At 35.9% G+C, this 64,742-nt stretch overlaps 1 pseudogene; it reads left to right on the top strand.

Moving 5' to 3' along the window:
- Positions 1–14,903: 14,903 nt before the first annotated feature.
- Positions 14,904–16,242, top strand: LOC114639454 (annotated as a pseudogene).
- Positions 16,243–64,742: the final 48,500 nt, after the last annotated feature.

Here is a 64,742-nt window from a genome sequence, read left to right as displayed (position 1 = left end):
AGAGAGAGAGAGAGAGAGAGAGAGAGAGAGAGAGAGAGAGAGAGAGACAGAGAGACAGAGAGAGACAGAGACAGAGAGACACAGAGAGAGACAGAAACAGAGAGACACAGAGAGAGACAGAGAGAGACAGAGAGAGAGATTAGGGGTGGTGTGAACTGTAGAGAGCTTTCCTGCCGGGCCTCAGGAAATGGGGCCAAAGTGAAACACACCATTGGACACAAGTCAGAAGACAGATGATCTCTAGCTTTATAACTCTCTACTGCTCTGTGCTAAAGAATTTAACTCTCTAACTGTTCTGTGCTAAAGAACTTAACTCTATCACTGTTGTATGCTTTATTAAGGTCTAGGAACTTAACTCTCATTGCTTTGTGCTAAAAACTTAACTCTTATTGTTCTGTGCTAAAATGTTAACTATTATTGTTCTGTTCTTCATTAAGCACTAGGGAATCTTAACATTCATCTTTCTAATTATTTACTTAATAATTCCCTGTGCTTGATAAGCACTGGAAATCTTAACTCTTACTTTACAGTTCTCTGTGCTTGATAAGCACTGGAAAACTTAACTCTTATTTACTTATAAACTTAGGATATAATTCTCTTTCAGTAAACATATGCTGTATAGCAGTGGGATTTTTGTAGAGGATTTACTGCTAATGCTCCTGTTTCTCTTTTCCCACAAGCCTTTCCTTTCACTGCCCAGCAGAGAGGGAGGCTTGGAGCAATTTACTTTTATTGATGTAGGAACTAGGAGTCATGCTAGCAGAAGAAAAATAAAAACTTTTACATAAGCAAATATGCACAAACACACAAACACATTCATACACACATTCATATAAACATAGTTCATATACCTTTATACTTTCTTGTCCACTTGTCTCACCAACTTATATACACACACCTATACTTATATATGCACATATAGATTTGATGGATGTAGCAAAAACCTCCACCAGCAAGTTTCATTGAGTAAGTGGCAGAGCGAAAAGAACTCACTTATTCTGGAAGAAAAATATACTTCAAACTTTATTGCACAGAGGAAAAAAAAAAGCTTCTACTTTTCTATTGAGCATGAAAAAGCCCCGTCTTTGTAGGTGAGAAGAAATTTGATATTAAAAGAAATCCTGTCTCATGGTAAGAAGAAGCCTACTTACTGTTATGAAAACAAACTATCCCATGGTAAGGAGAAGTCTGCCTGCTGCTTTCTGCTTTCTCTAGTGCTACTTCTTTTCTTCTCTCTGTCCTCTACTCTGCCTTCTCTCTCTGCCTCTCTGTTTCTCTCTCTCTCTCTCTCTCTCTCTCTCTCTCTCTCTCTCTCTCTCTCTCTCTTTCCCTCTCCCTCTCCCTCTCCCTCTCCCTCTCCCTCTCCCTCTCCCTCTCCCTCTCCCTCTCTCTCTCTCTCTCTCTCTCTCTCTCTCTCTCTCTCTCTCTCTCTCTCTCCAGCTCTATTATATTCTGATAGATTCTGCTATCAGTCTATTTTGCTTCTATAGTATCTCTTTAATTCTCAGTCTACTTCCTTAATGTCATCCTTCCTAGTCTTCCTAGTTTTTTGTACAATTATAAGAAGAATAGATCACATGATATTCTAAGTATCACCTCCTCAAAATTTCATAACAAGTTCAAAGATTTCACATTATAAATTGAATAATAAGTAAGAACCAAGAAGTTTACATGCATTTCCATTAAGATTGGTTATCTATCTTATCAGCCATTATCTGCCACTAGTTCTACAGGTTCATTTTTTGTTTAAAACATTAATTTTAGATTAGCATATTTCTGTCAAGAAGTATATAATCTGCCTAATATCTCATAAGTATTAAAGCTTTGTATAAATAAACCCAGTCACCATTTTTTATTCTGTCCTTGCACCTACAAAAAAATCATTTGTTCCCTTTTATGACCTTTAGTTAATAGTTTTACATCCTAAAGTAATACATTCCTTTATTGTAAATCTGTCTGCTTTCTACATTCTTGCAAATAGCCCATGGCATATGAAGACTTACAGAGCCCTAATTGCAAGTTTCATATTACAGGGAGCTCTAATTGCAGTCTTTATATAAAGTGCTCAGTGATCTCTCTGGGTTCCCTGAGGGACAAGCGTGACTGCATAGGGGTTGATGTCAAAAGTATCTCCTCTCCAGGAAAAAGACATAGGGATAAGTATGGCCCTCATGCCTCACTGGACAGCGATAGGGGGACCAGAGTCATTACAAAGTGCCCTTCAAGTACTGGAGGTCAGGCCTCTATCCCCGCCTTAACAAGAATAGAATTGCCACAGCTCTTCTATACTTAGAGAAGTGAGGAGATGTCAGGGGCATCCCTGCTTATACACTGAAGGCCAAAAATCAGCCACAGGCCTAAAATCAGCAATAGGCCTGTCATACATGTATACTAACACCAAGTCTTGGGTCTCAGTGGAAAAACATTGAAACAGATGGCTATAGGCTAAAGTAAACAGGCAGCTTTTGTGGAAATTCACAAGCCTGAGTAGTCATAGACCTTGTAAATAGGTAGCCTTGGCAGACAATACCAACTTAGATAAGGACAAGCGAGTCATAGGCAGAGTCATAGTGACTTATCCCCTGAACCTTCACCCAGCCGATACCAGGTTCTAAAGATATCTGTATTCCCCTGAACACCCACACTCCAGTGTCATTCCCTTCCCCACATCCTGCCTCTCTGTGGTTATAACCTCTGTGTGAATGAATTATGATTTGAGAAAAAATAAATTATAAAAAATAAATAAAAATAAATAAATAAATAAAATTAAATATTCCTATAGAATTATCATAAAGTATTAAAAAATCATGAATTTCTTTATATAGCATAACTCTAAAACTTTACATTGCTGAGCTCCATAAAATCTGCCCAATAGTATTGGCTAATGCTTGAAGATTGTTATATTAATTTAATAATGGCCAAAAAGGCATTTCAATAGGAAGAATCAATCCTGAGATTCAGTCTCTCAGGCTTTGTCTTCAAGAGTTCATTCATCACAGCCCATGATAAATCATCTCAGGGACATTATCTGCTAGCCTTTAGCCTTTCCTAGTTGTCTTCTGACAGTAAGTCTTTTGAAACCTCAAGCCACCTCCACTGACAGATTTTGCCAACAAAGCCATACATTTTAAGTGTTTTCAAACTCATCCACCAAGTGGAAACTAATATGAAAACCATTCTCAATATAACTACCACCATACCACATTTGGTGGCATGTATTTTTCTTTTTAAAGGAAATCATGTGTAGGGATTCATTTTGAGTTTCAGACTGGAATATATTTTTAAAAATAGGAAGCATTTGAATTTGGAGACTGGCTGTATCTTGCATACATGATAAATATGAGTGAATGGAGACAATGAATATGTTTTTATGACTTTTAATTATATGAGTATAAAGTTGTCATCAGACATATTTTTGTTGAATGGTATTGCTTATCAACTTGACAGAATCTAGAATCACTTAGATGACAACCCTCTTAGATAGGAGCCTCTTCATGAAGACCCAGAGTAAATACTTCTCTAGATAGTAGTTTTTGAGTATGCATCTCTGTCATGATCATTCTCAATCTAGCTACCTTTTCTTAGACATAGATTTGCATGTTTACATGGTGAAGCCTACAGTAGGTATGGTCATACTTTCTAGGAACCTTTCCTAGTGTTCTGATACATATACCAAGGTTAGTCTCTGACAGCATTAATTTTGTTATAAATTAAATATATTTTGTCGTTTAAAGAAAATTAAGTTTGATCAACTTTCTTTGTTTCTCTTCACATTATTTTTCTCTCTTGTGAATACAATTGCTGTTCCATATCAAAAGAGAATAGTAAGTAATAACAAAACACAACTGGATGTTATTCCTATATTCAAACATCCTGTACCAATCAAAATAGTCTATTACCTTTAAATTTAATTCAATTTCAATTCTAATTTAATTCATTCAATTTCTAAGAAACAGGCCACAAAGGAACTAGATTTTCTGAACAAACACCACATGAATATATTCTTATTCTATTTCTTGGGAGGCTGAAGCAGGACTACCAGAAGTGCAAGTGTTTCCTTAGTAACAGACTGGAAATACCAACCTGGATAGCATCCAAATTCTTATTTAACATTTTTAGGGTTTTTTTGTTTGGTTGGTTGATTATATGTATGTATATATGTATGTATATATGTATGTATGTATGTATTTACATCCTAATCACTGCTCCACTGTGGGTCCCATACCACAGAGATCTTCCCTTCATTCCCCCTTTCCTTTTGCCTTTAGGAAGGAGGGACCTCCTTTGAATCACTCCAACCTGATTTATCAAGTCTCTGCCAGATTAAGCACATCCTCTCCCACTAAGTCCAAACAAGGATGAATATCACAATCAGGTTACAGGTTTAGAGAGAGTTTTGGGGGGAATACATAGAAATTGAGCTGCACTTCTGCTATCTATATGCCTGAGGCCTAATTCTAGTACTGGTATGTTCTTTGGTTGATGGATCAGTCTCTGAGAGCTCCCAGATATCCAGGATAGTTGAATCTGTTATTTCTCCTGTGGGGTTTCTATCTCCTTTGGGGCCTTCAATCCTTCCACCAACTCTTCTATAAGAATCCTTGATCTCCCTACAATGTCTGGTTATTTCTCCTGTGGGGTTTCTATCTCCTTTGGGGCCTTCAACCAAAATTTGTCTTGTGTCTAAAAGAAATGCAGGGACAATTTGGAGCAGGAACTGAAGGAATGGCCAAACAATAACTGACCCAACATGAAACATGGGTAAGCACCAATCCCTGACATTAACAATACTCTGTTATGATTACAGAAAGGAGACATGTCTGCTCTATTTTTTTTTAAAAAAGAATGAAATTGTAGATATATAGTTCAATTATAGGGCACCTTCCCAAAATGTAGGATGTGTTCATCTTCATTACAAAACAAACAAACAGACAGACAGCAAAGAATAAACTAATAAAAATGAAAGAGATTATTAAAGATTAACATGAAAGTAAATTTGATGATATTGTAAGGTGGTAACTAACTTGGTTAAATAAAGAAAAAATATATAAGACCTCCCTTTCCCCCATCTCTCTCCTCATGATTATGGAAGCAGGTAAAAGACTATATATTAACAGATCATTTTACATTTGTGGTATACTTGGAAAGCTGACACAACTAAACAGCAATTTTTGCTCACTGATGCATCACTAAGCAATGACCTAAATTTGGCAGCCCTTGTTGCAACTAATTAGATACATGACATTAAAGAAGGCCAAATCTCAGATACTAAGCAGAAATCAGAAAATGTTTCCTTAATCTTTTCTAAAATAATGCTTACTTTGCTTATGTATGGCTTATTATACTTCGAATGTAAATCATTATAACACAGACACATTGGTAGCAAATTTTGAAATTGATATGTATTCTTATAAATAAACTGAGAAGAATTCCTTTAAAAATTATGACATAATACTACTTGAAAACCCAGTTACACCACTCCTGAGCATATATCTAGAAGATGCCCCAACATGTAATAAAAACACATGCTCCACTCTGTTCATAGCAGCCATATTTATAATAGTCAGAAGCTGGAAACAATCCAGATGTCCCTCAAAGATGAATGAATACAGAAAATGTGGTACATGTATACAACGGAATAATACAAAGCTATTAAAAACGATGAGTTCATGTAATTCGCAGGCAAATGGACAGAACTTGAAAATATCATCCTGAGTGACGTAACTCAATGATAAAAGAACATACATGGTATGAACTCACTGATAAATAGATATTACCCCAAAAGTTCGGAATACCCAAGATTCAATTCACAGACCATATGAAGCCCAAGAAGAAGGAAGACCAATGTGTGGGTGCTTCAACGTTTCTTAGAATGTGGAACAAAATACACACAGGAGGAAATATGGTGAAAAAAATGTAGAGAAGATACTGAAGGAAAGGCCATCCAGAGACCGCCCCATCTGGGGATCCACTGCAGACACAGTCATCAAATGGATGCTATAATTATAGATGCAGAGAAGTGCTTGCTGACAGGAACCTGATATGGCTATCTCCTGAGAGGCTCTCCCAGAGCCTGACAAATACAAAAAGGAGGATGCTCACAGCCAACTATTGAACTGAGTGCAGGATACCTGGTGGAGTAATTGGAGAAGGGACTGACGGTGCTGAGAGGGTTTGCAGCCTCATGATTGGAGCAAGAGTGTCAACCAATCAGACCCCCAGAACTCCTGAAGACTGGACCACCAACCAAAGAGTACACATGGAGGGACCCATGACTCTGGCCGCATATGTGGCAGAGGATTGCCTCGGTAGACATCACTAAGAGGAGCAGCCCTTGGGACTGAAGTTGTTCAGTGCTCCAGTGTAGGGGAATGCCAGGGCAGGAAGGAGGGTGTGGGTGTGTGGGTGAGTGGGGGAGCACCCTCATCGATGCAGGGGGATAGAGGATGGAATACAGGGTTTCTGAAAGAGAGACTTTCAAAGAGGAAAACAGAAATGTAAATAAAGAAGAATATTCAATTAAAAAAAGCAAAATTGAAGACATATACAGAAAAATACGATAAAATTGTAAAGGTATATAGATGGGAAAAAAGTAAAAAATTTGTAAGTACAGAAGAGTAAAATTCCTTAAGGCTTTTTCAAAAATCCTTGGCATTACTTGTCCCTTGTATTTCTTTCTCCTTCTGTACTAACATCCCTCCTTTATCCAAAGATGCAGAACCTTCTCTGATGCTTCATTTACTCTTTCATACCACCTGTAGTCTTCTAGTATTCTTCTAACCTAACCTCCTTTCCTTATATCCCCTTTATACTTTTCTACCATATGTGGTTACTCTGTGTTATATACCTTCAACTAAGAAACTGCCACTGAGAAAAACATACAATGTTGTCTTTCTGTGCCATTTTTGTTTGTCCAATGGAAAGTGGTCATTCTTGAAATCATACACATACTACGAAGAAAATGAAACTCAGAAGATCGTATATATGTGTATGTATGTGTGTGTGTATATATGTATATATGTACACACACATATATGTGTGTTTCAGTCAAAGTATAATTACATATATACATACGCACATACATACACATATATACACAGGTGCACAGGTACACAGACACACATATATACATACATACATCTATACATACATACATCTATATACCTATACATCTATACATATATATATACACACATATATAGATACATATTTACATACACACATATATACATACACACATTTATACATACACACATACACACACACACACACACACACACACACACACACATATGTACAAATTGAGGATGGATAACCATGGAAGAATGGGAGATTACAGAGGGAAAGTAGCTGGGAAAGCCTAAAGGGAGAAAAGGAATGGTGAGAAATGATGAAATTTTATTTTAATTAAAAATATATTAAAATAAAAATTAAGTAAAAAGAAAAAGAAAAAAAGACCCTCCATTTTTTTCTTCTTCTAAAACAGTAGTAAATATGATGTTATACTTGGTATATTATAAAATTCACAGTATTTTTGGTGGAAAGTGGGAACCTAAACAATAGGAGTGTGTAATTGCTATTGTGATTGAAGTTCATAATTAATTTTATAATATTATTATATATTGAAATGAATATACATTAGAATATGATCTATTGTTAATATAGAAAAATTTTTTACTGATAGATAATTTCAGTGACTTTTATTTTTATGAAAAGTACACAGTGGTCTTCCCTTCTCCCTGAGGTTATTGGCCACTAGCTCCCAAAGACAAAGAACTTAATACAGCCTAGGAATTCAATGGTCATGCTAACAGTCTGAGATCAGCTTCAAGGAGACAGAACAAAGTGATTCAAGGTTAATCAAGGCTTATATATTTTTGGGAAGGGGCAGAAATATCAAGGATGGGCAAATGCTAAAATACTAAAATACCATATGGGGAGGGATTTCAGGAATTTTAGGTGCTTGCTGGACAGGTTCTTATTGAGAGAAAGGAAGGTGAACCTGTAATTTCATTAAGCCATGTTGCATTTCACAGGTAGAGTGTATGGGGTTTCTAGATTCTCAGACAAGATCAGAGATGGAGAAGCTCTGAAGAAAAGGGGAGTCTCATTTTATATTGAGCTGTGTCTTTCTATGTAATGTCAGACTTTGACCTTGGCAACCAGGTTTCCAAACAGTATGTAATCTTCTAGTAAAGTACACTCTAATAAAATTTTAGCTCAATGTACATTTTAAAGTATTATTCATATTACTTATATCTCACTATTCTCTGGGAAATGAAAAAAGATGAGTTGGGCTTTATTCAGGAGAAAATAAATATAAAATAAGGATGGTAAATGTAATAGTAAAGCTGTCCAAAAAAAGTCATAAAGTTTAATACTATAAATAAATACCTTAAATATTTTTTATATAAGTCTGTGTGTAAATATAAACATGTGGTATTAAAGAAGAACATTTCCTATCTAAGATGACAATTATTCTTTAGAGTGTAAAAGGTCATTCAACAAAATAAAATGACAACATTAGGCATGAGAAGTTCTCCTACGAATAGTTATTCAGATTTTGAAGAGCATTACAACTATTGCTATTGCCCTTGGTGGAAGCTAGGTTACTATTACTGAAGACATCATGAACTTCAGACACAAAGCACAGAGGCCCCTGAGCTGGAAGTTACTGAAAAGGCTACTCTGTAGAGATTGTACCTGAAGGCCTTACACTAGCTTTCAAAGAAGAAAAGTGATTAGCAGTTCATCCCAGCTATGACAGCTGTGAACCAGAATATTAACCATCATGATATTATAAGCCTAATGGTTCAGTAGTGTCACATATTTAGCCATAAGCAGCAACTTTATTATTGTATTTAAGACTCACTCAATAAAACAAGAACCCATTCTCAGAATTCACAACATAGCCAGTAACCCAGTACTAGTAGCAAACAGTAATTAAACCAATATAACCTCTAATTATATTCAAAGTATTTTGGTATTTTGCCTTGATTTACACACACACACACACACACACACACACACACACACACACACATGCGTACGTCTCTCTCTCTCTCTCTCTCTCTCTCTCTCTCTCTCTCTCTCTCTCTGTGTGTGTGTGTGTGTGTGTGTGTGTGTGTGTGTAGTCATCACTCCTCATGGAAGAAACAGAAAGGGGAAAGGGATCATTATATAAAAACACAACTAATCAAAATTAGAGTTGTAGAGTTCAGTTCCAAAGCATGAATCTACAAAACAACTCCCTCAACTAAAGCTCAGGATCAATGTAGAAGAGGAAGAAGAAAGATTGTAAGAGTTAGAAGATGATGGATTTTGTTGAGATGTGTATATTTTTAGTAAGATCAGAGCTTTCTTGAGAGGCTACACTCACCTTCATGTTATAGAAAGGCAAGCAAAAGTAACATCTTTTGAGCCACTGTACTTTTCTCAGTTGAATAACAATTTTGGGGAAGTAGAGTACGTAGAATTTTCTCTGTCAATCATAAACACTAACAGATAACTAATATGTACACAATGTTGAAACTTTTATATTATTAGAAAAAGGAAGTAAAGACACCAATTAATTATTAAAAAGAAATGAATAATCTTTTTGAAGAGGATTAAAGACTATTTGAAAGATATTGCATTTTTATTTTATTTTTGTTTCACAATTTGATACCTTAAAATAAAAATTTGTAATTATTTTCATCACCATTTATACTCTTTCAAACCATCACTTTCTCGCTCTGAAATAATTCTTTCCATCAATAAACCATTTTATTTTAATGCTTTCTTTTTATTTGTGATCATTGAATTTAATTGTTTTTGTTTGAATTTCTTGGATTTTTTTGTATTTTCATCAAATGGATTTAGTTTGTGCTGCCAATATATTATTGAATGTATGTTCTTCCACTCAAACATGGTCCACTTAACAGAGGCAACACTTTTAAAGAAGAAAAAGAAGAAAGAAAAGAATTTCTTGTCATCTAGAAACCATCAGTTGCTAGTAAGTTCATGGCCAAGAAGAAGATTACTTTTGGACCTACCCTAGCATGGTTAGGGTGGGGTGAGTCCTGCTTGAGTATTTGTGGATCATCTAAATGCTATCATGATCACTGTAAGTTTCATGTTCAATATCCATGATATATCAAAAGGCAATTGTTTCTTCATATTCATTTACCACATTTTATCTTATAGTCTTTCCACTTCTTCCTCAATGATCCCTTTTCCCAGGGAAGATGGAATGTGATTTAGGTGTCTAATTGAGGGCTAAGCATTCACCCATCAGTTATTTTATGCACCTGAACCATTATGGAGTCTGTGTTAGCTTATGTTTATTGCAGAAAGAAATTTCTCTGTTGAGGTCTGGGAGTGACATTAACTTTTGGATATAATGGTTGTTTTTATGAGTGGATTTAGTACTATGTTCATTTAGCAGATTTATTTTTTAGTATTTTCCCCCTATGCCCTATGACATATTATAGATTCTTGTCCTAGGAATGATGACAGATATGGTTCTTAACTTATTCAATAATAAAGTGGTCAGTTATTCCTATTATCTTTATGCCACTATTACACCAATAAAATTTTCTTGCTAGGTAGTTTCACAGGTGGATAAAATGATTGCATATTTTCTTCTTTCGTAGTGAGCATTATATCTTCCAGCAGCATGAAAGCTAGCCTATATATTTCAAGTCTGTACCAGCTTGATATTTCCATGTTCTGTCACTAATGTATGTAGTGTCTACAGCAATAAGGTTTTTTTTTTTTTGGCAAGTTCTAGAGGGTAACAAATCGAATTGAAAATTGCTTGTAATGCCAGGGGTGTCTGAGGCACTTTATTTGCTGCAAGTCCAAAAATAGTTAACATATTCACTTTCTCTGGAATGTTCACTTGTCCACGATGTCTATAGAAACAACATCATTTTGTTTAGTGTAGACCAATTTTAACTCCCAATCTCAACATCTTTCACTTACTCTGAGTGTGTGCACACATGTGTGTACATAGCTTCAACAATGATTTGTAGATCTTTAATTTTATCTGTATACATCATTTTGCCTCTATCTTTGCCAGCTCTCTACTACCACAATTTTATCCTACCTATTTCATTTGTTCTGTTTAACATTTATATCACTGCATACATTATAATTTTTCAGATTTATTAATTTTATTTTGTATACAAGTATTTTGTCTGCATACAAATTTAGTAAACATGTTTGTATCCCATATATATGCTCAGTTTGTGGTGTGGTCAATAAGACCCTGGATCAACAGACAACTTATGGCCACTACTAACAAAGCCCTTGCTCATTGAAAGAATAACAAATATTCTTAACTACTGAGCAACCTCTCCAGCATCAGATATTACTGCTTTATATCTTCCTTCCCCTAGGAGCTCCTCTACCAATGTCCTTTATTCCTTGGTATTTCTTGCAACTCACATAGCTGAAGATTCATAGGCAATAACTACAAATGAAAGAAATGACAAACAAGTTCATTGCTTTTGATAATGCATATTCTACAACCAGTAAGGAAGGCATTCTTGATATAAAGACCTAAGACAGGCTCAGTCTTGTTTATGAAATAAAAAATGGGGAGATGTGGAGAGCTTTTAAGGTTGTTTGGCAAGAACCTGACAAGGGCCAAGGACAAGGAAGTGGCCTTCTGGCAGGAGTCAGACATTAGGCTAGAACAAAGAAGTAGTTTCAGGCAGGAATCTAAATTTTAGGCTAGAACAAGGAAGTAGGCTTCAGACATGAAAATGACTTTGGGCTAGGACAGAGAAGTTGGGTCAGATAATTTGGTCATCCTGATAAGCCACTAGAAACATCGATCATGGGAATGTTCACCGAAGATTGTTTATTGTCTTGCTTGTTCCTTGACTATTTGTGTCTATTTTCTTGCTTGTTCCTTGACTATTTGCATCTATTGTATTGCTATGTGCCTCAACCTAGAACTGACCTTAATACTTGCATGTAATTACAATGGTATAGTCCTTCTGCTCCTGCCTGGTCCTTTGGGCTGGGGCAGACAGAGTTGGTCTGCTCCTGTGGAGATACTGAATCCTGAGCCATCCTAGAGGAGCCACTGCACTCAGAGCAACCGGTAAGAACTCCATCTCACTCCCTAAGCCCCAGAGTTACATCTGGGAGCCAGGGACATTCAGGACCCACCAGCTACCCAAACCCCACCCCTCCAGAATTCCACTTCCCTTCCACCCCTGCCTGGTCCTTTGGGCTGGGGAAGACACAGAGTGGGTCTGCTCCTGTGGAGATAATGAATCCTGAGCCATTGTTGATGAGACTGCAAGATGTTGCAACCAGTTTGGAAATTAGTCTGGCGGTTCCTCAGAAAATTAGACCTGAGGATCCAGCTATACCACTCCTAGGCATATACCCAGAAGATGCTCGAACATATAACAAGGACATATGCTCAACTATGTTCATAGCAGCCTTATTTATAATAACCAGGACCTGGAAAGAACCCAGATGTCCTTCAACTGAGGAATGGAATCAAAAAATGTGGTATATTTACACAATGGAGTATTACTCATCTATTAAAAACAATGAATTCGAGAGTTTCCTAAGTAAATGGATGTTACTAGAAATTATCATCCTGAGTGAAGTAAGCCAATCACAAAAGAACACACATGGTATTCACTCACTGATTATTGGATATTAGCCCAGAACCTTGAAATCCCCAAGATTCAACTCACAGGCCACATGAAGCTCATAAAAAAGGAAGACCAAGTGGTGGTGTTTCGGTCCTTCTTAGAAGGAGCAACAAAATACTCAAGGGAGCAAATATGGAGACAAAGTGAGGGACAGAAACTGAAGGAGGGACCGTCTGAAGACCATTCCACCTGAGTATCCATCCCATGTGCAGTCACCAAAGGTAGATGCTGATGTGGAAGTCAGGAAGTGCATGCTGGTAAGAGCCTGATATAGACGTCTCCTCAGAGGTCTGCAAGAGTCTGACATATTGAGAGGCAGATGCTCACAACTAGCCATTGAGCTGATCATGGGGTTCCCAATGGAGGAGTTAGAGTGAAGATCATTGGAGCTGAAAGGGTTTGTGGCCCCATGAGGAGAGCAACAATACCAACCAACCACAGCTCCCAGGGTCTAAACCACCAGCCTGGGAGCACTTAGGGAGGGATACAGGTCTTCAGCTGTATACATAAGAGCAGAGGGCCCTGCTGGGCATAGGTGGAAGAAGAGATCCTTGACCTCATGAATGCTGGATGCCCCAGGGGGTGGGAATTTGAGGGTGGGGAGGTGGGAGTGGGGGGATAGGTAGTGGTTACATCCACAGAGAAGGAGGAGGGGTGAGGGGATAGGGGGTTCCTGGGTGGGTGGGGGGTGGGATAAGGGGACAACATATGAAATGTAAATAAAACATCCAATTAAAAAATAAAGTGGTATAAAAGCAAAAAGGAGGAGGGGGGATGGGATAGGGGGTTTCTAGGGAGGGGAAATGGGGAAAGGGGATGACATCTGAAATGTAAATAAATAAAATATCCAATTAAAAAGTTTTAAATACCGGAAAAAGAAGAAATGACCCAACATTTGTCTTTCTAGTTCCAGGTTATCTCATTTTGAACAACTGTTTCAAACTTCTGCTATTAACCTGTAAATTATGTAATTTTATTTTTTAGCTAAATTGTAGTTTACACTATAAATATGTCATGTTTTATTATCTGTTCATCAGTCCTAGACATAAAGCATTTTTTCATCTCCTGATTCTCTGGATACACTAGCAAAAATCATAAATAAGCAGATATCTCTAGTGTAAGATTGTTGGGAGCCAACTCCTAGCAGAAAGCGGCTATCATCTTTGCAGCCATCTCGAGCCATATACCCTGACAAGAGACTTGTTTTCAACAGCCCACAACAGCTGAGCACACTCTGATAAACATCTTGTTTTTCTCACATATCTTGTTTTGCTGTTTAGTGCTCTCAGCTGCAAGGCACACGTGCTATCCACGGCTGCAAGGCACGTGGAAAAGCATATAAATACCCAGGATTTCAAACAAGACTTGATCAGACGCTCTGTCTTGTTTCCATTCTTCACTTCTCTTTCCTCACTTTCTCTCTTGCTAGACCCTGTTGGCTGACCTGTGAACCGGTGCAGCAGTGTGGGCTGGGAGTTGTGTCACTAGGGGTGGACTTTGAGGTTTAAAATTCTCCTAAGATTTCTAAAACTTTCCCTTTATCTGCATTATGAATGTAGATCAAGGTGTGTTACTTCAGCTGTTGTTAAGCTCCACCAACATGAATTCTGTCTGAATCTATGAATGAAATTAAACTCCTTCTGTTATAACTTACTCCAGTAGAGATATTTTATCATAGCAATAGTGAAATAATTAATACAGATTTAGTACCAGTGAGTGGGATACTGATGTAACAGAGTTTATAAAACTGATTTTAGTAGGAATATGTAAGATTTGCAGATCTTAGCATAGTAGACTTTAAGACAAGTCAATAGTCACTCTGTCATGGAGTTACTAGTAATCATTACTATACATGTCTATAATGTAAAAGAGTGAATGGGTCCAAAAGAAATACAAAACTTCATGTGAAAGTCCTTGATCCATTTGGATTTGAACTTTGTACAAGGAGATAAGAAGAGATCAGGTTAACTCCTGCAGTCGTCATGGTGCTGGGACCCAGGTGCTAGAAGCCCTCCCAGAAAATAAGCAAGGAAATGGTGTGTGTGGTGGTGTCAGAGGAGGGAGAGGTACTCATTGATGCTGCATAGGGATCGGGAGACGACCGACAGACGCCATCTTTAGTTCAGTGCGGCAGCAGCAACAGCAGCAGCGGCACCCGCATCAGCAACAGTAGAGGTAGTAGCAGCTGCTGTGGTGGAGGAGGAGGAGAAGCAGAGGGGATGCTGATACCAAGGCCTGACCATGGAAGAGGAATACGATGTGACTGTGCTGGGGACAGGTCTTATTGAGTGCATCCTGTCTGGTATCATGTCTGTGAATGGAAAGAAGGTATTGCACATGGAACGAAACCCCTACTATGGAGGTGAGAGCTCTTCCATCACACACCTGGAGGAGCTATATATGCTCTTTCAATTGCTGGAAGGGCCCTTTGAATCAATGGGCCAGGGCCGAGACTGGAATGTTGACATGATCCCCCAATGGCCAGCTGGTAAAGATGCTACTATATACAGAAGTGACTCGTTATCTGGATTTCAAGGTGGTAGAGAGCAGCTTTGTATACAAGGAGGGAAAGGTCTACAAAGTGTCATCCGCTAAGACTGAGGCCTTGGCTTCTAATCTGATGGGCATGTTTGAAAAACGACGCTTCCAAAAATTTTTGGTGTTTGTGGCAAACTTTGATAAGAATGACCCCAAAACCTTTGAGGGTGTTGACCCTCAGACCACCAGCATGCGTGATGTCTACCGGAAGTTTGACCTGGGTCAAAATGTCATTGATTTCACTGGCCATGCTTTGGCGCTCTACAGCACTGATGACTACCTGGATCAGCCATGTCTTGAGACTATTAACTGCATCAAGTTGTACATCGAGTCCCTGGCCTGGTATGGCAAGAGCCCATATTTATACCCACTGTATGGTCTGGGTGAGCTGCCCCAGGGCTTTGCCAGATTGAGTGCCATCTATGGGGGAACATACACGGTGAACAAACCAGTGGATGACATCATCATGGAGTATGGCAAGGTGGTGGGTGTAAAATCTGAGGGAGAAGTGGCCCACTTCAAGCAGCTGATCTGTGACCCCAGTTACATCCCAGACCATGTGTAAAAGGGTGGTCAGGTTATTCGAATCATCTTTATCCTCAGCCACCTCATCAAGAATACCAATGATGCCAATTCCTGCCAAATTATTATCCCTCAGAACCAGGTCAACAGGAAGGCAGACATCTATGTGAGCATGATCTCCTATGCACAGAACATGGCCTCACAGGGCAAACACATCACCATTGCCAGCACCACTGTAGAGACTGCAGAACCAGAAAAGGAAGTTGAACCTGCATTGGAACTGTTAGAACCCATTGACCAGAAGTTTGTGGCTATCAGTGATTTATATGAGATATAATCTCATTATGATGATGGTTCAGAGAGTCAGGTGTTCTGTTCCTGTTCTTATGATGCTACCATACACTGTGAGACAAAGTGCAATGACATCAAAGATATCTAAAAACACATGGTTGGTTCTGCCTTCAATTTTGAGAACAAGAAGCACAAACAGAATGATGTTTTTGGAGAAGCTGATCAGTGATTGGCCACTCCCCACCTCCAGCCCCTGTTCCCCTCTCTCCTACTTATGTGTCCTTCTCTAGGGCAGGGGAGATGGTATGGCTGGGTATTCCTGTTTCCAGTATCTTCTGCTTTCCCCACCACATTCCAATCACCCACCTTATTGATTTGATTCACTGATTATATCCTTAACCTTAGTGATGGTTTGGGAGATGGGAGTTGGATAATATCCTCTTTCTTGGTCTGTTCTTGTTCTACAGAAAGAGGACTTTGTGTGTGTGTGTGTATGTGTGTGTGTGTGTGTTTGCACGCGTGCACCTGCCCAATTTTGCTGTTTGGGAAGGAATGGAGGAAAAGCTGACTCTATCCCCACTGCTCTTAGTCCCAAATGTAGTGGCCTTTGGAGATACCTTATCTCCTCCCCCAACTCTTATGTGTTGGAGAGAAGGGATCCTCCCAGCACAGAATTGCATTCCTCCTCCTCCTACTCTTCCTCCTTCTCCTCCTCCTCCTCCTCCTCTTCCTACTCCTACTCCTCCTTCTCCTCCTTATAATGTATTCTAATTTATTAACTTTTCAGTACCTGTCTGAGCCCTCAGCCTTTCTGTGCAGCCTAGGGCTGTACAGTGAGCTATCCTGGCCTCTCCCAGTGCTGGTATAGCCTGAGGTGGGAGAAGGTTTAGGTGTGACCCCCCTCTGGAGGTCGATCTGTTTTGAATCTCTTTTGTGTTGTGTTCACTGAGAAAAAGTAATGTGAGCAAAGCAGAAGGAGGTAGGAAAGTGGATCCAAACCCCAGTGTGCCCTCCCCATGCCTTTTCCTTTAGTGGTGGGAAACCCTTACCTTGAAAGTGAATGTGAACCCTATCCCAACCTCTAGTGTATCTCACAGAAAACAACCTCCCAACAAAACTACTGAAACAAGACCAAACAACAACACAAAAAAGAGATCAATTTGCATTCTTCTCCACATTGACCTCCAGTTAAACCAGCACCATTTGTTGAAAATGCTGTCTTATTTCCACAGGACAGTTTTACCTCCTTTGTGGAAGATAAAGTAACTATATGTGTGTGGGTACACTTTTGGGTCTTCAATTCTATTCCATTGATCTACTTGCTTGTTACTATTCTAATAGCATGTAGATTTTATCACTATTACTCTGGACTACAGCTTGAGGTCAGGGATGGTGATTCCCCAAGAAGTTCTTTTATTGTTGAGAATAGTTTTCTCTATGCTGGGTTTTTTGATATTCCAAATGAATTTGAAAATTGCTCTTTCGAACTCTATGAAGAATTTAGTTGGAATGTTGATGAGGGTTGCATTGAATCTTTAGATCGATTTCGGCAAGATGGCATCTGAATCTAATGGAAGAGAAAGTAGAGAAAATCCTCGAATACATGGGCACAGGGGAAATTTTCCTGAACAGAACACCAATGGCTTATGTGGTAAGATCAAGAATCAACAAATGGGAACTCATAAAATTGCAAAGCTTCTCTAAGGCAAAGGATGCACTGTCAATAGGACAAAATGACAATCAACAGGTTAGAAAAAGGGTTTTACCAATCCAACATACAACAGAGGACTAATACCTAATATAATCAAAGAATTCAAGAAGTTAGACTCCAGAGAACTAAATAACCCTATTAAAAATGGGGAAGAGTGCTAAACAGAGAATTTTCATATGAGGAAATTTGAATGGCCAAGAAACACTTAAAGAAATATTCAACATCCTTAGTCATCAGGAAAAGCAAATAAAAATGACCCTGAGATTAGACCTCACACTAGTCAGAATGACTAAGATCAAAAACTCAGGCAACACCAGATGCTGGCAAGGATGTGGAGAAAAAGGAACACTTCTCCATTGCTGGTGGATTGCAAGCTGGTACAACTACTCTCGAAATCAATCTGGCAGTTCTTCAGAAAATTGGACACAGTCCTAACTGAGGACTCAGCTATACTACTCCTGGGCATATACCCAGAAGATAATCCAATGTGTAATAAGGACACATGGTCTACTATGTTCATAGCAGCCATTTTTATAATAACCAGAAGGTGGGAAGAACCCATATGTCCTTCAACAAATGAATGGATACAGATAATATGGTACATTTACACAATGGAGTAGTATCACTCCAGCTATTTTATTTCATAAACTTTTACATAAAGTCAGCTATTAATAACAATGACTTCATGAAATCCTTAGGCAAATGGATTGAATTAGAAAATATCATCCTGAATGAGGTAACCAAGTCACAAAATAACACACATGATATGTATTCATTGATAAGTGGATATTAGCTCAAAAGCTCAGAATACCCAAGATACAATTCACAGACCACATGAAGCTCAAGAAGAAGGAAGATCAAAGTGTGGATGCTTCAGTGTTTCTTAGAAGGGGGAACAAAATACTCACGGGAGGATATATGGAGATAAAGTGTGAAGCAGAGACTGAAGGAAAGGCATCCAGAGGCTGCCCCACCTGGTGGGAGTGGGTAGGTGGTTTTTAGAGTACCTTTATAGAATCAGGGGGTGGGGGAATAGGATAGGGGGTTTGGGAAGGAAGACTTGGAGAGGGGATAGCATTTGAAATGTAAATAAAGAAAATATCCAATAAAAGAAAAAATAAAATGAAAATAACAAAGAAATACAAAACATAAAGAGAAAAAAAATGTCAAGAAATTTAATTTAATGTTTGAGCTACAGTTTATGCTACAAAGAGACGAGATAAATTAAGGTCTGATCTATGATAGTATAAAGAGAGGGGTATAATCATGGCAAGATCCCACACAGAGAAACCTGTAACTTCTAAAACTAAAATGTGTGAGAAATTTTCTGCTCTGAGAATGCAACAAACATAATAAACTAAACAAACAAACAAATAAGTAAATCTATTAATTAAATAATTAATTGTTGAAATGTTGCTACAACTTGATCCAGGGATGCTGGGGTTGATAATAAGGTGATAGTCAATCTTTATAGTATTATCCATATAGTTCTGTTCTTACTGTCATGAAAGTCACATGAGTACAAAAGTTGTAAAGTCTTCCTCCAATGTTAAGGAGGACCATTGTGGCCACACATGTGGCAGTAAAATCACAGCATGGAGGTCTAGGTTAGCTGTTTCACTAATATGTGAAGGTGAAGGGTGGATTTCATTCAAGGTTCCTAGATGTTAAACATAACAGAGCTGTAGGATACCTACCAAGGAGATCTTCATTAAAAAGGACAGTGAGTATCCAAAGAGAGAGAACTAATTAGTGGTGGAAAGCCAAGCCATTTAACGCTTCTTACATAACTGAGCTATTGGACTTGGCATTTGCCATGCTATATTTTTGTCTTGCTTTATAATCCAGTATTTCCTCACTATTCTTCCATTCCGTCTCTTTGGAATATCCTGTGCTGTTCCTCCATTCCGTCTCTTTGGAATATCCTGTGCTGTGCTTCTACTTGTTGGAAGTATATAATTTGCTTTTTGGTAGTAGAAGATATGATTAAGTTATTGTCTTGGATCTCAGAACAAACTTTGTACCTATAAACGGTGTTGAGACTAAAAGACTATGGGGACTTTTGAAGTTGAAATGAAGGCATTTTGCATTATTATATGAGTACAAATTTATCTGGAGAGAATGACACATATAGAGTAGTCATTCATATATATATATATATATATATATATATATATATATATATATATATATCAGTATTTGGTTCCCACTGGTATAATTGATCAGGGAGGATTAAGAGTCTTGGAGGTTGTTGGAGGAACTAAATCACTAGAGGTGAGTTTAGAGGTTTTGAAAGGCTCCCAGTGCTTGCCCCATCCTAGCCTCACCTTATGATTCCCAGTTGTTTTTGTATCCAAAATCATGTATTCACAACTTCTGAAATCATAAGTAAAATTAAATGGTTTCTTTTATAATTTACATTGTAGTGTTTTGTTACATAAATATAAAAGTTTACAAATATAAATTAAAACACTGGTATAAGTTGAAATATCAAAGTAATTTTAATTTTCACTTATTTTCTTCTTGGATAAGGTTGTTAAAGTATTTAGTTTAGTTCCATGCCCCATTTGAATTGGGTTGGTTTTCTTTATGATTTTTTTCTTTTTTTCTTTCATTTTTCTTTTTGTATTCTAGATATAAATCTTCCATTAGATGTACAGATTCTAAAGATTATTTTCTCTATTTGTTTCTAGATGCCTCTTCAGTTAAATCATGGTATCTTTTACAGTACATAAAACTTATAGTTTCATGCAGTCCAATTTATTGATTATTGGTCTTGATATCTGTAATATTGGAGTACTGTTCAAAATGGATTTTTTTTCTATACCGAGTTTAATCTTATTTCCTAGTTCTCCCACTATCAGATTGAAGGTATCTGTTTGTATCTTGAGACCTTTGGTTCATCTAGAATCATTTGGGTTTTGCAGGTTGAGATAAAAAGAGCAAAATCCAGTTTTTTTTTTTTTTTTTTTTTTTTAGAATGTCACTATGGATCCTAAGGATTCCACGACCAACAAGATTTATTGTCTAATTTTAGCTGAAGTTTCAGCTAGAGACATTTTTTATTCAAGATTTTATTTACTTACATTTGAATTTCTTATACATGTAGTTCTTCAGTTTGATCAGCACCCATTTTGAAGGTGTTGTCTCTTCTTCAGTGTATATTGTTGCCTTCCTGTAAATTTCCAACTCAGGCTTTTTCATATCTGTTATTCTGATGGTTGCTTTGGCAGTGCAGTCCTTTTTTTAATTGCCTCATAGGAAAAAAATAATGATATAGTACCAATTAATTATTTGTTGCTCTAATAAAATACCACAGTCAATGCAACTTATAGAAGAAATAGCTTATTTTGACTTAGTTCCAAAGGAAAAATTAATCAGTAATCATAAGCAATCCAAGTCAGCAGACAACTGTATCAGGAAGCCGAGAGATCACATTTTTATTTGAAAATATAGAGTACAGAAGTGACCTGGATGTAAAGGGAGATATAAGCTCAGATACAGAGATGTATACCTCCACCAAGTCTCCATCTCGGCAAACAGTGTCCCAAACAACAGACCAGTGTTCACTCATGTGAGACTTTGAGGGACATTTATCACTCAAACCACCATGGATGTTTTTATGTATCAGCATGTTACAAGGCACACTGATTAGTTACTTATATTTCTAATCTTTAAAAAATTATCATAAATATTTTCAGGTACAATCATATATACTTTGTTGGGAGCCAACTCCTAGCAGAAAGCGGCTATCATTTTTGCAGCCATCTCCAGCTATAAACTCTGACAAGAGACTTGTTTTCCACAGCTCACAACAGCTGAGCACACTCTGATAAACATCTTTGTTTAGTGCCCCCTGCTGCAAGGCCCACGTGGTATCCACGCTAGAAGGCATGTGGCAAAGTGCCTTCAGCTGCGTTCCCCTGCATTCCTCTGCTGTTTATTTGTTGGGGGTCTCATATCAACTCGTGTATAATGCCTGGTTAGTAGCTCAATATCCGAGCAATTGTAGGGGTCCAGATTAGTAGAGAGTGCTGATCCTCCTACAGTGTCGCACTCTTTAGCTTCTTTCAGCTTTTCCCGAATTCAGTCACAAGGGCCATCAGCTTCTGTGTATTGGTTGGGTATAAATCTCTGCATCTGACTCTTTTGGCTGCTTGATGGACCTTTTGGAGGGCAGTCATGCTAGGATCCTGTCTATAAGCACACTATAGCACCAGTAATAGTGTCAGACCTTGGGACCTCTCCTTGAGCTGGATCCCAAATTGGGCCTGACACTGGACCTGCTTTCCCCCAGGCTCTTCTCTCTTTTTGACCCTGCGGTTCTTTCAGACTGGAACCATTCTGGGTCAGAGTTTTTGACTGTGGGATGGCAACTGCATCCCTCCAATTGATGCCAAGTCTTTCTACTGGAGGTAGACTCAGCAAGTTCCCTCTCCCCACTCTAGGGCATTTCATCTAAGGTCCCTTCCCTTGAGTCCTGAGAATCTCTTACTTCCCAAGTCTCTGGTACATCCTAGAGGGTCTCCCCAATTCCTACCTCCTGAGGTTGCCTGTTTCCATTCTTTCTGCTGTCCCTGTTCACCCCAATACCTGATCATGTTCCCCTTTTTTCCTTCCTGTACCTTTTCACATCCAGGTCCCTCCATCTCCCCTCTCCTGTTATTGCTTTCTTCTCCCTCTTAAATGGGATTTAGGCATCATCACTTGGACACTTCAGCTTGTTGACCTTCTTGAGTTCTGTGGGTTGTTTCCTGGGTATTCTGTACGTTTTTGGCTAATATCCATTCGTTAGTGAGCACATACCATGCATGTCCTTTTGGGTTTGAGTTACCTCATTGAGGATGTTATTTTCTAGTTCCATCCATTTGCCTGTAAAACTCAATAACGTGTAGATGTTCTGAAAAGTCCTCAGTAATATCATATGCTTAAGGAACATTTGAGAGGAGCAGCAAAAATGAGCATATTAAGCATAAAATCATACCTTAGTTTGACATTAAATAATTATATCTAGCACATTATATTGAATTTATCTTTAATTTTTTACAGCCCAGTCATTATCTCCCTCTCATTCTATCCTCCAACAGTTCCTCATCCTATTGCTTCTCCCTGGTGCCCAAGAGGATGTTCCCACACCCACATCAAGACTCTATATTTCCTGGGGCCTCAAGTTTCTCAAGGATTAGGTACATCTTCTCTCATCAAGGCCAGACCTGACAGTCCTCTGCTGTATATGTATCAATGGCCTCAAAACCATCTAGTGTATGCTGCCTGTCTGGTGGCTCTGTGTCTGAGAGATTTCAGGAATCTGGATTAGTTGAGACTGCTGGTGTTCCTATGGTGTTGTCCTGTTCCTTGGCTTCTCCCAGCCTGTCCCTAATTCAACCACAGGGGTCCTCAGCTACTGTCCATTGATTGGGCATAAATATCTGCCTCTGTCTCAGTCAGCTCCTTGTTTGGCCTCTTGCTTGGCAGCCATGCTGGGCTCCTGATTGTAAGTACATTATAACGTTAGTAATAATGTCAGGCCTTAATATAAAAATGTTACATTGTTTATCAAAATTTGAATTTAAATTAGCTTTTACTTTCTATTCACATTAAGTACAGGTTAATGTGACATGCTATTTTTCTGAGATTCAAATAAGCATTGGTGTATGATATCATGCTGAAAAAAATCATGCTAAGTCCTGATTACTTCATAAAGACTCAATTCTAGTAGTTAGGCAATTAGAAATTATGCATTACATAAAATACTCTCTTCTTTCTACACCTTATAATTCTCCAGTGTGTATTCTTTCCTGTTTAAATGGTAAGCATGCTGAATGCTTCTCAGACCACTCTCCTTTGTTTTATTCCAGCAAAATTAGTGGGGGTGAGGGTGGTAGTGGTGGTGGGGGTGGGGGTGTGTGCATGTGTCCATGTGTACATGTATACAACATTTACTTCCACAGAAAATAGGTGTGCATTGTAATATATGTTTATGAACGAAAATATATTTACTTTTCTCATGTGTCCATTATTTAGGTCCCATCCACTTGTTACCATCAGTTCATTAGCTAGGCTGTGAAGTGAAATACTACGCTTAATATTTTGCCTTAGTGAATCCCAGTAATAGTCTCCCAGAAGACCCATCCGTCAGAAAGAATGAGAATCAAAACTGATGTTCTTGCTACTCGTCACTCATTGTGAAAAGGAAGCAAAGAGCAATCCCTGTAGCACATTCATCAGTACTGTGATCAAGCCAATTAATGTGCACACTCTCTGGAACTTGCCTTTTATCTGCAATCCTGAAGTAGTCTTTATTTTGTTTGAATTGCTTTAACATTCTTTTTCCATGCCCACTGTATTGTTGTTTGCTGCTGTTACCAGCATCAGATTAAACAAAATCAACTGGAGATGTTGAGTGGACACTTGCTCTGTGTACCTCTGTGACATGATTTGCAACCTGTTTTTCTACTCTTTAGGCATAGCCTGAGGTGGAAGGGGAATTTGATGTTGTTCTGAACCACATTACTTTTGTGAGAGGAATCAAAGGGACATATAAAAATTTCAATCGAACAACACTCTCTATTTGGGAATTACTTTCATCTCATTCAAACAACTTCCCATTGGTATAAAGGCTTTTGATATCTGAATGGCAAAGCTTGCATTACAAAGAATATGTGTTTATTATAGGTTTGATTTCTGCGGTGATGTCCTGTGTATTTCATTTTTATTGTATGCATTTCCACTAGTCTTTTTCTCATCTCAGTTTTCTCATTCTGGTTATTCAGACCATGGGACAATCAGGTTTAGTCAGTGTTACTTCTTAAAGCCTCATTCTCTTGTATCACTTCAGAATTTTCAATTACTATACAATATTACACTATCTAGTCATTTCCTTTTAACTCTTTCTGTGAGAGCTATACATCCCTTTTTATAACAATAAAATGGAAAAGTCATAAATATGAATAGATAATAAATTAAATCAGATTAAAAATTAAATTGGGGATTTTTAAGTCTACTTTCTAATTCCACAGTAATCTTTCCTCTTAGAAAAAAATTTAAAGGTTGTCTTTGAGACTAAATGTCAAATCCTTTTCTTGGCTTCCAGCTTTTCAGTACTTGATCCAAAATTATGAAATTGGGTAATACATCATTTATTTTATTATTTTTTCAACTATTCATGCTAGTGAATATAATTGTATTTATACTTTGGTAATGGTTAAGACAATCTAAATATAATCATATTTCTGTTGCTATAATGATATGTCAAAAATCTTTCAAATTATCCTTCCAGTAGAAACAATGTAATAGAAAAATACAATTATATAATTTAAATGGTAAAAATTGAAATGTAGTAATTATACTTTTAAAAGTTTAGAATATAACATTTACAAATCAACAATGCTATGTCCGTCCAACTTTTAGTAATCATTACCATATTTGATGATTACTCAATGAACTCATATATTTAATTGACCTCCAGTTATTTTACTTAGCAACAACATGAAAAATAAATAATCTTTTAACAAGATATTGATATTCTGAAGAGACCTAGTCATTCATAATGAAAGCATGAAAATTGATTTTCTAACATATTTATTGTGCTCTGAAAATTCTGTTGGATTTATGATGGATTTTTCCTATAGTCATATGACAATAATTTAGATATTGCAGTTTTACAAATATTAGTGAACACTCATCTATGTATATAGTTTTGAATAATTTATTTATATGCACAAATAAATGGAATATATTTATAATAATTTAATTTAACATGGCAAATACATTTTTAGAACTGTAGATATAACTAACAGGCTACTAAGAAATGTTTCAGTTAATGAAGTATTGTACTGGACATTCTACTGCTCCGGTCCGAGGGTCAGGGTCTAGCAAGAGAGAGAGTAGGGATGGAGGGGCAAGAGACACGAAAAATGGAGACAAGACAGAGTCGGATCAAGTCTCCCTCTTTATTGAAAGGAAACCCTGGGTATTTATACACTTTTCCACAAAGATGTACCTAACCATTGTGAGACTTAGGGGCCCAGGGAGTGGGGAGATCTGGTAGGATAGGGATAGGGAGTTGGAGACATCCTCTTGGAGACAAGGTACTAGGAATAGGTATGGGATATGGAACAGTTGGTGGGTAGACCAGGTGGGGAATAAAATCTGGAGTGTAAAATTAAGGAAATGAGAGAGAGAAAGAGAGATAGAAGAGATAGAGAGAGAGGAAGAAAGAAAGAAAGAAAGAGAGAGAGAGAGAGAGAGAGAGAGAGAGAGAAAGAAAGAAAGAGAGAGAGAGAGAGGGAGGGAGGGAGAGAAGGAGGGAGAAGGGAGAGAGAGAGAGAGAAAGACAGAGACAGAAAGAAAGAGAGAGAGAGAGAGAGAGAGAGAGAGAGAGAGAGAGAGAGAGAGAGAGAGAGAGGGAGAGAGGTTTCTGACAGTGGAAAGACATTTTCCATGAGCCTTTGTTTCAGATAAATTGATTTTATTTCTAAAATTCTCCAGATATTCACATCTCAAACTCTCCTTTTTCTCGATGTATTTGGAAAGCTTTCCATGAGCTCTTTTCATGTTCTAGATTGAACATCTCCTCCACATAGACATGATCATGAAACATAAAATTGCCTTTTTCTGTCATCTCTTGAGCTACAATGCAGTTTTCTCATAGCGTTCATTGCTAACTGAAATTATGTCACCCATCCGTTTATTTGTTGATTTTTCTTTTTTTACCTAAAAGCAAGCTGTCCGGAAGCCCAGGCTGAAAACATACACGCGTTTCTACAGAATTACTTAGTGCGTATGGACCCTAGGGTTCAGGTTTTATAATTATGCACTTAACGTTATCAAGGTACTTTTTATCTTTTTCAAACTTACCTTTGTGTAATTGTGCTCTTGAGAGCTGTTCAGTGAATAGACTTACCCTTCATGAAATCCACGAAGTAGCTCTTGGTAAGGTGGAAGTAATTCCATATTGCAGGTATTTTGTATTGTAATCTATCACAACTGAAAAAAATAGGGAAAATATTATCTAAATTAACTTCCTCTTTTTATAAATTAAGCCTTTAAAAACTGAGTGGTCATGCATTTTAGTTTGTTAAAGATACTATTTGTTCATTTTTAAAATTCACCTTGTTTGTAGAAAATTATTTTATAGTAAAACTGCCTTAACATAGAAATGAATTATATTCCCATATGTACACAAGTTGCTATGTAAATATAAATATGTTAGAACATATATTCTGCCAAAAGACACTAGATTGCAAGTCACAAGTTATTGTTTTTTGCTGAGAAAAAATGTGTTTATTTTCAAATGAAAATGTATATTTTTATTACACAAGATCATGTGCACAGTTTGCAGCTACCATCCTGGCATCACTGTATGGCAGCTCCATAAGTTTCAGCATCTGAACATGTATGTAGTTCTCATACATTGTTTAGAAAATGAATACAATTTTCTTTATTTATAAGTAAATACCTAATAAAAAATAAGACAGTCCAAGCATAAAAACATTTCAAATGAATATTTTTAAAATGCCAAAATTCATTGTCCTAGAATAGAGTTTTATGGTTTGTATTGCTAAAGAAAATACTACCAATTAAGCCATGAACTTATATTGATTACAAGATACAACACATATTTGAAGATGTAGAAAAGTCAATAAATAAATTTCTGAAATAACGAAAATGTAAAATACATTATAATGTTGAGGCCTTCGTAGTAAAAGGAAAGTTAAAGGGTTATGGACTACTGGGGTATTTACTCTCTGTAAACGTCCTGTATTTATTTGATGTGTTCCAAATATATGTGAGTGTATTACAATACTTCCGAAGTCATCTTAACCTATTTTGTAAAATTTTGATTTAGCATATTCAGACACTATACAGTATATCTTCTGTTTGCCACTTCTTCATATTATTTGCTCATAGTTTCTGAATATTACAGTTTGTGATTTTGAATTTTGTAGCAGGCTGTCATGACAAATTTTCTTCTGCTTCTCATCTCACTCATCCATAGTGGGTGTAAACGTTGTAAGACTCTTACACAGTGAGGATGTCCATTAATATATATTTTGATAATCTCTTTTCTATACCTATATAAATGATTTTATGAGTGCTTATTGGTGGAAGTTATTTTTATAATTGTGTTTTCACAGATGATATAGTTGACAATATTACCTGAAATCAAATTTGAGCTAAATTTATCTATGAAGTAAAATGCATTATTATCTCTATAAAAAATGTTTAAGCAGTTCTTGACAGTTGTGAGCAGTATCTTTTCTTTGTCTTCTGATCATATTAGCAACATTCTGATCTGAGGACTCTCCTCTGTTCATGGAATTAAACAGTATATGTATTTCTATTAAACTGCCTTCAGGTCAGATTTTCTGAACTTATATGTTTCATTTTCAAAAGAGCTTATTTTCTTTTTAGGAACAAGAATAATAATGAAGGATATATTATCCTAACATTCTCATTTATGCTACCTTATATTTAAAAAGATTCATTTTTTATTTTTAAATCACATTTATATTCAGATATTTTTAGTGGGTTTATGTGCATGTGGGTGTAAATATCTGAAGACCCCAGAAGAGGCTATCCAATTTGGATAATGAAAACCAATCTTCTTTAGAAGTTCATGCTGTTTAACATTGATTTATTTCTCTACAGTGATTAACATTACATTTAACTTGCTACAAGCAAACAATGAAATTCTTTGGGATCGTTATAACTTATTTTATCTTAAATAAAACAAAATATAAAATATCATGGTGGTGAAATGTATATATACTTATGAACAATAAGTAAATATAACACACATAAATACATTTATTGATACATATGTGTATATATGAGTAAATATAAGTAACATAATATTCTACTAAAGCATATTTTATGTTATGTCTAAAAGATGTTTAACTTGTGTCTCACATGTGTTTCTATGACTGTTTTGCTTACCTCATATTGCATCAAAATATAAGACACACTGTATGTTTGTTCTTAGGCCACATGTTTGAAACTACTCTGATCAAGAGTTTAGCTCTGTATTTATCCATCATAAATGATGAACTATTATTTGCTTTTGGTTTAGTATGAATGAGTTCAAAGCACTTAATCAATTTCAGTGTCTATTTCTTGTTTTATCACATTATTCTTCAAGGGACTAAATGATAGCTCCCTGAGAAATGAAAACCCTTCATAGGAGCAGAAAAAAAAAAGTACCTGTAGACAGAAAGCTTAGTGGGCCACTCAAATAAAAGCCAACTATGGAAATTCAGTATGTCAATCAATTTTGGAAGTTAAAACTCTAGTCCAGTTCTCAGATGAGCTACAAAGCATAGACTTCAAGTAAAAGCATTAGTGGAAACTCAGTCAGATTTTTATGAGTGTAAAGGAATCATTCAAAGGTAATAACTTAATTTTCTAATTAGACAGAGATAAACTAAAATTTAGATAATTGAAATATCACTTTCTACTTCAGGGCAAATAGCTTAATTATCCTGAAATTAAAGTAAAATTAATAAACATATTGTTTGTCTCTAATGTGTCTCCATATTTTTAAGTAAGAAAATGATAGATAATAGAAACAGAAACATTAATTCACAGTGTCAGTTCACTGATGCTAGAAATACATTGCTTCAGATTTAATTACACTGATTGATTGTGACTTGACAAAATTATTTTAAGCTTGTAAGAGTTATTTAAAAGCATTCCATCTACTTTGTTAATATATGTAAGAGAACATAAAATGAAATAATAGTTTTACAAATCAGTTTTAAAAATAAATAATCAGCTTTTCTCTCAAAATAGAAGTCAATAGTCTGAGCTTTAGTGCGTAGAATTGCTTCATAGAAAATTTTCTTTCAGTATCTACTGATACTGGTTAGTAGTAGACATGGTGATTGGAAAAAAACAAATCAGAGCTATTAATATATATTATAGTTGACATGAATTTAATCACACAAAAATAAGTACAATGAAATACTGAACATCGTAATCTGCAAAGAAAACTGGAGCTAGATAAAAGAAATACAAGGCACAAGCAGAACAAAACAATCAAACATGGCTAAAAGTAAAGTTACTTTCCATAATTTATTTTAGTATAATTGGGAATATTCTAGAATTTACTTAAGGTATGAATTTGTAGAATTTCCTTTAAGTGTTATGATATCTTTAGCCTCAGTATTGTGTTTTCACTAACAGTGGCTGACATTGATTCCATCTCATAGAGTGGGTTGATCTAAAAATATTTTGCCATTATTATACCAGTATATCTTAAAGGAAAAACACTTTTGTAGGTCACAGGTTACACAGATGGGTGAGATTGATGGTTACTTTTCTATTATGATCATATACAGTATTTTCCAGGACTGTGGTTGCTAGTCAGTAGGAGGGGAAGATTCTAGTTGGGTCCAGCTTGACTTCTCGGTGACATGATGTCTCAATAAAATCAGGAGATGTCTGACAGAGGGTTAGTATCTAGAATATATAAAGAACTCAAACAAATCATTACCGTGATTTCAAATAATCCAAATTACAAAAGGAATACAGAAGCAATGAGTTCTCAAACTATGAGATCCAAATGGCTGAGAAATAGTTTTAAAATGGTCAACAACATTAGTCATCATTGAAATGCAAATTGGTTGTAGATTAGTATACTCAGACCAAAATCTCCCATCCCTGCCTCCATTATCCTATTTCCAATTTGTCTTTTACAGCATCATGTGTGGTTTTTCGGATGGGCCAATGATACTTATTATAATGTCTTCAGGGTTACTGAATGTTTTAGATGATAGGGTTTTTCTTCTTATTTTTGTTATATACTCTATTGCATGCATATGTAGTCACCATATTTTGTTCATCCACCTGTTTTTCTTTGTGCAGGCCTTGGATTGTTTTGGTGTTGCTTGTTTGTGAAAATTCTACAATTAAAAAAAAAATCAGAACTGCATCTTCCAGAGATACTGACCTGCTCCATCTCCCTTGTACGTGTGCTCAGAAATAGGAGGTCTCTACCATGCGAATTTAATTACTTGAGGCATCTCACATTGTTTGTCGTATCAAGTTGGCATTTAAGGGTGGTATTCTTTCCACATTCTCTAGAATGCTTCTGATATTTTGCCCCTTAGGTAAAAGCTGTTCACATATATGTGAGGGGACCGTTTATTTTAGGTCAGACTTCCATTTCCATGATGAATGGTGCTGAGCACTGTTTCATACACCTGTTTATGATATACATGTTCTATATGGAAAAGTGACAACTAAATATTTTTTCTCAATTTAACATAGACTACCTGCATTTTGCTACTGAAATGTGTAATTTACTTCTAAATTTTGTATATTCACACCTTACCACATATGCCCTTTATAAATATTTTTGATCTATAGGAGTATTTTTTGATTTTTTAAAAATTAATTTATAATTTTATATATTAAAATATCTTTCATTTATATTTTGTTTCATGTGCACCTGTCTTTAAATAAAAACCATTTAAAATTGATGTTTAGGATTTTTGCTTGTGTACTTCTGTAGAAACTTTTATAATAGTTTACCGATGTTAAACTAGGCATTTACATAAATTTTTACAACATACTTGGTCTAATAATATATTAAATATGTAATATAATAAATATATTAAATAAATGATATAATAAATATATAATTTATAATAATTATAATAATATTATAATATAATTAATTATAATAAATATATAATTTAGGGTGTCATAAGATATAAATACATATATACTTCCTTATTTCTAGTATGTCTATTTTGTTCTATAACTCTAGTTATCTTTGTTCATTCCACTAACATTTAGTTGTGATTATTAGTATTCTGTAATGCGGTTTGAAAAACTGTAATACAGTCTGCCAATCCTAGGAATCTCAGCTAGGGTTACCTCCATGGATTTCCAGGAGCCTCTCTCATCCGAGGTCTCTGGCATGCCCTAAGATTCCTTCCTCCTCTAACAATTAATTTAATAGCGCTCACTTCTTTTCAGCTTTTTGAAGTTGATTTCACATGATGAATTTAATTTTGGAAGTATCAATAGAATTCACCAGGGAAGCCATCTGGTCGGTCCAGTGTTTTACTTTGTTGGGAGATTTTTGGTTTTTAATTTAATCTCTTTGCTTGTTATTTTTCAGATGTTCATTTTTTCATGATTTGATCTTGCTTGTATATATCTATGAAATTACCTGTTTGTTTTATTAATCCAATGGGTTTCAGAAAAAGAAAGATTTCAAAGCATCCATGTAATTACAAGTAGAGAAGAAAAAATGCCACTAAATGAAAACTATAAACAATGTTTACATGAAAGCTAATATAAAAAATACATGTCAATTTATGCTTTATCTTTAAAGAATTTATCTTTCCAAATTGACAATATAAAGTTGATATTGGGAAATAATATGCAGTACAGCTCAGGCAACCACAGGATGTTTAAAGAAATCCCTCAGAAAGAAGCAAAGAGCTTGAATCTCACTTAGAGGGGAGATAAAATATTCATAAGAGGCAGGTGGAGGGAGGGAAATGGGTGGGAAACCAGATAGGAAGGGGAATGACAGGGACAGGATCAGATCTGGAGAGGGATAGGATGGATGGCCATGTCGCCACAAGAATGGATGGAAAGGAAAAGGGGAGGGGGGATGGGAAAGGATTGTGGCAGGGGATTCCCCTAGAGTGTGGCAGTGAGGGGGGAAGTAATGTGAATCAATTTTAAAAAAAGGGAAATATTAAAATTTGAAAATGAAGGAAACAATGCAAAATGATAATAAAACATCTAGATCTGTATAAAGAAATAAAGAACGTTTAAAATAGCATCTCTAGAACTCCCACACACAATACCGTTACTTAAACTGTTACTTAAGTGAGAAGCCAATATAATGAAGAAAATAAGGAAATGAATATATCCTTGTACAGTTATTTTCACACAGAGTGAACCGAATGTCATTTTAAGTAGACAAGGAAAATTTCAAGATAAATATCATGCACTTAGTATAATCACTCTATAATAAAACAGTAGCTCTAACAAAGACTTAGAACTAGCACATAGCCATGTAATTATCTGAACACACTTGTCCGCTGTTGACTTCCAAAGTAAACAAATGTCAGTCAAATTATTCCAGGGCCATTATATTTGAATTAACAAATGACCTTAATATACATGTGTAAATTCTAAGTCTCTCTAACAGTTAAAACAGTAAGAAAGGAAAACAACACTGGGACACAAATGTCTGATGTGTAAATGTAGTCAAAACTCTTGTGATTCTTTTCCATACAAATACACAAATTATGCCTGAAATGAACATAACACAAATAAATCAAACAAAACGATCTGAATTTAAATGGGACTTCAAAAGTCTTTCAACATAGAAAGTATAGATTTCTTTTTTAATTTGATTAAAAATATTCTATACTCTATCTTGATCATGTTCCCCAATGTTTCCTATATTCTGTCCCAATTGTATGTCCACTCAACTTCATGTTTTATTCTTTCACCCTAATCATTCCCCATCAACAAAAAGAACATAAAATCAACATAACAAACAACAAAATAACAAACAAAAGTCAGGTCAGGTACACTAAGGAAAAAACCAAATTCTAAATAATTAAATGCTTACATACATAAATAAATAGTAAGTAATCTGCCAGGACAAAACAGAAATCTGACAAGAAAATGGAATTTATTTTACAATAGCCAAGGACCCCTAGGCATGTGGTCTACAGTTGATGTATACATTGACACTCCTTTGGAAAAAAATTGCTATTACCTTTCACAGCAGGTGTCAGTTGCAAATTCGTTTTTGAGTAAGGATGAAACTTTCTGTTCGTCTCCATTTCTCAATAGTGATATGTTTTTCTTTCTTTTCTTGTTTGAACATGTGCTAGTCTTGTACATGCTGTCCCAGTCCCTGTTGAATTCATACGTGTTTCAGCCCAATTATATCTGAAAAATGATGTTTTTTGGAGTCATTCACTATTTCTCCCTCTTAAAAGCTTTCTGCCTCATTTTCTTCATAGACTCTTGAGTCTTTAGGGAAGGAGGAGTTGATAAAGACATCCCATTTATAGATGAGGTCTCAAAAGTCTCTCACTGTCTTAGCCCACTTTCATACTGTTTCAATAATTATCATTTTTTTACAGCAAAAAAAAAAACCAACTATGGTTATGGGTGAGTTCTGCTCTACTCTATGGGTACAGAAATATGCCATTGAGGCTCATTTTACTGATCTATTTCTTTAGAAGAATAACATAATAGGCGTTCTGAAATTTATATATTATACATATACATATATAATATATATCTTTCATACATATCATATCATATATATATATATATATATATATATATATATGCACGATTACTCAAACACTTGTCTGTAAACAGCACAACAAAAGATGCTTAAACTGTTAATTCTGTAGCTAACATAAAGCCAAATGAGGATGTCTATATACTTGGTATGTCTACAAAGTATGACCAAGCTTACAAATTTTGTGAGACATGGTTCCTATGTCTACCCATCACTACCATCACCCTCTGTTACCTGCCAAAGCCCAGGGGAAGACTGTGTACAATTTCATAGCTCTGCCTATTATAGGAGCCTGGGTAAATGTGAAGGGAGAGTGGAAGCTGTAAGGCACAGGATTTTTGTTTTAAGAATAGAGGGACCTGGTTTCATCACCTACAGCATGGCTAGACCACAGCTCATTCAATATTTCAAAAGTGCCTACCTCCATATTAGTGATTAAAATTCCTTGGCAAGTCTATTAACTCAGAGTTGGGGAAGTCAATTTTTTATAACACTATAATGACTTCACATGTTAGACAAAAGAAAGTTTTACTTTGCTTTCATTCTTAAAAATTTCAAACACCTTTGTATTGATATATAATTTTTATATGTTCACTTCCTAAATTGTGGTAGATCTTCTTGGTGAATTTTTTTGTTAAATTTAATACATTTTTATTTTTATTCATTTAATATTTGGAGTACTTTTTTTCTTATTCACTATATATCTAGCTCACTGACACTCTCCCAGTCATGTGTCCCACAATCTTTCTCCCATCCCTCCTCACCTGCTCCTCTGAACCTGTGGGGGCCCTGTTTATCCCCACCTTTGTACATCAATCTCTGTGAGGCTAGGCAAAGCCTCCCCTACTGAGGCTAGACAAGGTAGCATGGCTAGAAGACATCCCACATATAGGCAACAAATTTTAGGATAGCCCTTTCTCCAGTTGTTAGGACCCAACATGAACACATATCTGCTACATATGTGCAGGAAAACATAGGTCGAGGCCATGTATGTTCTTTAGTTGGTGATTCAGTCTCTGAGAGTTCCAAGGGTAGAGGTTAGTTGGCTCAGTTGATCTTCCTGTGGAGTTCTCTTAGGGGTTGCAATGTTACTCCTGTTCTCCCGTAAGAGTCCCCAAGCTCCTTCCACTGTTTGGCTATGAGTGTTGGCATCTGTGTGAGTCAGCTGCTAGGTAGAGCTTCTCAGAGTACTAGATTAACTGTGATCACTAGCTAGACTCCTGTCTGCAAAGATAATATGGTATCATTAATAGTCTCAGAGATTGGTGTCTGCCCGTGAGATGGGTCTCAAGTTGGGCAGTTATTGGTTGACCATTCTCTCAGTCTCTCTTGTATCCCCTGTAAACAGATGTCAGTGTCTAGTGTGTTGGGATCCTAAGTGTAGAGCTGCCATAACCTGGACACGGGGGGCACACAGCCACAGCCACAGTCACAGTCAGCCAATGCACACTTTATTCAAAGGTTCAGCATCTTTTATACAGAAAGGAGAATAAAAATTTCCCACAGTTTCTCGTTGCCACCAGGTGCTGTTTACCTAGCAATAGCTTATCTTGGCTTAAAGTAACCTAAACCTCCCTGCAGACTGAGAAATCTGTCTACATTTCAACTCTTTGGTGTGATGTCTAATTAAACTATAAACAAAGTTACTTTCTCGTGAAAAAATGAACATGAGGGTCACTTCCCTAGCTTTGTAGCTTACATCTCAGAACACCAGGAATCTCTGCTTGAGAAAGTATGCTTCCTTGGTCTGAGTCTGCTGAGAATGACAAAGATCCTAAGTTGCCTCGAAGCTAGCAAGCTGGGAGCAGTCTCCTCATGCCATTTGTCTACAGACAGGACAAAATTTAGTGTGAAAATTTTGTGGGTGGGCTGTTATGCATATAGCTTTACTGGGATTCCTGCCTGGCTGGAGGAACAAATGCTAAGGATACCCCCATTGATTCTTGGAGGCCTCCCTTATCCCAGGTCTCTGTCAAGTCCTGAAGATGCCACCCACCTTCACGCCCCTGTCAGTTGCAGATTTATATCCATTCTCATGGCCTTTGGGCTATCTCTCCTGTCCTCCACACCTGATCTCAAACCTCCCCCGTATACCTCCCCTCTCCTCTCCTACCCAGTTCCCTTGTAAATTAAATAATTTTTATCAGCTGTAAGGTATGTCTTAGCAATTACATGAACTATTCTAAACATTTAGAAATAGGTCACTCTAATCCAAGCTGGCACACATGTCTGCAGATATGTATAACTGAAATAATAGAAGATCTGTGTGGTGGTCCTGGAGGCTTTCCACGCTGCGGTTCCCACATACACAAGAAGGTCTAAGGTTCCAGAGGCTGGAGGCTTTGGTGGCGGCAGACCCTAATGATACAGGAAGTCCTTGGTTCCAGAAAGGTTTATTTTCATGGAAGATGGTGGATGGATTTGGATGTACCTCGCTGAAACTCAGGGCAGTCCTGAGTTAAATAGGGAGAGAGAAAGAGTGAGAGTCTGGGGAAGGATCCTTAATTTGCTCTGCCCTCTGGCCTTCATTAGTATGTAAATCCCTAGGGCCTGAGGCCTATAGTCATGCCCTCTACCTGTGTAGGAGGGGCTGTAATGGCCTACGTGACTGAACAATGTAGGTTTATGAAGATGAGACTGCGCTACAGGACTCTGGCTTCTGGGGACATGGCCGAACTCCTGTCAGCCGTGAACCAGGATACCCTTATGCAGTCCCACAGGTCTGCATTTTCTGACCCTTAGAATGCAAGTAAACAGTGCTTATGTCAGTAAGAACATCTTATGAAGCTATCAAATTTGTAACCAACAAGCAATCACCTTTGAATTTTGTACTCTAGTACAAAGTGGTGAATTCATGAGATTAGTTTGTGTTTAGATAAAAAAAAAAAAACACTCATAAGATCATATGGTGGTTGCTTCAGTCCCTTCAAGGGAATTCTTCTGCCTGAAACTGATTTGATCAAGGGAAATAGAAAACTGGGTAGGAAATATTTATTGTTTCTTTTAAAAGGATAAATCAAGGTCATTGTATTTCTGATCATTTAAAAACATTGAACTCTTCTAGTCTATTGGGCTGACCTATTTAACAGGCAGCATAAATTAACATTAGAATAATTTCATTTATTTCAATTGTTTTATTTCCTGCTGTGAAAACATATCTTCAGGCTGAAAGGTCAGGAAATTCATTTTCTAGCTTAACACTAAACTTTTCTTGACTTTACTATTGTTCTGGAGAAACTTGCTTTCTCTGTAGATTGGATGGTGAGGTTTTCAAATTTAAAATGTGAATAGAGAAACAGTCTTTTAAAAAGAGGTTCAGCTGGACAGTGGTGGCACATGCCTTTAATCCCAGCACTTGGGAGGCAAAGGCAGGTGGATTTCTGAGTTCGAGGCCAGCCTGGTCTACAGAGTGAGTTCTAGGACACCCAGGGCTACACAGAGAAACCCTGTCTCAAAAATCCAAGAAAAAAAAAAGAAAGAAAAAGAAAAGAAAAAAGGAGGTTCTGTTAATCAAGTCTACAGATATGGCAGTATTCCCCAGTTGGAAAATAATAAGGTACATAGATATGAATTATTCTTTTGGCAGCTAAGCAATACATTCAGTTAAACAGTATGAAATTTATTTTAATTTTTTTCTATGGTCATATATATTTATATTATTTGTAAATAATCCATCCTAAAGAACAGCAAATGATATTACTCTGATAATCTATATTAGATACACTAAAAGTATGTAACATATAGTAAGAGCTCTCTTTACAAAGGATCATATGCCACAAAATCAGAAAAATATTCACATAAAGTTAATAAAATCACTTTACTGAAAATAGATCTCATACACTATATTCTGATTATGATTTCCCTCCATCAACTCTTCCCAGATCTTCCCCATATCGCTATCCACCCAAATCCACACATTTTTTTCCTCTTTCTCTTCAGGATACTGAAATCTATAAGGATAGTGTAATAATAATTTTTATAATAATTATAATAATAATTATGATAGCAATGTTAATTATGATGATAAAACAATCAGAATAATACCCAAAAAGTACAAGATTTCAAGACTCTCATATAGATGTAGAGACACACATTGTGAAGGGGTAGACACAATCCCTGATTTTTACATAAAAGCTATCTCTAATTGACAACCATCCAATTATAAAGTTCCCAGTGTAGGGGAATTCAAAGGTGGTGAGGCTGGAGTAGGTGGGTAGGTAGGGGAACACCCTCATAGAAATAGGAGAGGCGGATGGGATGGGGGGCTTGGGGGCAGGAACTGGGAAAGGGGGTAACAAGTGAAGTGTAAATGAAGAAAATATCCAATAAAAAATTAAGTTAGTTTTCCCCAAAGGAGTGTCACTGGGTATACAAAGCACACTTATGTGGTAGGCCCCATGCCCACAGCACATTATCAAAACAAAGTTGCTTCAATGACTATTTTGGAAGTTTTTTATCTTATAAAAAGTTTATTTTTACAAGTATCTTAAAAGGGTAATAGGCCAACAAAACTATAATGGTGTTTAGGTTTAATGTATTTTATAGAGAATATAAACATGCAATACATACACATAGAGTAGACTTTCAAATTAAACAGGAGTATTTGTTGGAAAATGATAAGTAGACTATGATAAGTTACAAATGTCAGAATCTCCTAAAGTTTATAGAATTTTGTATAGTGAGCGAAATTAATAAACTTGAACCCTCAACTTACATAATGAACATAATGATGCTAGATATGTATTCTGATCTAAAGAAAAATTGAATTAGAAAGGGGAAAGCCACAAAACTTATCCTAAATACAGAGATTCTTTTTATGAAGAATATATTTTTAATGTAGCATTTATACCTTGCTCAGTCTGTGTGATGTAACGTGTATGTATATTTTCAGGGCTGACCATTTTTATTGGAATCAATTGATATTCTCTCTCCTGGAAAAGAATAATTCTTTCAATCTATGAGGATTTCTCAGTAGCTTATATTTCTCTGTATAGGGTTGATATCTTGTGCACTTCCCCTCATCCGCTTTGACATGTTTATTGCTCCTGTCCTACCTCAGGTCATATTTAGGCAGCCTTGTTGATGAGATGTTACAAGTGTAGGTTATGATAATAATAGAAAACACAGTCTCACAGCAAACACGCTGCTCTTACAAAATTTTCACAATTTCTTCCTCAGTGCCTTCTGAAGCTTAAGAGAAGGAGTTGCTTTGTAAATGTATCCATTGAGACTGGCCTCCAAAACTTCATTTCAATTGGGCTTTACTGTAATGCTGTCTATCTGTATGTCTGTCTATCTATCTATCTATCTATCTATCTATCTATCTATCTATCTATCATCATCATCTATCTTTCTACCTCAACACACATATACATACTGAATACAGGGGCACCATTCATGAAGACTAAGAATATATTTTCAAAATGACATTTTTTTTATACCTTGATCAGTTTGCATAACTGCAGTTACTGGATACCTACGAGATGTGTTTGTGTGTGTGTGTGTGTGTGTGTGTGTGTGTGTGTGTATGTTTATATATATATTAGACCCCTCCCTTAGAGATTTAATGCTTTGAAGAGTCACTACTACCACAGCAACTCTTAAAAAGTAAACCATTTAATTATGGCTGGTTCACAGATTCAAAAGTTTAGTCCACCATCATTATGGCAGGAAATATGGTAGTTTGAAATCAGACATGATGCAAAGATGGAGGTGGAAGTTCTACACATTGACCTCCAGGCAGCAGAGTCTATGAGCCACATTGGCTGTAGCTTGAATACATGAGACCTGAAAGCCCACCTCCTAAATGACACACTTTCTTCATTAAGGCCACACCGACTCCAACAAAGGCCACACACTTCCTAATAGGGCCATCCATAATACATCTATGGGCCATTATTGGCCATAATATTTTGAACCACAAAGATTGTGTATATACATGTGTTAGAGAGTGTGTGTGCGTGTGTGTGACAAAATTAATAAGAATCAGGTCACTGTTTGAAAATAGTAATGAAGTTTATATGAGAGGTTTGGGAGGAGGAAGTAGAATCAAGAATAAAAGAAATGATAAATGAAAGGACAATTATACTAAGAGACCTCTAGTTCTTCCATAATAAAAATACATGTAAAGACAATTTCACATTCGTGTATTTCCCTATGTCATGAAAAAGAACTATTGAATGCACAATTTAATTCAGGCTTTACACTGACAATCCAGTTAACAATGTGTATAGTGATATAAATTTCATGTGATAAAAATCACATGATATCTTCATATATTCCTTGCATTTTTAAACTCAATTTTATAGAAGCTGTATTAATAAAAAAGGTTACAAGTCATTGGAATATGCATTTTTTAAAGAAATGATTTCACTATTAGCACACAGAGTACTCAATATACATACATATGTATATATATGTATATATATATGTGTGTGTGTGTGTGTGTGTGTGTGTATGTATGTATGTGATATATACCTCATATACATATACTTTATACATGGTGTTCATAATTAGTGCACTGGACACTGGGGACACATTGTTTCATTATAGATATGGTCCTGAAGAGGAAAAACAGCCTACCCTACGTCATGTTTTCTGTCCATGTTTCTGTCTGTAGTTTTTCATTCCATGGTTACCCTGTCAGGGTTCCGGAAGCAAGCCATGCTTTTGATGGCAATTGATGAAATTCATATTTTGATATTCCCTTGATTTAGATGCAACTGAACAAATTAGTTCAGCAGAAAATGTTGAAACTCATCAAACCTGACAACTTGAGAATGTCAGTTCCCTCTTGAAGGAAATCCATCTATACAGAGGAATATGGGAATAGACTCATATTAGCTTTGTCCTGACTTACATACTCATATTCTCTCTCCCCTCCTCTATCTAATTTATAAAGCAGATTTCTAAAAGTCTCTTCTTCTTTGATCAAACAGAAGGTAGTATAAAGTATTCGAGAGTCCGAACTGGACTGCTGTGAAGTCTTTAAGGATGATTATTGCAGTTTCTTTGCTTAGGGCTCAAAACTTCAATATTTCACTAGATCTTAAAATAGATCAAAGTGAAAATCAGTGGAGCTCATCCAAATGTCAGAATTCGTTGAACTTGTAGTTAACATGAGAAAATGAACAGAGCTACATGATGTTATCACCAGGATATCAATTTAAATGCTGCTTATGATTGCATGCAAGATCAGATGGATATAAGCAAGGCTAAAGTCATCTAATCTGAACATCTTTTATATTTATAAATGCACATGTAAAGAGGTCACAGGGGTTTAATGTTCTAGAAAACCAATAATTCCTATGCATTTATCATTCATATTATATGTATACTCTACCACATGAAAATAAAAGCTTACTATACTTTACATGTAGATTGAAAATATTAAATTGATTTCATGTCCATAACATTGGCTCTTCCCAAGATAAAGCAGCAGGAGTGAATTTCACTGTGCTGTGGGATTATATAAATCTATGATGATTTCTGTTGTCATTTAAAGCACTTGGTCATTTCAAGCAGTCTACGAGAAATAATGCATGTTTCAGAATGAGCTATTTTAATAAATGAATTAACAAAAACTAGAAAAAAAGCCAAACAGACACTTTCCAAAATGTGATTATTTAAGGAATATTTGCTCAGATAATAAAATAGTTTGATTTTAATTTTTTATACATTAATAATCTGAAATTAGGATGGCAAATATACAATGAAGATTATCTTCAAGTGACTTCTCAACAAATATTTCCCATGGAAAATAATCAAACAAAATGATAATTGTATTACAAATAAGAAACTGTGAACTATTCAAAGTATAGTAACAGAAATAGCATATATTTTTAAATCTTAATCTTAAAAAATGTTACTATGCTCTTATAGAGTACATTAATAATTTCTCTATAAGATAATAAAAGTTAAATGTGAAATGTAGAAATATTAGAAAGCATTGAATGGATTAGAATACTTATCTTAAAGGCAAAATGATGCATATAATACTATATCTTTGGTGAAGAAAAACATAAGAATTCCAAGTAGATTAATCAATGAAGTAATTCCTGGACAAAGAAAATATGGATTTAGTTCCATACACGGAAAGTGGATATGTGCAGCTCCACTACTCAGATTCCTTAAGCAGCTACTATTAATAAAACAGTAAAATAGACAATAGTATTCAAAACCTTATTTTTAAGTTACTAATTTATAGGGACTCTTTTGTCCAATATTTTTGGTCAACAGATAAAAAAAATGTGGACAAAAGAAAAACTATTTGTTGTGTTAAAGAGAACATCACAAGCACAATAAAGGTTTGAGCTCAATACAACAAAATTCCTGGGGCTGTACGCAGTAGAAGTAGCTCGTTGTTTGACACATTTAGCTTTCAGAGTCTTATCTTAGGGAATATATTAAGCACTTCATAGTTTCTGAACATCGGGGCATCTGTACATACTAAATTCTTACCATGCCAGTAAAGGATATCTTTGTAGGTGGTCTTTGCTAATATAAGTTTGAATATAAGCATATATCTTCATTCTCAAAAACAGCATATTGAAACTTTGAGTTTCTTTGTGTGGCAAATACTTTCCATGGAGGTAAAATTGTGACACTATATTTATAGGACTGTTTATATATATTTATATAATTATTTATTTATATTTATATATTTTAAACAATGTCACTATCATCAAATACCAGGGGTGGTGGACATGCAAAAGATATTTCTGATTGCAAGCACATGCTTTTATTGATTTGAAGCTTAACATAAAAAGATAAGCTGAGATGTTTATAGCTTGCCTTCTTCAGTGAAGGCAAGTTCCAAACACACTATTCTTACATTCTAATTGAAGATGTCCAGTACCCTAGATTTTCGAAAGGTTTAATATCTTATTGGAACATTATTTTATTCTTTAATATTTGTGTAATGTTTTAGAAAAACCTAATTGAGAAGTTTCATCTTCTTTGTAGCATGTGTCCCTTGACCTTGTTATGGTCGATGAGGGCACATATTTCTGAGATGTCACTGAGTAGTCTTGTAGCAATAGACAAAGCACTTTCATTACCACAGGCTGTTTCCTCTGGTGAGTCTTATGCAGTTATTTTACGGTCCTTATTGCAGTCACTTCATTATTTGAACCATTTTCCTCTCAAGTCACATTGTTTCCTTGAGTTCCTTGGTCTATCCTGAATCTCAAGGCTCCTTTTAACCTCAAAGTCATTCTGATGATCTAAGATAGGAATTCCTCTCAAATTCAATTTGAAACTAGAAAAGAAAATCTAGTGTAGTATTTGGAATAAATATTATTTTGAGTAAAAAGCAACAATCCCTGAAGGGCAAAAACTAATATTCTGGAAGCAGCATTCACTTGGTGGCTATTAAATACATACTATCTTCTCAGATGTTAAAGGCAGATTATACATGCTTCAAAAGAACAAAGTATTTTATCTCAAAAATACAGAAGACAAACTTCTGTCCAGAAATACCTTTCACAAATACAAATTTTGGTGTATTTACATTGTATTTTGCTATTTTAAAAATAAATTATGTTTATTTGCTGAGTATTTTACTATCTAATATTGTGATCAGAGTTTTCTCTTGTACAAGCACACTGCTGAAGCTGAAGCAAATGCACATACCTTGTTTGCTGTGTATGTTTATGTATGAATTTTATTTTATACCTAAAATGTGTTGTAATTTGTTTTATAGTTTTCACACATTTTCTTCCAAAGAGCTAATTTTATTGTTACTAACATATAGACAGCTCTGGCATACAAAGGCATTGCATCATAAGATGCTGTTTCTGAAGAAGGAAAGAACTACTGTGGTTCTAAGGTACATGAGTAGTAGCAGTCCAATAGGATATCATGTGCTTGTTTGAGAAGAACTAATGCTGGACATATTTTCTAGTGCCTAAAACCACTAAGTCACAAACTCATCTGAAAGATAAATTATCATCAAAACAAATGGTTCACACTTAACATTTATCTAATTGTGACTTGAAATCATCTTTGCCTTTTTGTTATTTCGCACCTACATTTCAAGAAAATTGGTCTTTTCCACATTGACCCCCAAGTCCACATTCAAACCCACATATTCTTTGATGGAAAGGATTAACAAGTGTGAGCTATGAGCAATTGTGCCCATTTTAAGTTCTGTGTCTGGATTCACCTTTTTAAAAGTAAAATAATTAGCTTCTGATGCACCATCACCAGCCTGTCTAATGTTGCTTCTGATGCATATGGCTCTCTCATTCCATTATTGGAAAAGTTGTCTGCTTACTGTATGATACCAAAAAAGAAAACAAAACTTTCATAAGCTCAGAAATATGAGATAGTTGTTTGCTGAAAATTATGAATATTTCTCTTTTCTGTTTCACTGTCTAGAAAACTTTCACACACAGGTAATACAAAGACAAATATGCCTAAGATCATATTCCCACCACTGCAAACTTCATCTCATTTAAAACCATCTCCTGGCTGTTTGAAACTATAGACAATTAGATTCTGTTAACTCACACCCCTCCTTTTTTGTTTCTTTACTCCCAATAGAAAATGCTATGAAAAATTTCATGGATAATTTTCAAATGTATAATTTCTAGACCACTGAATAGGTGAGCTACTTTCATAAATAATGTTTTAGTTTTGAAATTGTTTGTTGGAACCACTCGGCACTTTCTCAGCCTTAACCTGCTGTTTTTACATAGAACTGCATAGCTGAAAAATCCAGTCCATTCTTTAATACTTTGTAAGGCATTCTTATGTTTTCAATATTCAAGTAATGAATATCTTGAATTTTGGGGGATTGTAGCATTAAAAGGTTATATAAATAATCACAATCTTTCTTGTCCCTTTAAATACTTGGAAGTGGTTTGGAACTTCATTTGAATGAATTTTCAGTTTTACCTCTACATTTGTCAGTACACAGTCTTTTGTAGATTTGGGCATCTTTACATAACATAGTCTTCTTTTACACGTCTCATTTACTTAAAAAAAATTAAAAAGTAAACATTAAGACAAAGATCACTCAATTTACATCTCAATACAAAAGCAAAAGCTTGTCTAAGAGCTAAATTTCTTCTAATTTAGATTTCCCTAGAAGGTGAGTTATTTTAAGCACAAACAATAACATAAAACATTATTTTTAACAAAACTTCACAGTAATTTTGTCATAATTTTCCATTGTCTTTGTCATTATTAAAGATCAGCCTTAGACCATGGTGATCTGATAGGATGCATGGGATTATTTCAATTTTTTTGTATCTGTTGAGGCCTGTTTTGTGCCCAATTGTATGGTCTATATTGGAGAAGGTACCATGAGGTGCTGAGAAAAAGGTATATTCTTTTGCTTTAGGGTAAAATGTTCTATACATATCTGTTTAGTACAATTGGTTCATAACTTCTGTTAGTTTCACTGTATCTCTGTTTTTTTTTATTTTATTTTATTTTTTTATTGGATGTTTTATTTACATATCCTATGTTGTCCCCTTACCCCATCCCCCACCCACCCCGGAACCCCCAATCCCCTCGGCCCTCCTCCTTCTTCTCTGTGGATGTAACTTCTATCTATTCCCCCCCACTCCCACCTCCCCACCCTCAAAATTCCCACCCCCTGGGGCATCCAGCCTTCATGAGGTCAAGGTTCTCTTCTTCCACCTATGCCCAGCAGGGCCCTCCACTATTACATATTCAGTTGAAGCCCTGGATCCCCCCCCCTAAGTGCTCCCAGGCTTGTGGTTTAGACCCTGGGAGCTGTGGTTGGTTGGTATTATTGTTCTCCTCATGGTGCCGCAAATCCTTTCAGCTCCTTCAGTCTTCACTCTAACTCCTCTATTGAGAACCCCATGATCAGTTCAATGGCTAGTTGTGAGCATCTGCCTCTGAATATGTCAGACTCTTGAAGGCCTCTGAGGAGACATCCATATCAGGCTCTTATCAGCATGCACTTGCTGACTTCCACATCAGCATCTACCTTTGGTGACTGCATATGGGATGGATACTCAGGTGGAAAGGTCTTCAGACGACCCCTCCTTCAGTTTTTGTCCCTCGCTTTGTCTCCATATTTGGTCCCTTGAGTATTTTGTTGCTCCTACTAAGAGAAACCGAATCACCCCCACTTGGTCTTCCTTCTTTATGGACTTCATGTGGCCTGTGAGTTGCATCTTGGGCATTTCAAGGTTCTGGGCTAATATCCAATAATCAATGAGTGAATACCATGTGTGTTCTTTTGTGATTGGCTTACCTCACTCAGGATGATAATTTCTAGTTCCATCCATTTACCTAGGAACCTATCGAATTCATTGTTTTTAATAGCTGAGTAATATTCCATTGTGTAAATATACCACATTTTTTGAATCCATTCCTCAGTTGAAGGACATCTGGGTTCTTTCCAGCTCCTGGCTATTATAAATAAGGCTGCTATGAACATAGTTGAGCATATGTCCTTATTATATGTTCGAGCATCTTCTGGGTATATGCCTAGGAGTGGTATAGCTGGATCCTTGGGTAATGCTATGTCCAATTTTCTGAGGAACCGCCAGACTGATTTCCAAAGTGGTTGCACCATCTTGCAGTCCCACCAACAATGGAGGAGTGTTCCTCTTTCTCCACACCCTCGCCAGCATCTACTATCACCTGAGTTTTTAATCTTAGCCATTCTGACTGGTGTGAGATGGAATCTCAGGGTTGTTTTGATTTGCATTTCCCTGACAACTAAGGATGCCGAGCATTTCTTTAGGTGCTTCTTGGCCATTCGAGTTTCTTCTGTTAAAAATTCTTTGTTAAGCTCTATACCCCATTTTTTAATAGGGTAATTTGGTTGTCTGGAGTCTAATTTCTTGAGTTCTTTGTATATATTGGATATTAGCCCTCTATCAGATGAAGGATTGGTAAAGATCTTTTCCCAATTTGTTGGTTGTCGTTTTGTACTATTGATAGTGTCCTTTGCCTTACAGAAACTTTGCAATTTTATGTAGTCCCAATTGTCAATTCTCGATCTTAGACCATATGCCATTGGAGTTCTGTTCAGGAACTTTTCCCCTGTGCCCAAGTATTCCAGGCTTTTCCCCACCTTCTCTTCTATTAGTTTCAGTGTATCTGGTTTTATGTGGAGGTCCTTTATCCACTTAGATTTGAGCTTTGTACAAGGGGATAAGAATGGATCAATTTTCATTCTTCTACATGTTGTCCTCCAGTTGAACCAGCACCATTTGTTGAAAATGCTGTCCTTTTTCCACTGGACAGTTTTAGCTCCTTTGTCAAAGATCAAGTGACCATAGGAGTGTGGGTTCATTTCTGGGTCTTCAATTCTATTCCATTGATCTTCCTGCCTGTCTCTGTACCAATACCAGGTAGTTTTTAATCACTATTGCTCTGTAGTACAGCTTGAGGTCAGAGATGGTGATTCCTCCCGAAGTTCTTTTATTGTTGAGAATAGTTTTCGCTATCCTGGGTTTTTTGTTATTCCATATGAATTTGAGAATTTCCTTTTCTAACTCTGTGAAGAATTGAGTTGGGATTTTAATGGGGATTGCATTGAATCTGTAGATTGCTTTGGACAAGATGGCCATTTTTATTATATTAATCCTGCCAATCCATGAGCATGGGAGATCTTTCCATCTTCTGAGATCTTCTTCAATTTCTTTCTTCAGAGACTTGAAGTTCTTGTCATACAGGTCTTTCACTTGCTTGGTTAGATTCACCCCAAGGTACTTTATATTATTGGCAACTATTGTGAAGGGTGTCATTTCCCTAATTTCTTTTTTAAGTCTGTTTATCTTTCATGTAGAGGAAGGCTACTGATTTGTTTGAGTTGATTTTATAATCAGCCACTTTGCTGAAGTTGTTTATCAGGTTTAGGAGTTCTCTGGTGGAAGTTTGGGGGTCACTTAAGTATACTATCATATCATCTGCAAATAGTGATATTTTGACTTCTTCCTTTCCTATTTGTATCCCTTTGACTTCTTTTTGTTGTCCAATTGCTCTGGCTAAGACTTCCAGTACTATATTGAATAGGTAGGGGGAGAGTGGGCAGCCTTGTCTAGTCCCTGATCTTAGTGGGATTGCTTCAAGTTTCTCTCCATTTAGCTTGATGTTGGCTACTGGTTTGCTGTAAATTGCTTTTACTATGTTTAGGTATGGGCCTTGAATTCCTGATCTTTCCAAGACTTTTATCATGAAGGGATGTTGAATTTTGTCAAATGCTTTCTCAGCATATAGTGAGATGATCATGTGGTTTTTTTCTTTAAGTTTGTTTATATAGTGGATTACATTGATGGATTTCTGAATATTGAACCATCCCTGCATTCCTGGGATAAAACCTATTTGATCATGATGGATGATTGTTTTGATGTGGTCTTGGATTCGGTTTGCTAGAATTTTATTGAGTATTTTTGCATCGATGTTCATAAGGGAGATTGGTCTGAAGTTCTCTTTCTTTGTGGGGTCCTTGTGGGGTTTGGTTATGAGTGTAATTGTAGCTTCATAGAACGAATTGGGTAGTGTTCCTTCTGTCTCTATTTTGTGGAATAGTTTGAAAAGAATTGGTATTAGGTCTTCCTTGAAGGTCTGATAAAATTCAGCACTAAAACCATCTGGTCCTGGGCTTTTTTTAGTGGGGAGACTTTTAATGACTGCTGCTATTTCCTGAGGGGTTATGGGACTATTTAGATGGTTTATCTGCTCCTGGTTTAACTTCGGTACCTAGTATCTGTCTAGGAAATTGTCCATTTCATCCAGGTTTTCCAGTTTTGTTGAGTATAGGCCTTTGTAGTAGGATCTGATGATTTTTTTAATTTCTTACGTTTCTGTTGTTATGTCTCCCTTTTCAGTTCTGATTTTATTAATTTGGATACTGTCTCTGTGCCCTCTGGTTAATCTGGCTAAGGGTTTATCTATCTTGTTGATTTTCTCAAAGAACCAACTCCTGGTTTTATTGATATTTTGTATTGTTCTTTCTGCTTCTATTTGGTTGATTTCAGCCCTGAGTTTGATTATTTCCTGCCTTCTACTCCTCCTGGGTGTATTTGCTTCTTTTTGTTCTAGAGCTTTTAGTTGTGCAGTCAACTTGTTAGTGTGTGCTCTTTCCAGTTTCTTTTTGTAGGCACTTAGAGCTATGAGTTTTCCTCTTAGCACTGCCTTCATGGAGTCCCACAAGTTTTGTTATGACGTGTCCTAATTTTCATTGAATTCTAAAAAGTCTTTAATTTCTTTCTTTATTTCTTCCTTGACTAAGTCATCATTGAGTAGAGAGTTGTTCAGTTTCCATGTGCACATGGGTTTTCCATTGGTTTTGTCATTATTAAAGACCAGTCTTATTCCGTGGTGATCTGATAAGATGCAAGGGATTATTTCAATCTTTTTGTATCTGTAGAGGCTTGTTTTGTGACCAATTATATGGTCTATTTTGGAGAAGGTACCATGAGGTGCTGAGAAAAAGGTATATTCTTTTGTTTTAGGATGAAATGTTCTATAGATGTCTGTTAAGTCCATTCGGTTCATAACTTCTGTTAATGTCAAAGTGTCTCGGTTTAGTTTCTGTTTCCATGATCTGTCCATTGCTTAGAGTGGGGTGTTGAAATCCCCCACTATTATTGTGTGAGTTGTAATGTGTGTTTTGAGCTTTAGTAAAGTTTCTTTTATGTATGTAGTTGCCCTTGCATTTGGGGCATAGCTGTTCAGAATTGAGAGTTCACCTTGGTAGATTTTTCCTTTGATGAGTATGAAGTGTCCTTCCTTATCTTTTTTGATTAATTTTGGATGAAAGTCGATTTTATTTGATATTAGAATGGCTACTCCAGCTTGTTTCTTGGGAGCATTGGCTTGGAAAATTGTTTTCCACCCTTTTATTCTGAGGTAGTGTCTGTCTTTGTCACTGAGGTGCGTTTCTTGTATGAGGCAAAATTCTGGGTCTTGTTTGTGTATCCAGTCTGCTAGTCTGTGTCTTTTTATTGGGGAATTGAGACCATTGATGTTAAGAGATATTAAGGAAAAATGATTGTGGCTTCCTGTTATTTTTGTTATTAGAGGTAAAGTTATGTTTGTATAGTTATCTTCTTTTGGGGTTGTTGGAAGATTACTTCCTTGCTTTTTCTAGGTTGTAGTTTCCCTCCTCGTGTTGGCGTTTTCCATCAATTATCCTTTGAAGTGCTGGGTTTGTGGGAAGATATTGTGCAAATTTGGTTTTGTCATGGAATATCTTGGTTTCACCATCTATAGTGATTGAGAGTTTTGCTGGGTATAGTAATCTGGGCTGGCAATTTTGTTCTCTTAGGGTCTGTATGATGTCCGTCCAGGCTCTTCTGGCTTTTATAGTCTCTGGTGAGAAGTCTGGTGTAATTCTTATAGGTCTGCCTTTATATGTTACTTGACCTTTTTCCCTTACTGCTTTTAGTATTTTTTCTTTGTTTTGTGCATCTGATGTTTTGATTATTATGTGACTGGAGGTATTTCTTTTCTGGTCTAGTCTATTTGGTTTTCTGTAGGCTTCTTGTATGTTTATGGGCATCTTGTTCTTTAGGTTAGGGAAGTTTTCCTCAATGATTTTGTTGAAGATATTTACTGGCCCTTTAAGTTGGGAATCTTCATTCTCATCTATACCTATTATCCTTAGGTTTGGTCTTCTCATTGTGTCCTGGATTTCCTGGATGTTTTGAGTTAGGAGTTTTTTGCATTTTTCATTTTCTTTGACAACTGTGTCAATATTTTCCACCGTATCTTCTGCATTTGAGATTCTCTCTTCTATCTCTTGTATTCGGTTGGTGATGCTTGCGTCTGTGACTCCTGATCTCTTTCTTAGGTTTTCTATCTCCATGGTTGTCTCCCTTTGAACTTTCTTTTTTTTTTTGTTTGTTTTTTTTTTTTTGTTTTTCGAGACAGGGTTTCTCCGAGTAGCCCTGGCTGTCCTGGAACTCACTCTGTAGACCAGGCTAGCCTCGAACTCTCAAACTCAGAAATCCGCCTGCCTCTGCCTCCCAAGTGCTGGGATTAAAGGCATGCGCCACCACCGCCCAGCTTGAACTTTCTTTATTGTTTCTATTTCCAGTTTCAGATCCTGAATGTTTTTGTTCAATTCCTTCTTTGTGTTTTCTTGCATTTCTTTAAGGGATTTCTGTGATTCCTCTTTAAGGGCTTCTATCTGTTTACTTGTACTCTCCTGTATTTCTTTAAGGGAGTTACTTAATTCCTTCTTATAATCCTCTATCATCATCATGAGAAGTGATTTTAATTCTGAATCCTGCTTTTCAGGTGTGATGGGGTGTTCAGGGCTTGGTATACTGGGAGAAATGGGCACTGATGATTCCAAGAAACTTTGGTTTCTGTTGCTTATGTTCTTGCGCTTGCCTTTCGCCATCTGGGTAACTCTAGTGGTACCTGCCCTCACTGTGTAAGATTGGAATCTGTATTTCCAGTTATCTTGCTTATTGCAGAGCTCCTCGGAGTCCAGAGGTCTCTGTGGTCTTATGCCCCTAATCTCCTGGGTGGAAGAACTCCTGGGACTCAGGCCACCTCTTGGATCTGGAAATCCTTCTGCTCTGAGTGCAGTGGCTCCTCGGCTGCTCTGAGTGCAGTGGGTCCTCGATGACTCAGGATTCAGTTTCAGCTGCTCTGAGTGCAGTGGCTCCTAGATGACTCAGGATTCAGTTTCTCCACAGGACAGGAGCAGACCAACTCTGTGTCAGCTGCTCTGAGTGCAGTGGCTCCAGCTGCTCTGAGTGCAGTGGGTCCCCGATGACTCAGGATTCAGTTTCAGCTGAGTGTAGTGGCTTCTAGATGACTCAGGATTCAGTTTCTCCACAGGACAGGAGCAAACCAACTCTGTGTCTGCTCCAGCCCAAGGGACCAGGCAGGGGCTGAAGGGAAGTGGAATTCCGGAGGGGCGGGGTTTGGGTAGCTGCTGTGCCCTGAATGTCCCTGGCTCCCAGATGTATCTCTGGGGCTTAGGGAGTGAGATGGAGTTCTTACCAGCTGCTCTGAGTGCAGTGGCTCCTGGATGACTCAGGATTCCATTTCTCCACAGGACAGGAGCAGACCGACTCTGTGTCTGCTCCAGCCCAAGGGACCAGGCAGGGGCCGAAGGGAAGTCCACTGTATCTCTGTTTAGTTTTTGTTTCCATGATCTATCCATTGCTGAGAGTGGTGTGTTGAAGTCTCCCACTATTATTGTGTGAGGTGCAATCTGTGCTTTATGAAAGTGGGTACTCTTGCATTTGGCACATAAATATTCAGAATTGAGAGTTCAAGTTGGTTGCCTTTTCCTTTGAAAAGTATGACATGTCCATCCTTATCCTTTTTGATAGCTTTAAATTGAAAGTCAATTTTATTTGATATTAGAATGGCTACTCCAGCTTGTTTATTATTGCCATTTGCTTGAAAAATTGTTTTCCAACATTTTACTCTAAGGTAGTGTATGTCTTTGTCACTGAGGTGGGTTTCCTGTATGCAGCAAAAAGCTGGGTCTTGTTTGTGTATCCAGTCCGTTAGCCTATGCCTTTTTATTGCGGAATTGAGTCCATTGATGTTAAGAGATATTAAGGAGAGGGTATTGTTGCTTCCTATCATTTTTGCTAATAGTGGAAACATTGTTTGTGTGATAATCTTCTTTTGGGTTTGTTGGAAGGGGATTATTTTCTTGCTCTTTGTAGGGTATAATTGCCCTCCTTGTATTGAAGCGTTCCTGCTATTATCCTTTGTAGTTTGGGTTTGTGGAAAGATACTGTGTAAATTTGGTTTTGACATTTCCTCCTTCTTTCCTTCTTTTCTTCCTGTGTGTCTATTAGATACAGGGTCTTATGTAGCACTGGTTGGACTCACGCACACTCTAGTCAAGGATGACTGTCGACTCCTGAGTCAGTTATCTCACTTACCCAATGCTAAAGCTTACAAGAGTGAACTACCACCTACCTAATTTTGTGGAACCAATTTGAGAAATTAATTAAACAAATGTTTTACAGAATAGTTTATGAATAAAAATATGTCTCAAATAATATGTTATTTTTATGTTTTATGTAGCTTACAAATATTGTTTTCATACTGCACCAATACACAAATATTCTTTTTACAGTTCCCTATACACAAATATACTTTTTACAATTCCCTAATGCTTTTACATATTACCAAAAACACTCTCAGCAATACTTTTCTCTTAAAAACAAACTAAGGTTTTACTCTTTTATCAATAAAAGAAATTCATTGCAATGCCATCCAATCTAAGACTAAATAAATAAATAATTAAATAAATGGAGATAATAGACATTAAAATTTAATTTTATATTTTATCTGAAAAGAAGAAAAAATGCCATTCAAACTCCAGATGCTCTACTAGAAGAGTCAGGACATGTTTTTCTTTTATCTTTTTTTTAAATTTTTAGAAACATACAAGGAAAATTTCTGTTTTTCCTGGCTGCACATCTCCATATACTTCTATAGATATTTCTTCTTTCATATTAATATCATACTAGTGCATCTAACTGTGCAGGCCATTTCCAACATGTCTATATTACTCTTTTAACTATCCCATGCGAACTATGAATGGAGATGAATGTGAATGTTGAAAATCACTTCCCGATCTGTTACTGCACACTAGAACACATTACAGGAAGCACACTATTAACTCCTCATGCACTAACACAAGGAGCATGAGTGCTCTATGAAGGCTAACAGGTTCAGAGGATTACATTAAGGCAGTGCACATGAGGCATTGCTTAGAAGGAAGGCAAAGGGACATTTCAAACATGGCACATTTAAGTAAAGCACATGTCAAAATAATCACTCCCCTTTAATTTGCAGTATTTCCCATAACCAATTTATTGACATTGAAGATCACATCATTCATAAACTTACTAATATTGACTCTGTTGCAATGGCTCAAAGGTAAAGACTTTTGTAGCCAGACCTGACGGGCTGAGTTTAATTTTTGTTGTTGCTGCTCTGCTCTTGTGCTGTGATGCAAATGCTCACACATAGCCTCTCTCTCTCTCTCTCTCTCTCTCTCTCTCTCTCTCTCTCTCTCACACACACACACACACACACACACCCCACACACACATAGCAAAGAAAATGGATTTATATATGTAACTACGAATCTGCCTTCAATTAAAAAAAAAGAACAGAAGCAAATTATGAAAAGTTTTCCTTCATGAAGCATAAACATAGCATAAATAATATATCAAAATTACGTTTACATGTCGCATCCAGCTGATCACATAGTACTTTTGTTCGAAGTTACATGAAACTTCTCAAAAATTATTATGATAAGATATGTATGATGTATAGAATTTTTGTTATGTAAAAGAGAGCTATCTATATGACTATAGTAAAAAGATTTAAGAATGGAAGCCTCAGTAAACATGTAAGCAATTGCATACGTTTAAATACATGTCAAGTAGATGCATGAAAGTGAGAGAGTTTTCATGAATGAAGGAAAATGAGGAGAGAGGCGAAAAACTGTAAACACAAACGTAGGTGACAGCATTTGCTGCTCAGGATGTCCAGGTTGCGCTTCAACTGGAAAATAATCACACAGGCATAATGGAAAAAACAGTATTGTTTTGTTAAAATGGAGGCTGTAGGTTTGTTGTATGAGAATCTGACTCAGAGCTTCTGTGTAATCTAAATCAGTGATTTCAATACTTCAAATTAACAAGAGAAAAACAATAGAAGAGATGAAATATTTCATTATCTGTCCAACCTTATATTTATTGGTATTTAGACTTTGTCTTATTTATAGTAATTATTATATTAATAATTTATTTAAAAGTTATTTTTAAATTTGTGTTATTCTATAATTATATGTACTTTCTTATTAATAAGATAAAATTTATATCACAGGAGGGAGAATTCAGAAGTGTCATTGGACCAAATTCTAGTCTTTTAAAAACACATTGACTGGTGTTGCTAATTTATTTCATATTCATATTTGCTCATGGGTGTAATGTGATGTGTCAGTTGATAGATATTATGTATAATGATCAGGTGAGAATAATTAGTGATATTACAAAATTATTTATCATTCTTTTCTGATCAAAACATTATAATATATTTTATTCTAGCTATTTTTAAATATTTAATGTCAAAAAGACAAAGCGAAACAAGCATACGATAGCAAAGTTATGTAGAAGAGAAGGTAAGTGCTGAAATCCTAAATATCGGTAGACAAGAGCAAGAAGCTTTTTTGTCCCACCACCATACTTAGAATATTATTTTACTCTTCAACTTTGCCTGAATCAAGGAAATGATGAAAAACATTTTTTTGTGTCTCCTTCTCCCCCCTCTTCTTCACTTCTCCCAAATCCAATACCTTGGCATTATACCAGTATGGCTTTTGTTGTGAAATGATCCCCTATATTTTTGTTTATTACTAAGTTAGAAATAATAGTCACACTTTGATCATGTTTATGAGAAAGAAGTGAGGCATCAGGTCCTAATTCTTAAATATATGTATTTAAATATTTTCTGTTTATACAAGAAAAATGGAAGAATCAAAGTATTTCCTCAAGCAGTCCAGCAAGCAATGGATTAGTGATAATGATGGAGGACTAGGAATACTAGTGAGTATAATGATGGAGAAAGACTTTGAAATTTAAACTGTAACTGAAGACAGCAGCAATTCTGTTTCATGATTCTCTTTAGCATAATCCATATCACCTCTCTACAATCTTCATTTTTAATCTATTTCTAGAAGCATTTAGTGAGGTAAATAAAAATGGTTTCTTCTCACAAAATATTTAGATATATTAGAGTTGATATTTTCATAATATAAAATTCATGTCCTGTAAAACTAGAGGATATACAATTGGAGCTAATCTGTCTTCACAGTACAAACTTTCTCATTAAAGAAGACATTACAATGGATAAAGTGCAGGTAGGTGTTATTCTCTGCATTAGCCTCTTATTTGGAAAGAAAATGGAAAAATTGGAAGGATGACAAGGGGACGTTGTCTTTCTATTTCTTTTATGTTTTCTTTAAGGAAATCATTCTTTCTTTTACTTGACATCCAGATTGCATCTTCTACTCTCTTCTCTCTTTCCAGTCCCTATCTCTCATTTCTGCCCCTACCTGGTCCTCACATTCTCCTCAGAAAAGGGGCTAAAGGCATCAAGGACATCACAATAAAATGTAGAAAATCAATTTATCCTAGTCCATAAGGTCTCATAGAGGACTACAAACCAGAGAACATGCATGGGATGAATCTAGGCTCTCAGCAAATTTGTCACAGTTATGTACTTGGGTCTTCATGTAGGACTCATAAATAGGGAGCAGGAACTCTCTCTAACTACATTGACTGCCTTTGGATTGTTTTTCCCCTAACTGGGCTATTTGTCTACACTCAATAGATGAAGATGTGTCTATTTCAGCTACAGCATATTCTCACTACCCCTTTCTGATGGCAAGTAAAAAAGATGAAATTTTAGTAAATTAATACTTATATTTTTCTTTAGTCTTTTAAAACATTAAAACTCCTCCTTTACTTGTTCATAGCACTGTAGGAATCCAGCTGCAATTTATGATTCTAGGTAGATGTCACTGTTTGTTTTCTGTGCACATGCACCCAAAGGTAAATCAAAACACATAGGAGCAGTGCCTAGGCTACTGTCTCTGGGAAATATCTTCAGACCCATTCTCAGCCAAATGTGTTTATGTTCCTGTGGTTCACCCTGTTCAGATCTTTAATTTTTCCCTATTTGAAATTTGTACGTGTAGCATCTCAAAGGTTCTGATTATTTATTTATTGTAGGAGAAAAGAAAAGAGAGTAAAACTTACAACCCTTGGGCGAGAGTTAGCATTGGTCTTTCCCTTTGAAAAATGAAGTTTCTAAAATTTAAATTGTCAGTTTTAGAGATTGAAAGATAATATTCAGGAAAACTATGTTTCTCATACCATGTGTAGGCAAATGGTGAACAATTATTTTTGACTTATAACAAATAAAATAAGCAAAAATATGTTATATGAGTATTTTGTTCCCCTTTGTAAGAAGAACCGAAGTACCCACACTTTAGTCTTCCTTCTTCTTGAGTTTCATGTGGTCTGTGAATTGTACCTTAGGTATTCCAAGCATTTGAGCTAATATTCACTTATCAGTGAGTGTATACCATGTGTGTTCTTTTGAGATTGTGTTACCTCACAAAGGATAATATTTTCTAGTTCCAAGAATTTTCTAGTTCTAAGAATTTCATTAATTAATTGCTTTAATAGCTGAGTAGTAATCCATTGTATATATGTACCACATTTTCTGTATTCATTCCTATGTTGAAGGACAACTTGGTTCTTTCCAGCTTCAGGCTATTATAAATAAGGCTGCTATGAAAATATTGGAGCATGTGTCCTTCTTATATGTTCAAGCATCTTCTGGTTATATGCCCAGGAGTGGTGAAGCTGGGTCCTCAGGTGGTACTATGTCCAATTTTCTGAGGAAACACCAGAATAATTTACAGAGTGGTTATACCAGCTTGCAATCCCACCAACAATGGAGGAGTGTTTCTCTTTCTTCACATCCTCACCAGCATATGCTGTCACCTGAGGTTTTGGTCTTAGCCATTCTGACTGGTGTGAGATGGAATCTCAGGATTGTTTTGATTTGCATTACCCTGATGACTAAAGATATAGAACATTTCTTTAGGTGCTTCTCGGCCATTGAAGTTTCCTCACTTGAGAATTTTTTGTTTAGCTCTGTACCCCATTTTTAATAGGGTTATTTGGTTCTCTAGAGTCTAAACTTCTTGAGTTCTTTGTACATACTGGATATTATTAGCCCTCTATTGGATGTAAGATTGGTGAAGATCTTTTCCCAATTTGTTGGTTGCCGTTTTGTCCTATTGACAGTGTTCTTTTTCTCAAAAAAGCTTTGTAATATTATGAGGTCCAATTTATCAATTCTTGATCTCAGAGCATAAACCATTGATGTTGTGTTCAGGAAATTCTCTCCTGTGCCCATGAGCCTGAAGTTCCTCCTCACTTTCTCTTCTGTTAGTTTCAGTGTATTCGGTTTTATGTGGAGGTTCTTGATCCACTTGGACTTGAGCTTTGTACAAGGAGATAAGAACGAGCTGATTTGTTTTGTCCTACTTGATGACTTCTAGTTGAACCAGCAACATTTGTTGAAAATTCTGTCTTTTTTTTCCAATAAATGGTTTTAACACCTTTGTCAAAAATCAAGTGACCATAGGTGTGTGGTTTGATTTCTGGTTCTCCATTCTATTCCATTGGTCTGCCTCTCTGTCTCTGTACCAATACCATGCAGTTTTTCTCACTATCGATCTGTAATACAGCTTGATGTCAAGGATGGTGATTCCCCTTGAAGTTCTTTTGTTGTTGAAAATAGTTTTGGCTATCCTAGGTTTTTTGTTATTCCATATGATTTTGATAATTGTTCTTTCTAACTCTATGAGAATTGAATTGGACTATTGATGGAGATTGCATTGAATCTGCATATTCCTTTCTGCAAGATGGCCATTTTTACTATATGAATCCTGCCAATCCATTGGCATGGGAGATCTTTCCATCTTCTGAGATCATCTTCATTCTCTTTCTTCAGAAACTTAACATTCTTGTCATACAGATCTTTCACTTGCTTAGTTAGAGTCGCACCAAGGTATTTTATATTATTTGTGAATATTGCAAAGGGTGAGATTTCCCAAATTTCTTTCTCAGTCTGTTTATCCTTTGATTATTCCATGGCTACTGATTTGTTTGAGTTAATTTTATATCCAGGCACTTTGCTGTAGTTGTTTGTGAGGTTTAGGAATTCTCTGGTGGAATTTCATATCATCTGCTAATAGTGAAATTTTTACTTCTTTCTTTCCATTTTGTATTATTTGACCTCCTTTTGTTTTCTAATTGCTCTAGCTAGAATTTCAAGTACTATACTGAATAGAAAGGGAGATTGTGGGCAGCCTTATCTAGTCACTTATTTTAATGGTATTACTTCATGTTTCTCTTCATTTATTTTCATGTTGACAACTGGTTTGCTTTATATTGCTTTTACTTCATTGAGGTATGGGCCTTGAATTTCTGATCTTTCCAAGACTGTTACCATTAAGGGATGTTTAATTTTGTCACATGCTTTTTCTGCATCTAATGAAGTGACCATGTGGTTTATTTCTTTGAGTTTGTTTATGTAGTGGATTACATTCATAGATTTCCATATATTGAACCATCCCTGCATCCCTGTATGAAGGCAACTTGATCATGGTGAATGATCTTTTTGATGTGGTCTTGGATTCAGTTTGTGAGAATTTTATTTAGTATTTAATTTAGTATTTAGCATTGATGTTCATAAGTGAAATTGGTCTGAAGTTCTCTTTCTTTTCAGGGTCTCTTTGCGGTTTAGGTATCAGTGTAACTGTGAATTCATAGAAAAAAATGGGTAGTCTTCCTTTTGTTTCTATTTTATGAAACAGTTTGAAGAGTATTGGTATTAGGTCTTCTTTTTAAGTCTGATAGAATTCTGCACAAAACCCACCTGGTCCCGGGCATTTTTTGATTGGGAGATTTTAATGACTGCTGCTATATTTTTTAGGGGTTATGGAACTATTTAGATGGTTTGTCTTATCCTGATTTAAATTTGGCACCTAGCATCTGTATAGAAATTTGTCCATTTCGTCCAGATGTTCCAACTTGGTTGAGTATAGGCTTTTGTAGTAGGATCTGATGACTGTTTCAATTTCCTTGGTGTCCTTTGTTATGTGTCCTTTTTCAATTCTGATTTTTTAAATTTGAATACTTTTTCTGTGTCCACTGGATAGTCTTTCTAAAGGTTTATCTGTCTTGTTGATTTTCTTAAAGAAGCAGGTCCTGGTTTTGTTGATAATTTGTATAGTTCTTTTTGTTTCTACATGATTGATTTCAGCCCTGAGTTTGACAATTTCCTGCTGTCTATTTCCTGGGTACATTGGTTTCTTTTTGTTTTAGAGCTTTCAGATGTGCTGTCAAGCTGCTAATGTATGGTCTCTCCAGTTTCTTTTTGGAGACATTTAGAGCTTTCTTCCAACTTTACAAAGGAATAGGTGGTCTTTTTACCCAACTTTCAGATGCATAGAAAAGGAATGCTTTACTTTGCTATCTTCTGCATTGAATACAGGCATGCGGAAAACATACAGACTACCATGGTGATTTTGGTGTATTAAACTAACATCTGAGACAAAGTATCAAATGTAGATTTAAAATTAGTACCTATTAAATAATGAGATAAAGTACTCTTTCTATGGTAGTCAAAGAATCTAATGAACTGCATACCTGAGCTAGGTGGAAGATAAAGTAGCCAACTGCTACTCTCAGAGAAAATTTCCATTTCAGATTTCAATATCCTATAAATAAAATTAAAATAGCAAGAGAAAAAATTACTGAGATGTAGATAAGCGTCTACATTATAGTTATTGTCCTATAAAAATGTATCAGGATTTTTTCAAATTACCTAAATTATATCGTTTGAAAGTAAATACATACTTGTATTGTATTGTTTCTTGAGGGAACAAGAAATGTTTATGCATTTTGTGCCTGAGTCTCTCTACTTGTATATCAGTTCTTCACTTATTTTAGAAAGCTAGCATTTCTCCATTAGTCCAGGATTAAAATCTTAAATATAAATAAGATTTTAGGTGTATAGTAAATGTTTTTATAGTTCTCATCTCATGGTAGATAGGACAACAGTCTTTGATATTCATTATAGGAAGGAGAAAAAATTAAATGTCATCTTAGAATAATTATACAAAAGTAAATTTAATTTTCTATTATGTAATATTTTGAACTACAGTGATTTTCTGAGGGTATTTTTCAGGAATCAAATTAAGAATGTTTTCATAGATCTGAAGTGATGTTCTTTGAAGCAATATTCTATTTTTATGCACTATAATATATTAGGCAAATTACAAAATAATTGGAAAGAAATGTTATTCATATTCAGTAACTTTGTTTTGTGTGTAAATAAAGATTTATTTATTTGAATAATAACAATATATTTATCCCAATTGGGAGTAGCTGTGATATTATTCATAAAATATGCAATTATTTATTTTGCCAAAAGGTAGTAAAATGGCATATTTAAATTTAATTTACTGGTAGTTATTCACTTTTCATGAAAATATAAGGTCCAGAACAAAGTGGACATATATTTCTGCTTCGTCTCAATTTTGGCAGCAAATTTTAAATTAAAATTATCATAATTTCAACAAAAAATTTAAATAAAGTGAAATGATGAATAGAACTTGTTAAGAAGCCAAAAAATAAAAGATTTGAAGCTGTTACATTAGTATGAAAACCTGAGGAAAAATAAGAACTTAAAAGATCAATCCTAATTCTCAATCTAATATATTCTGTCTTATGTGGTCAGTAAATGAATAATCAACTCTTGATGCTTGAAGTACTATGATGTACAACAGGAAAAGGTCCTCAGAAATTTCACCAAGACAATTTAAAGCTTGATTCTTGATCTTAGCAGCTTCAATCATGTGCAGGATAAATGCAGCTTATTTTTTTGGTCATGAGAATGGACTGACTTATAAAAAATCTATATTCCCCCTGATTGTTTCGAACACACCTGAAACTCTGACTCAAGGCAGAATGAGATATGCATTTTTACATGAAATAAAAAGGTTTAGTGAAAAACACACACACACACACACAACATAGGAAAAAGGTGTTGTGATTTATGAACTAGTTTCAAGATATTCAATCATTTTGAAGCAAAGAATCCTGATAGATAAAACATTGTTTTTCAATATTTCAATGAATTAATTTTAATTATGTCAATTCAGTTTGTGAATAAGCAATTAAATTTCAATTTCAATACATTTATTATTTTAAATATCATAAACAATTCTCTGAGTATTAATATTTTTTCTAACATTTGGCTATATTTTATAAAGAAAATTATAATGAGAATTGAAGCAGGACCAAACAATTTTCCTCAACTTATACAAAGGTTGAATTTGTATGTTTCTGATTCTAAAACAAAGTTATTCTATTTGTACAAAGCTGTTTACAGCAAAAACTTAACAAAACAAGACAACAGAAAGCTGAGATATTTAGAAGGTCAATGACAGGAAATGGGATGTAAAAAAATGATGATAATATTTATATGTAATATGTACTTCAAGGGAAAATATTCATATAGCAGGAAGTTGCCTTTTACTTAACATCTATGGATGCAATATTAGACACTAGCTTTTATGTGAAAATAGTGGATATTGAAAGGATATACATAAGAAAAATTAGTAACACGTTCTGAATGAAGTATCCAAGACAGAGAAAGATAAATAATAGAGATGCTCTCTATGTGTGGATGCTAGCATTGAATCTTTACATATATTTGTATAGGTTAACACTTTGGGCTTTTAGTTTTTGTCAACTTGATACAAAAACATTGAGGAAAGAGAAAACATCATCTAAAGCACTGGCTTTATCAGATTATCTTTTGGCATATTTATGAGAAATATTTCCTGGATAATTATTGATGTGGGAGGTCTATCCCACTTTGGGCAGCGCTATCACTAAGCAGGTAGATTTTGTTGTGTGACAGAAGTACTTGAGCAAGTCATGGAGAGAGACAATAGGTTGTATTTTACATGGTTGCTGCTCCAATTCCTACCTTGAGCTTCTGCCTTAACTTCCATCAATTATGCACTCTACCATGCTAGATGTAAAAAAATCTTTTTCTTCCCAATTTGCTTTTGGACATGACATATTATTGAAGGAACTAAAACAAGTATGTATAACATTCAAGAGACTAAAAATTAATTGTGAGAAGGGGTAGGAATAGAACAGAAATGATTAAGTATGGTGTAGAATGGCCTTCCATCTAAGCACTAGTGATGTCTGAATACACTATATATATACACATGGTATATAAATGGAGTTACTTTGTAATGAAAGAATAATTCCACTAAGTGACCAAACAGCCTATCAGACAATGCCTATGCTTGGTGTACGTTAAGTTTTTAATCATTTTAGTTAATGAGGTTCTATAGCTCATCCAAACATTATAGAGTATTATCATTTCTATTGGTTACTTTCAGGAAATTGGTGATAAGACCTTATTGCTGAAAGTGACACATCCTTGATTCAGAAGACATGAAGACTTCAAGCTGACATTGACCAAGGAACTTCACACTTACTTGTTAATTTTTATAATGCATTGTATACTAAGAGTAGACAAAATTAATCCTTAGTGGGATGTGAACCCTGCAGGCACCACTAACAGGTAGCTTGTCAAGATATGTCCATTGGTACAAAATGAGCAAAGATATTATAGGAGTAAACAACAAATTGTTATTGAACTTAAAGACTAGCAAGGTCATAGGCCCCACAAGAGAATCAGCTATTAATCATTTGTTGAATGGATAGTAAAAATCTGCCATCTAAGTTCCTGTCTTTATATTTATAAATTAGTGTATCTCTCAACCCTCATCTGCTATATTTGTTTTTATAGTATTGATGGGTGCACTGATCATAGATATAGGTTGTGAAGTGACCTCACCTAAATGGACCATCTTCATCATGTCTCCTACTTCAAGGCATGGGGATGATTTTAGAAGAGTTGGTGGAAATATTGTAAGAGCAAGAAATGGCACCCTTAATTTTTTTATTCTAGAGCTAGATAGATGCTTTCAGCCTCCTGAGACTTTCTATATCATTCCCAAGTGGGTAACTACATTAGGGTTCTGCTGTCATTTTTGGAAGTGTGAGAAATAATCAAATATAGGAAGAAAAGCTTACTATTTTCTGTTTAAAAATATATTTTTAGATAGTTTCAAACTGATATATAGTATAGTCTATATAATGTCATTTTTACTACCTATTATCCAACACTACCCTTAACTTTAAGTCACTTTCCCAATGTCTTTTGTTTTTGTTTTGTGTTGTGACCATTGAGTTTACCCATGGCTTTCTGTGTTCTCTACTATTCATGGGAGAATGGCTTGGGGCTAACTGTTGTCACATAGCAAGCTTATTAGTGAGTACAGAACAGAGGAAAATGCCTGCACTTCCAGTAGAATCTTCTAGTAGCTCACAGTACAGCAGAAAAAGATAAGGCCATATGAGTCCTGACAGGCCCAGGCTTATGAGGCCTACTTCTGGCAGTCACTGCTGGTAATCATAAGTGCATTGGGTGTGCCATGCCACCAAGATCATATTTCATTCCTCTTTTCATTATCTTTCAGTTATGACACTCTTTCCACACTTTCTTCTGCATTGTTGCCTCAGTCTAATTTGGAGGCATATAAATGAATATCTTGTTTAGGTCCAAGGACTTAATTTACATTCCTGTCATCCCAAGAAGCATGAGTCTCTGCATTCATTACTTTTCATTGTAAAGGATAGTTTTTCTGATTAAGAGTGAGAGTGCCATGTCTGCAGGTGCAAACTTAAGCTTTATAAGGTAGCTTGGTATACTATCACCTTAACTAAATACCAACAGCATTTTTCTTCCTAGAAACTAAAACTTCTGTACCAGATTTTTAACTAAGTTTTCAATAGTATAAACAGATTCCATCTTGTGACATAGACTTCAAAACCAAGCAAAGAGCACTTGGTTGCTCTCTGCAGTCCTTGGTGACATAGAGCATGTCTTTCCTTGAGATCTAAGTTTAATAACCCATATTTATTAAGTGAAGTATTATTCAACCATTCAGGTTATCACTCTTTTTAATCTCATAGTTTAATTTGGCGTCTGAAGTAGTAGATTCCCATATGACTTTTAGTGTTTTCTTTCATTGTGGTAGCCCTTCTACCTT

This window comes from Grammomys surdaster, unplaced genomic scaffold (genome assembly GCF_004785775.1).
Source record: "Grammomys surdaster isolate TR1022 unplaced genomic scaffold, NIH_TR_1.0 125708, whole genome shotgun sequence".
NCBI lineage: Eukaryota > Metazoa > Chordata > Mammalia > Rodentia > Muridae > Grammomys > Grammomys surdaster.
The sequence above is the reverse complement of the archived record's forward strand: the minus strand, read 5'-3'. Positions and strand labels throughout refer to the sequence as shown.